The 72,089-nt window shown below is 33.0% G+C and overlaps 4 protein-coding genes and 1 pseudogene across 5 annotated transcripts, besides 1 other annotated feature; 2 read left to right on the forward strand and 3 right to left on the reverse strand.

The window, feature by feature from the left end:
- Positions 1–8,434: 8,434 nt before the first annotated feature.
- Positions 8,435–9,406, reverse strand: NCS54_00001800 (Lipase esterase; the record flags this gene model as incomplete). Its single annotated transcript, XM_053145685.1, has 1 exon — positions 8,435–9,406. One exon carries the CDS (start codon positions 9,404–9,406, stop codon positions 8,435–8,437), a length of 972 nt encoding a protein of 323 aa, XP_053001660.1.
- A 1,627-nt stretch (positions 9,407–11,033) lies between these two features.
- Positions 11,034–11,711, forward strand: NCS54_00001900 (Hypothetical protein; the record flags this gene model as incomplete). Its single annotated transcript, XM_053145686.1, has 1 exon — positions 11,034–11,711. The coding sequence occupies one exon, from the start codon at positions 11,034–11,036 to the stop codon at positions 11,709–11,711; it is 678 nt and encodes a 225-aa protein (XP_053001661.1).
- A 6,288-nt stretch (positions 11,712–17,999) lies between these two features.
- NCS54_00002000 lies at positions 18,000–18,854 on the forward strand (annotated as a pseudogene). The gene is made up of 4 exons: positions 18,000–18,280; positions 18,328–18,553; positions 18,597–18,656; positions 18,705–18,854.
- Positions 18,000–18,854: a sequence feature.
- A 7,123-nt stretch (positions 18,855–25,977) lies between these two features.
- On the reverse strand, positions 25,978–27,241 carry NCS54_00002100 (BZIP domain-containing protein; the record flags this gene model as incomplete). The annotated part of the gene is made up of 2 exons (XM_053145687.1): positions 25,978–26,290; positions 26,352–27,241. The coding sequence occupies 2 exons, from the start codon at positions 27,239–27,241 to the stop codon at positions 25,978–25,980; spliced, it is 1,203 nt and encodes a 400-aa protein (XP_053001662.1).
- A 33,295-nt stretch (positions 27,242–60,536) lies between these two features.
- NCS54_00002200 (Hypothetical protein) lies at positions 60,537–61,298 on the reverse strand (the record flags this gene model as incomplete). Its single annotated transcript, XM_053145688.1, has 1 exon — positions 60,537–61,298. One exon carries the CDS (start codon positions 61,296–61,298, stop codon positions 60,537–60,539), a length of 762 nt encoding a protein of 253 aa, XP_053001663.1.
- Between the last annotated feature and the right edge of the window lie 10,791 nt (positions 61,299–72,089).

Raw genomic sequence — 72,089 nt, forward strand, 5'->3', positions numbered from 1 at the left:
AAAATTAAACTCTCTAATTACCTTAACTGCTAGGACCATAACCGGCTAGTAGATAAGCAGTGATAGGCAGCTGCGGAAACTATAGCATCCTTAAGCATGCTATGGAAAATACTTAAAGAAAGTATTAAGTTGGGGAAAAAGTGCGCTAGGCCGTTTTCAGCCATTAGACGTCTTTCCTATATATAGATAAAAGGTTAAGGGCGGGTTTTGCCTTTAACTACTATTATTATCTTTAGAGGTTATAATAAGAAAGGAGAGCTTTTTAGTTTTTATTCTTAGGATAATCCTTATTGCTATTAATTAATTAGTTGCCCTTGCTATTTTCTATAATATTTACTTAACCTAGAAGTGCGGAAGATCTTTTCTGGGAATCCTATAGAAAAATATTAAGAATTAATATGTGACGATTATATATTTCCTAAGGGATAAACTAGTCGTGCAAGGTTTATATTAGTAGAGGATTAAGTTATATTAATGAAGTAATAAATATAAGTTATATCTAGTAATATACTTAAAGGTATTAAGTATAACTAAGTTCTATTAATAATTAAGGTAATTATTATATAAGGAAATATAATAAGTATATTTTATATACTTAATAATATCTCTTAAGAGTGCTAAGAGTATTAAGAGCACTAGTAATTTAAGCTATTACTCTTAAGTGCTTTATTACTCCTCTTATAACTTATTAGCTAGCTAACTTATTATCTTATATTTCTTATAGCCTTAGGTAATATAATAAGGTTTTATTATAGTTTATTACTTATTATAACTTAGGCTATAATATAATATCTTCTCTCTATTAATCTTATTCTTAAGGCTATATAAGTAGACTACTTTTTATATCTGTATTAGTTTATTAAATTTCATTTTTTATATTATATTAATAATATATCTAATAGAGTTGTAAAATATATTACTAAGTAGAAAACCTATAGAATTAAAGTTCTAATAGAATTTATTAAATTATTTTATATTAATATAATATTATATACTTTGTATTTTTATAATACTTATTATTATATTAACGTACATAATAAGCATGCGCCGCAGGCAAGCATGCGCTGCACTTTTACCCTATAGTATAAATCCTACTAACATAAAAAATTCCTTTAAAAGTTCTAAGAAATTTAAATTAACCCTAAACTAGCTATAATTTTAAAGTGAGGCTATTTCTTTATAAAGAAACCTACTCTAATTCTCATAGATTTTAAAAAAAAATTACTTATTATATATATAAGAAAAAAGTATATTCGCACTATACTCTTAGTTATTTCTCTATAATGGGAATTTTTTAAAAGTCTAAAAAAATCACATATGATGTATTTATAAGTTAAATAGCTAAAAAAATCACTTTTTATGTTTCTAGCTGTTTTAATATGGTTTTTATTAAGGTTAACAATTTTAGTTTTTAGTGCACAGTTTAGGTGCGGCGCATACTTGCCTGCGGCGCATGCTTATCAAGCACGTTATAAGACTTAGTCTAAGTTATTATATAAAGTATATAAAGGCTTATTAGAAGTATAAGTATTTAAGATTAGAGATTCTTACTTATAAGTGCCTTTATAGTATCTTTTAGTTTCTTAGTTTTGATATTTATATTTTTACAATAACTTAGATTATATATAAGAAGATAAAACTTTGTTAATAGAATCTTAATATTTATAGAGAGCTAAAAATATTATAAAAGTTATTAGAGGTATTTTAAAATATAATATAAGCGACCTAAGTATAGATTATAGTAGCTTTTATAAAGTTAAAATAAATTAAAAAAATAAAAGATTATCTAGAAGAAAAAGGTATACTATTAGTAGAGGCTATAAATGCATAAGAGGTTAACAATCTTTCTAAGGATCCTACTACAGTATTACTTTTATATACTATAGATCTAAATTCTTTTTTCATTTTTATTAATTTTAGAGTTTTTAATAAAATTCTTTTAATAGTTATTAAGTATAATTAAGGTATTTAGGTAATTCGTATCTATTTTTAGAGTCTAAGTTATTATTTTAGCTATTAAAATATATTTATTTATTATTAATTTTATTTATATTAAATATAACTTTTATAATATACTCCTCTAATTTATTAACCTTAACTTTTAGTTTATTCCTAGTTTTAATAATCTTATATTAACTAACTTAAGTAATAAGATATAAAAGATTAGATAGAGTTTAATTTTTAATAATAAATCTAATTTATAATTATATTTTAATATTTTTAATTTAATTTTATATGCTTTAATATATTTATAATTAAGTTTTTATTTTTCGTATTTTATTTTAATATTTTTTAGTAAAAGTAAGATTATATCTCTCTCTAAGAAGGTTAATCCTTTAATCCTTCTCTTATTTAGATAGCTTATTATTTTATTTCTAATAAACTTAAGTTTTATTTATATTTCTTTATATAGGTTTTTTAATTAATTATTAATAAGAATTACTTTATAATTAATAATAATATCTTATATTTAATAATATATATCTAATATAAGTCTAAAATAAATATAAGCTAGTATAATCTTTATATTTATAGTTATATTATAGGCTAGCTATATAGCTAATAGCTTTTTAACCTAGTTAATTTATTTATAATTAATATAGTATTAAAGGTATTATTTTAATATTTAGTTTATATATTTAATTTAGCTCTTTATTTCTTTATAGTATATTATAGAGAGTTTATAGTTAATTCCTAAGTATCTTATAAGGCTTTACTAAAATTTTAAAGTAAATAATAATCCTTAATTTATAATAATTTTAAGTAATATACTATATATTTTAGCTATATAAAAATAGAAAAGGTAAATAAATTTTTTAGCTATTATTAATTCTCTATTAGGTATAAAATAAAAAATTTTATAAGTCTATTTATAATAATAAAAATATTATTTTAGAAATTTTAAATAACTAATTCTTCTAATAAGGGTAATTTAATAATAAAATCTATAGTAATAATATCCTATAGTTATTATATAATTAGGAGTAATTATAATTTTCTATAAGGTTTATAGTATTATATCTTAGTTTTTATATAAAGGTTATATTATTTAATTATTATTAAGATAATTTTCTATATATTAAGAAAAATATATATTATTCTAATTTATTTTAAGGTTTTATTAATTTCATAATATTTATATAATAAGTAATTATATATTTTATATATAAGTTTATAATAAAGTTTATCTAAGACTTATTATTTATTAATTTTCTTATTATCTAGGAGTTATTTATTATATTACTAGATTTATTCTAAGAGTAAATTACTTTATTTTATTATATAGGTAGCTATATTAATTTAATAAGGTATCCCTATATCTTTATTTTATTTATAGATTAATAATTCTTACTTTAATAGCTAGACTTTTATATAATATTCTTTATATTAATATATTTTCTTTTTTATTTTACTTTTAAGGTTATAATTATTATAATATTATTATATAGCTTAAGTTATTTCTTTTATATTATTATAATATATAACTTAGTAATAATAATAATTCAAAATAGTTTAAAGTGCATTATTAGGGATAAAGATCTTCGCTTTATAGGTCTATACTTTATTATTTTATTATTAATATCCTTATATATACTTAATAAAATCTATAATTACTTATTTATACTTCCTAATAAATATAAGGTATTTTAATAAAGGTACTAATTTTTATATTTACTTAATATATTTTTATTTAAGCTATTCCTTTAGGGTAAAATATAATAATTATTTTTTAGCGTTAATCTTTTTAATATCTAGGTTAGGTTATTAGCTAATAATATTAGCTTAATTATTCTTTATCCCTTTAATATAGATAATAATATACTTAAATTCTAAAAGGTATTTAATATATTATAATTATTATTTACTAAATTTATATATTTTTGCGAAATAAGTAATATTTATATAATTTATATATACCTTAATCTAATATTTACTTCTAAGGAGGTAATATTAAAATTCCTTAAAGGTATTAATAATTATAAGAAATTCCTTAGTATAAATAAAATAATTAAGTTTTACTCTATATAGCTTATACGAGTAAAATATAATTAAATATAAGAGTCTTTTATTATTTTATTACTTAATCTAAGCTCTTAGCGCAAAGTCTAAAGTATTTATTTTAAATTTTATTAATTAAAATAGATTAAATATCTTAAGTATTAGTTTACTTAAAATAAGGTTCTTAATTATATAAAAGGCTTTTTATACCTTATTCTTAAATATAAATATTTTATTTTTCTTTATAAGATTAATTAATAATATTATAATTTTCCTAAATTATTTAAGAAATCTATAATAGTAATTAATAAAGCTAAGAAAAGCTTATATTTCCTTAATATTTATTAATTCTTTTTAATCCTTAATTACTAAGACCTTCTTAGGGTTTATATATATTTTATTATAAGAGATAATATATCTAAGAAATTCTATTTTTAAGGTATAGAACTTACTTTTTTTAGGTTTTATTAATAACTTAGTATTATATAGTATTTATAATATCTTATAGATATATTTTATATATTTTTCTTTTATCTTAAAGAAAATAAAAATATTATCTAGGTAAAATATAATAAATATATTTAAATATTCTTATAGTATATTATTAATTATTTATTAAAATATAATAGATATATTTATAAATCTAAAAGGTATAATAAGGTACTTAAATAGTTTATATTTAATATAAAAAGTAGTTTTTTATTTATACCTTTTTTTAATCTTAATAAGGTTATAAGCTCCTTTAAGGTTAAGTATAATAAAGTATTATATATTAAAGAGTTAATCTTTTAGCTTATTAATAAGAAGTAATAATATATAATCCTTAATTATAATAATATTAAGTATTTTAAAATTCATATAAAGCTAAAGCTTTTTATTCTTTTTTAAGATAAATATAATAAGGTATTTAATAAATAACTTACTTTCCCTAATATATCCCTTTTATAATATATCTTTAATATATTTCTTTAATACTAATAATTATATTTTATTAAGTAAATATAGATTATTAAAGCTAAGTTACTGTATATTAATAAACTTAATCTCTAGGTTATAATATATATATTCTAATAGGCTTATTTTAAGTTCTTTTATAAAAAGCTCTTTATAAATATAATATTATAATAGAATATTCTTAAGCTATTTTTTTTCTAATATCCTCTTAATATACTTAAGGTTTTCTTCTAGCTTATAAAATTATTATATAATATATATAATTATCTACTAATTTTATTATTTTTATTTATTATAGTATTTATATTATATTTCTTTAAGTAAAGAGGCATTTTATATTTACCTCTACTTAACTTCTCTAATCTCTTTAATAGAAGTTTTAGATCTTATATTATCTTTTAAGTTATTATTTATTATAGGGGGTATTTTATTATTAAAAGAGAGTATTTAGCTAGTCCTCTAGTTAAAATATAAATTACCTTAGTATAACTATAGGTACTTAAGTATTAAGTTATATCTTTTTATAAGTATAATATTAAATAAGATTTCTTAGTTTTTTCCTTTAATAAAAACTTTAAGGTAATTAATCTCGCTATTAATAACTTTATTATTATAATTAAATTATTTCCCTTTAAGGTTAATTATTATATATAGCTTTGCCTTATACCTTTATAATAGCTTAAGCCTATTTATTATCCTTAGGTTAAATAAATTTTACTTAGCTTTACTATCTACTAAAATATATAGCTATTTTCCTTTAATTTATATTAATATAAGGTTAATTATTAGGTTAAGCTAATAAAGTAATAAGAAAGTAATCTTATTTTTTTTTCTTTCTTATATTCCTTATATTTATAATATTAATAGGATATCTAAGAGATATTAAGGTATTCTTTATATATTAAGTATATCCTTATATTATCTTAAGGGTTAAATAATACTTCTTAGTATTATAGGTTTTTAGCTAATTCCCTATAATAGGCTTAGATATAGATTTCTTATTTATATATTATATCTATATATTCTTATATAGTCTAGATATATCTTTCTTATAGATTATTCTAGTACCTATTATTATTTTTATTATATAGCTATAATACTTTAGTCTAATATTAGGGGCATAGGGTATAGTTATACTATATGGGATTATTTTATAGGTAGTCCTTATAAGACTATAAAAGGTATCTAGAATTATTTATCTTTATTATATCTTATAATCTATTTCTTATAATTAAATCCTTTTACTATAGCTTTTTTAAAGTCTATTTATTTAGTTAGTATTAAGGGTATTTATTATTTTTTCCTTATTAATATTATTTCTTTTTTGTATTTAAGTTTCTTAATAACTATAATAATAACCCTTATATTATTTATTATATTAGGCGTAGGGTAGACTTATTTTGCTAGTTCTAAGACTAATTATTATTATATATTTAGGGTTTCTTTTAGTTATTTCTTAGGTTATTTTACCTAACTATAAGCTACTCTAATATCTAATTTTTATTTATATTTATTTTATTTTATTAATATATTATATCTACTTTATAATATCGCGATAAGTTTTATTAATTAAATCATAGTTTAGGATTTATTATTTTCCTATTAGACTTAATAGGCTATATTTATATATTTCTTACCTTTAGGGAGGGATTATTATTAGCTTAGTTAATAATATCTTTCCTTAATATTATATTATTTCTTATAATAAACCATTTTAATATAGTTTATTTTATAATAATAATAATACTTAAAACTATAATAGTCTTATTTATCCTTTTATATAGCTCTAAGTATTATAAGGCTAGCTTTAATATTATAAAAGGTATTATTTTTTTTTTTTACCTTAGTTAATATTATACTATAGGTTATTAGCTTTATTATTATTAAACTTTAGGTTTTATAGTTTTTTTTATAAAAACTATTAATTATTAATTTTAATTACCTTATTAATATATTTAATAAGGTTATTAAGTTATTTTTCTTTATAAAGTTTTACTTATATTCTTTTCTTAAGCCTATTAAAAAATAAAAATATTAAGGGTTCTTAATTTTAATTAAGCTTTAAGGTAAGTTAAAGGTATTTTATCTTATACTCTAAGGCAAATTAGGTCTATTAGAGTGCCTTAATTTCTCTTTTAGCTTCTATCTTTTTATTAATAATTCTAAAGATTTATTAGAGTATTACTTTAAAGGCTTTATAGTCTAAGTAAAGGTAATAAATATAAGGCGAATATTAATAGCTTATAGGTAATTCTATTAAAGGGTTCTAGGGGGTTTAGCTTTAAGATTTCTCTTATATCTCTTATATTTATAATAATAGCTATTATATTAATAATATTTTAAATATTATTTAGATATTTTATATTCTAGATCTATTAATTCTTACTTATCCTCTTAATAAGTTTATATATATTATTTATCTTAGTGCTTATAGCAGTGATGTATATATAAAGTTATTTAATATCCTTATTATTATTATTATTATCTTTTATTTTCTTATTTATTAAGGTAGCTTAGGTAAGTATAAGTAAGTAATTAATAGCTAAGACTTATTAATAGTTATTTATAAGAGTCGCCTAGGTAATTATGATATTTAATATTATTTAAGGTAATATAAGTAATCCTTTAAATAAGAGCTATTAATATATAATAATTATATATATTCCTAAGGGATAAACTAATTATATTAAGTTTATATTAATAAATAGATTAGTTATATTATACTTAAATAAGAGGGGTATTATATCTAGTAATATACTTAAAGGTATTAAGTATAATTAAGTTATATTAATAGCTAAGGTAGTTACTATATAAGAAAGTATAATAAATATATTCTATATACTTTATATAATAGGGTAGATTATAATAGATTATAATTTATAGAGCCTAAGCCATTATAATCTAGCTTAATGAATTAGAGGGGATTATAGCCTGCAAGGCATGATCTGCCTTGATCCTTTTGTGATTGGTAGGACTAGGTGGGTCCTTCTCGTCACGTGGCCTAGGGGTCTCTTAGGCCGTAATAAGAAAGAGCTTCTATAAGAGAAGATCTAGGCCTAGATAGAAAGAATCCCTATATATAAATAAAAAATCATTAAGCTAGAGGGAAAAAATAAATATAAGGCAGGCCGGGAATAGCTTTATAGTAATTTATATATATAAATATTACTTTCTCCTTTTTTGCTTTTTTTAGATTATGGCGTATTTTAGCGCGGCCGAGAACTTTTAGAGGCTTCCTCCGTACCTAACTCTTACTGTATTCGATCCATTTCAAAGCAGCGATCTAGGCGCAAAAAGCCAGAAAAGATTAAGCGGTGCATAGGGCAGATAACTGGGGTGATAATTGCGAGGTCATATGATAAAAGGAATGAAATTAAAGCCATGGGTCTAATCAGCTAGAAATTCATTAGCCCTGGCAGGCTCTCTGGGGCTTATGCGGGAGCCCTTGGTAACCACCAGCACAACCCTCATATTTAGACCTCTAAACTCCAATTCTCTTCAGGGCGTTCAAGCGACTCTCCTGTGACCGCTTATACCAGCTTGTGATCATAACCCCATCAAATCCGTGTGGCAGTCCCGGCCAAAGGTGAAGCTCAACTTCGACATGATCGTTAGCCAGTCGTCTAGCATACTCCAAATCTTCATCTCTAAAAAGATCCAATGTTCCGACCTCAATGTAGGTGGACGGTAGGCCCCGTAAGCCTGTGGCCTGAGCCGGCGCTGCATAAGATAAGGTTTGCGCATCGTTTCCTTCTCGAGCCTTTCCGAGGTAGGCATCCCAGGCGATAGTGGCCGTAGTCGGTGTCCATGACATGAATTTGACACTGGGATCGTCTTGCTCGACTCTCATTCGATCATCCAGCATGGGATAAATAAGGATTTGCTTGGCAATAGGGGGCTCTAGCTTGCGGTCCCTGGCAAGTAGGCAAACGCCTGCAGCGATACCTCCGCCCGCACTATCTCCGTGGACGGCAATCCTGGTAGGGTCGATGTTAAACTTAATAGCAGATTCTAAAAGGTGCTGAATAACCGCATAAGCATCTTCAACTCCAGCTGGGGCTGGATGCTCCGGCGCCAGTCGGTATGACACTGCGAAATACGGCAGATTCGTATTGGCAGCTAAACGAGCGATTTGCGGTGCAAAGAGCTTGACGCTACAGGCTATAAAAGCCCCACCGTGAAAGTAGACTACAGCTGGTGTAGGTTCCTTTGAGGCTAAGGCTTCTTCGGATGCAAAGCGTGTGTACTCGATCTCGACTCCGTCATAGCTCTTGATCTTGTATATGGTTTCGGTCACACCAGCGGGATATGGAGAGTTGCCGATGACTTGGCTTATGATGTTATTCGTATTGGTGCGAATCTCGGAAACAGTCTTTGCAGATGCAGTTTTACGACCCTTTATGAAAGGCTCAATAGCCTTAAAATATTCAGGATCATATCTGAGACCGGTCATAGTTGTATGTCCGATGTAGAGAATGGTAATTTTGAGTGGATTAGGGTGCAGTGGTTTATTGCTTATTCTTAGCTGGGCATATTAACGAGATTTATATTGATGTGGGAGTATCGCGCTCGGAGTTAAGCATCTAATGCTCGTGCTTTGGTTTAGCGAGTGTTTCGTAGGATTCTGAACTACTTCGTAGACCCGACGTCCGAAAGTGGGATCCAATGCCATTGTGCGCAAGTGTCCCGGCCCCGGCGTTTAAGATTGGCGAAGTAGCGAGCCGTCAACCTGGAATAGCCTGAATTGATAACGTCAGAGTGGGATTGCCGACATTTTAGGGCAGCTTTGTTAGAGCGGTCATAGCCGAGAATATGGATAAGAAAGCAAGCCACTAATTTTTTTACAAGGACACTCAAAATTGTGATGAGGAAAAAGATTTTGTGTGCGCTGCTCAGATAATGTATCTCGATCGCGGATAACTTCTTCATCCCATGCCCGGACCCATTGGTTTTAATCAAGTCTAGATTCCGCGAGGATGAAATAATAACGCACAATCCCCTTGCTGGAAAAAGTCAAAGGCCTCCGCCATCAACATCCAGGCTGGCGATCAATTCAATCTCATCAATTTCGTCCTCGCGTGGCGTTGCGTTGACAGCTTAGTGTCACGACCCCTCTTTCCACGCGGCCCCCTTCCACGCACTACTTGAGGGGGCCTGGAGATCGGCCCGGCAATTCCGTGCTTGGTCTTCCTAACTGCGTTGCGCCCGGAAGGCCAAGTGCAACAGAAACCAAGCACGGGGAACCGGGCCAGTCTCTAGGCCCTCCTCAAGTAACCGTTGGGCTGACGTCAGCGCGAATGGTTATCACAATGAGAAATGGAGCCTTCAATCACTATACCATAGATTTCGGGATTCGTTGTATTGGAAGGCAGCATCTCGAAGTAGTACTTTAGCAATGACGGCATGAGATGGGCCAGTGTATATGGAGGCCGATGCGAGGACTGGCCGGCACGGTTATTGATGCCGACGCGGACGGCGGTCGGCATGATAGGTGTCAGTGGCCGGCAAGGGGTGGCGTGCCGTCACGGACTACAAAGGCGGATCGACCTGAGAGAATGGGTCGATACGGACCCGCGCCGGCCTTGCGCCATCGCTGTACCGGCAGGGGGACTACACGCAAGTTTGACTGCTGCATAATTTTGCAACCCATGTGCGTCACTGTATGGTGCTAAGGAAGACTTCGAGGAAGATATGAGACTCGATACGTCTTGAAATACTTGTGTTATCCTTTTTTATAACCTTTGAAAGTCCTGGTAACCGCTTGGCGGCGATTCAGGCTTTTGGCGGATGTCTGGTGTTGCGAACCCCGCATCAGACGGTCATCGTCATGGGACATGAGCCGGATGCTTCGGGCGGCATTATCGGGTCCCGACGGGAACTTTTGTCATACCTAACATAGAAGGAAACTGGGTCGACTCATAACATTGAGGACCCGTGACTCACCGGAGTTATACGATTTCGAAATGACAAGAATAAAAAAGATATAGGAGGTGCGAAATTTCTCAACTTCATGAGATCTTTCATAGTATTATACTCACCATAACTCACTTTCATCCTCACACTCAACTTACCCTGCAACCATGGAGTTAACCACCAGACCTCCTCTTGACTACATAACCGTCAAAACAACGCTCCCCAATTATCCTCTCCCTCCCAATGGCGAGCGAAAACCATTTCGAACACAGCGTCTGACCATGCGGCCCATGACCGAAGACGATCTCGAGTTTCTCCGTAGTCTTCGCTCAGAGCCAGAAGTCATGATATGGTCGACGCAGGGTAGGCCCGACAAGTTCATCGAACAAACCAAGGAGAGTCTCGGCCTCCGTCTGCCTCCAAACGATGTCAAAGGATACGACTGGGCCATCTGCCTCTCCGAGACTGGTGAACCCATCGGATTAGGAGGTACTGGCATGTGGTCAGGCGAGCTTGGCTGGCCAGCTATGGGATACAGCTTCTTGAAGGCGCATTGGGGCAAAGGTTATGCGTCCGAGTTCCTGAAAGGCTTCCTTGATCAGTGGTGGTCGTTGCCAAGAAATGAGGTTGAGATCTCGGTGGATAAGAACACCGTCCGGGGTGATGGTGATGTCAAAGAGGAATGCGTCTCAGCCATCACGGTAGGTGACCACGTTGCAAGCCAGAATGTCCTCAAGAAGTGCGGGATGGAATTTGCGACGTCGTGGACAGAGCCCGATCTCAGGGACCTCTCTCAAGAAGTCACCCTGCATGGGTTTGTTGCGCGCAAGGGAAAGGTTGTCTAGCGAGTGGATGACTGAATATGGCTATAACGTACATGTGTCAGACACTCGTGTTCGTATAATGATGAGGACAGATGGCCAGAAGATGGAGGAGGAGTGAGATTGATTGTTGATTGATCATGTCTGTGACTGATCTTATGTCTTCGAGTGGGTCCCTTCTAGGACTTGAGTCCTAGAAAGTCCTACAAACAAGTCCTACGATCTGAGTTTAGGACTTCAAACCCTAACTCTGAAGTGAAGGGGGCCCTCAGTTCTGCATGCCACTTCTCCAACCCACCCCTCAGGCAACTGCCTAGGCTGTTGACTGCCAACTCAACTGATACACAGGTCATCCATCTTTCCGCAAATCAGATCTGATTCTCCGCCAGAGAGAGCATCCTCCTCAGCGTCAAATTCATCTTCTCGCTGCCCTAGCTTGAGAATACTCTTTTATTTGGCGGGCTGGGTTGGCTACACTCGGTATACCTGCAATACAAATATCTCCTCTCTCACAACATGAATAGCAGAATATGAATCCGGCAGGATTCGTATTCTGCTATTCTATCGCACTCCGTAAAGCGGCCAACAAGAAACCTAATACAGGCCTAGACGGGCAATCAGTGAGTCTCCCTCCCTTTCGGCTTAGCTTCCTGGAATGATGCGCTAGGCTGGCCGCAGTCCTCGGCGATTATCTTGAGACTGTGACTGGGGCTTTATAAGACTCGACCGGCGGCGCCTCTCAGCGGCCAGGATCCCCTGTTCATGAACCATCTCCTGTGCCTGGCCCGCTATCGCTATCGCCACCGAGGTATGGTTCGCCATAGGCCATATATGGACGATATGTCGCAACAAGGAGCGCGTGGTACGCAGCGCAGCCGGCCGGCAGCATTAAGATAAACCAATAATATTGCAGGGCAATAAGGCTCCCACTTAGGTATAATAACCAGAGCTATAAATAGTGCCTAGACTATAAATAGATATCTAAGCGCTATATAATATTAGTAGGATTAAGAGAATAGATAAATAAAGAGATAATAGTATATCTAGACTAAACTAAGGCTAAAAATAAGTAAATTAAATGCTAGGTCTCTAAAGAGGTAAGAGATAATTCTTTAGCTAATAGAAGAAGGGGCATTAAAGATATTTAGAAAAGAATAGAAATAGATAGTAAGGAATAAGAAGTTTTATACTTAGCTAGCTATAAGATAAATAACTATATTATTATTAGAAGTCATAGGTATTAGATAATTAATTAAGTAGTAAAGCCCTTAAATATTCTATGGCTATTATATCTATATATAATTTAGGTGGCTCTTATATAACCTAAGTAACTTAAATATTCCTATCTTAATAACTATAGCGAAAGGTAGCTATTAGCTCTATTAAATGCATAAGTAATAAGCTTTATTATATTCCGCGGAGATAGTATCGATAGCCTATCTTGTATTACTAATTCTGCAAATGGCACTGTGCTTAGTTATTTTCGCAGTGCCCGCGAAATTTAAATTCGCGGGTACCGCGAGCCTATGGGCTCCCAGCGGGGACTTTCTAAAGCCACCGTCTGAACCCCTATGCTCTGCAATCTTTACAATCTTTTTGAGGGACGTAGAGGTCGGCGCGACCGTGGGCGCGGTATCGCGAAATAGACGCGACTGCTGACGAGATGTTGTTGTGTCACGCAGGGATGCTGAGTGCACTTGACAAAAAGTAGTTCTTATTGTCGTACCCATTGGCTCATGTGGGTCTAGCGACCCAGGCGAGCCAACCTAGCAAGCTAGGTTAGCTATAAAATTATAAGATAAGACCTGCACTTAATAATATCCTTATTTTTATATAATTACTACCTATTTTAGCTATATTTTATAATAATAAGTAATAAAAATTACCTCTCTTTTATCTATCTTTATTATACTAAGTAAAGTAAATCTTAGGGCTACCCGGGAAGTTATAGTATTATATGCCCGGTATACCTAGGGCCTCTATTAAACCTCTTTCTCTAGTATAACTTAACCTCTCTTACTTCGTGCCGCTAGCTTATGCTACCCTAGGTCCTTTATTACCTCTATTTAGAGGATTATAATAAGGCTAGAGACTAGATTTATGCCTTAGTAAGTCAATAGACCGCGGGTCCTTATAGATAAAGAAGATAAAGCTATTATCGCCTTTATTATTTAGATAGAGAGGTTTAGATTTCTTGCCTCTAAGCCTAAGATAAAAGATATTATTATAACCCTTTATTAGTATAAGAACCCTAATATTAATCCTATTAATAAGATATAATATACTTATTTCTATAATAATTATCCTAAGCTTAAATAAGTATTCCTTAAAATTATAAAATAATCTTATAAATCCTAAGAAATTAATAATCTTAATAATCTTAAATAATAATTTAAAAACCTTATTAAGATTATCTAGAGTTATAATATTAATATTTCTAAGTATTAGAATATTAATTAGGCTAATATTAAGATTAATATTCTTAGGAAAAATATTAAAGTTTATATTATATAAATAAGGTAAAAAATAAAAAAATAAGTTTTTTTTCTTTTTAATTAAAAGACTTATACCCTTATTAGTATAAATAGCGCAATAAGTAATATAATATTATTATAGCTTATTTTTAAGACTTAGCCTATATTAGATTAAGTATATATAAATATTAATTTTAATATCTACTTTGCCTAGTCTAATATAGCTTTTTTTAATAATAAGATTACTTTTAAGTAAATAATATATTTTAATTAATATTTTTAAGCTAAGTCTATTAAGGCATAATATATAAGATAGATATTTAAGGAGTAATTTAAGTATAATAAGCTCCTTAAAGATCTTATATAAAAGTATATTTAATATAATATTTCTTTTATCTCTTAGGCTATTAATATAATTATCTAGAGACTTATTATCTTTAATAGCTTTATAGGATATAAAATCTTTATTATTAGAAAGTATTATATAAAGTTTTATATTATTATAACTCCCTTGCCTCTTTATTTTATATATATATTATAGCTAATAAATATTAAGGTCTTTTAGCTACTAAAGAATACCTATTAGAAGCTTCTTAGTAAATAACTTTAAAAGAGTAATATCTTTTTTTTTATATTAACTTTATTTATAGCTTTTAAATAAATTATATCTCTTTTTTTATATTAATACACTTATTAAGTTAAAATAAGAAGTCTTTAAAGAAGGATTTATAGTATATAATATTATCTTAGGCTTTAAGAAATTAGGTATTTATCTATTAAATCCTAAGCTAGTAATAATATATCTAGCTAAGAAGTAACTTTAGGCAAAGTAAGCTATTAACCTAGCCTTTACCTTTCTCTTTTCTTAGAAATCTTACTTCTAGGCCGCTATAGATACTACTAAATAACTCTTAGACTACTATAGTAATACCTTTAGTTCCCTTATATATATTAGATTTTATTAAATATATAATATTATTATAAATGCTATAGTTTTTAAATTTATAGTTATTACTTATATTAATAACTACTAGGCTTAAATTAAGAAAAGATATAATATTATAAAAAAAGGGAAAAAAATAAAGCTAATAAGAGATTTTAGTTATAATATTAGTCTATAAGAGATTTAAGATTAATAAGAGGAGGTTATTACTAAAGCCTAATAAAAGGAAGAAAAGGCATAAGTCTAGACCGCTTATAGCCTTATTATCTAAGAGATAAAAAAGATTAAGTATTAATAGTAATAAGAAAAAGAAATTACTATTAATAATATAAAGAAAAAAGTATTATAAGCTTAGTAATTAAAGTATATAAGGAAGGATATTAAGTATTATTTTATAGAGATATAATACTTAATTATATATTAAATATTTACTTAAAAGCCTAACCTTTTTATAATAGATATATAATTATTATAAAAAGTCTATAAAGCTATTTATAATATTAGTTTTACCTTAAAACCCCTTAGCATAATAGATTAGATCGCTTTTATAAGAAATAATAATAATATTATTTTCTAGCTTAAATTAGTTCTTACTAAGAAAAAAGAAAAAAAAGAAAAAAATAATAAGGAACTCCCTCTATTTAAGCCTCTATTATAAATACCCTTATTGCCGCTAGTTATACCCTTACCGCCGCGGCTATTATTTTTATTACCTAGACCCCCCTCTATATTATGCCTAATATGGCCTTAATACTATATATTAGGAATATAGAGGATTATAGGTATTATTACGCGAGCAAGGGCTATATAAGAAGCTAGCCCAGAGGGCTAAAAAGATATTCTTATAGCTAAATTTATATAAGGAATTATCTAAGAAGGCAGCGGCCTTAGAGGCTTAGGTAGCAGCTTTTATTATAGCTATTATTAATATTATTAATATTATTATATTAGGTATCGCTAATAGCTTTAACTTGCTCTTTTGCACCTTTATAAATCACTCTAGATAGATTCTAAAACTAAGAGACTAAAAAAGGAGGCTTTTCAAGGGGGAAAATAGGGCCCCATAGTGTCTTATAATTTTATAGCTATCTCATAATTTTATGGCTAACCTAGCTTGCTAGGTTGGCTCGCCTGGGTCGCTAGACCCATATGAGCCAATGGGTAATTGTTATTATTCTTAGTTAAGTTTTTTTTTTTCTTTTTTTTTCTTTTTTTTATAATCTTAATAAGAGGCCCTTTGGGGCCTTATATCTTTGAATGATCCCATCTAGGACTTTGAACCTTCATCGTAGGTCTTCAAACTTTAATCTTGATCCTGCGGCTTAGGGGGAACTCTCAGTTCTTCCAACAAGAGATCCACGATGCTTTAAGGAAGGGACAAACACAGAGTAGGTCTAAATGTTCGGCGGAGAAACCGGAAGCAATACATTTAAGAATCGCCTATGATAGGCACAAGCCCGCCCTAGGCTTCGAGTATTGCGGCGGTGTCTGGTTGCGAAACTGGCTACTTCATTGTGAGCTGCCAGTGCTGCCGATTGATGGCATTTGTCGCCATTTTGTATTTGCGTGTGTTGCAGATCTCGAGCCTGAGATTGTCAAGGTGGCCTAGAAGCTCCTGGTTCGTCACAAAGCCCCATTCACGGGACAGAACACCCAGGCCGTGATTTCGATCGACTATCTTCACCCGCAAGTTGGGAATCCCGCGCCTCTTTTCGTGTTTTTTTTTTTTTTTTGTGCATGAATGCTGTAATGGGCGCGTGCCAGTGATACTGGGATGTCCCTTGGGAGGTGTCGCCATGCGGTGATGTCAATGTGGATGATGATGTGGCCCCTGTCACCAGCTTTTGAGCCGAGCCGAAACACGAATGGATTGGAGACATTCCATCGTTCAATGCGGCTCAATCCGTCCTCCGCGTCTTCGACTGGTCCAGTGACATATTGTACGCTCTCAATTCCTTCTCCGTCTTGGCCAAGGCCACGTCGCCTTGGGTTGGGGATGTCGAGGAAGACGGTGTGATCCGAACAGAAGGCGAGCTCGAACAGTGAATCGATGCCGGTGTCTTCTCAGCTTCTGATAGCCGACAGGAATTGGAGCAATATGCTTCTCCCTCTGTCTGGGTGCCACAACAGAGGCATGGGTTATACGTCCATTCTAGACCGGACGACATATTGCAAGTGTTGGAAGGCTTGCCGATGTTGGGGGTAAGGTAACGACGGCAGGGCCGGCTCATTCTTGTACTGCAGAGCTCTAGGCGTTGTGAGGGAGACTTTGCTTGCTCCAGCCACCGACGCAAGAGGCAGTGTGCATCAATCACCTCTTCAGTCAAACCCCGTGCTCCACCTCACGTAGAAACTTATCTACCTGCTTCCACTTTGCACCGCACACCCCCCACCTTCACCCCCCGACCCCAACTTCCGTCCCAGTGTTCTTCTCTTATGATGACCCCTGGAGAAATATGTTGAAGCCCCCGCAGGTAGTACAATGGCGACGAGGAAAACAATGGTGACGACTATTCAAACATTGACGCTGAGAGGCATTTCGATCGATTGGGGTAAGGCCCTTGTCTTATGCCATAACGCGAACGGCGGCGGGGCATCGAGTGTCATCGTGAATGTGAGGAAGCAAAGAGCTGCCAGAAATCGTAGCCATCATCTGGTGGTGAGGTTAGGGACCAGGCTGAAGGCTTGATGTCACGTGGCCAGCTGAATCAGACTCGATGCACGCGATCACCACTCTGCTTCTCACGCCAACTAAGCTGTCCAATTCATGGAGCAACATGGCCACGCCGGTGGAGTTGCTCACGACGGCTGTCGCGACCGTCATCGTCGTCTTGTTGACAGCCATCCTTTTCCGCAAAACCGCCGACGATCAAATGCCTGACCCTGAGAATCGACGACATTCCAGCCGATCAGACCGATGATCTTGACCGCAACCTCAAAGCCATCATCGAACAGGACGCTACCCTGCGAGCAGTCGCCGCTACCCCAGTCGGTCGCTCTCTGGCGCCAAAGGATAAACACTCCGTGTGCGCTACCGTCTCGATCAGAACATCGCTCTCTGCAGATGACCTGTCAGCCCGGCTGCGCCGCGTCGGGAACGGCTACCCGTACAGATACACCAGCAAATTTCATGGTGTCACACCGCTCTACGAGGACCAGAACGGCGCAGAGGCCGAGTAAGCCTGTCTTCTGCCTACTTTTCTCACCTTGCTGACTCCTCTAGCGTCATCGCGGTGCCCGGCCTCGGAAGCCACGCACTCGGCTCCTGGAAATCCCCAAACAGCGACGACGTCTGGCTACGCGACTTCCTACCCAAAGACGTGCCCAACATCCGGGTGCTGCTCTACGGCTACGATAACGTACTGCCCGGCAGCCTCTCGAAGCAATCCATCGATAACCTAGGCGGCGCCTTATTAGAACATATCATTACCTTTCGGACGAAAGATAGGGTGCGTGATCTGCCATGCTGTCCAGCTCAGGCCAACCCCTCAGACCTCCCATCTTCCGATCACTTTCATCAGCCACAGCCTCGGCGGCCTGCTCATCAAAGTGGTAAGATATCCCGCCACCGTGAGGAAGCAGGGAACTGACTACCGTAAGCACTCGTTCGTGCACGCAGGAGGCCCGGTGACGCGAACTCTGATCTATCCAAAGCCACTTATGGGCTTCTTTTCTTCAGCGTGCCCAACCTCGGCCTCCGAAACGACCAGCTCAGGACCCTTATCCGAGGTCAGCCAAACGAGGCCTTAATTCACGATCTCCTCGTCGACAACGACTCAGAACCATCGGCCTTTCTGAAGAGGCTTACAGATCAATTCTCCGAAAGCTGCAAGGGCCATTACCAAGTTATGACTTTCTTCGAGCGCATGCTTAGTCCAACTCTAGAGGTAACATATACTATCAGGGACGCTCAAGCTTGCGCTAATAGGTCTCGCAGCTTAACAAAGCCGGGCAGTGGCGCAAAACCGGCCCGCTCTCTTTGCTAGTGATAGAATAGTCGACTACTAGCACGGGATTAGTAGCCGTGGCCGACGAGGACAATATCGCTCTTAACACTAATCATTCCGGGCTCGTCAAGTATGATTCAAGCAACCAGGGCGACTACACCATAGTCAGAGAACAACTAAGCAGACTAGTCGCTGAATCGAAACAGGAGGTTGCCAAACGATTTACCGAGCATAGTGCGTGGGCCTAAGCCCTATTGCGAGCCTATAGTAACTTTCTAGGTTATATCTATACCAATCCCAGCCAGAGATAACGCAAGCTTACATAAGATCGCTGGCCTTTGAGGATATGGATGGCCGGGCTAATGACATCAGTGAGGCCGCCGATGGCACCTACAAATGGCTTCTCAAGCACAACAATTTGATCCAATGGACACGTCAGCATCGAGGTCTCCTGTGGATCAAGGGGAAGCCCGGATCGGGGAAGTCAACAATGATGAAGTACGCGCTTCGTGAACTTCCCGCTCTTTGCGGAGCCGACACGCAGGCGTTTGCCTTCTTCCATGGCCGTGGCCATGAACCACAGAGCACTCCGCTTGGCCTCTTCCGATCCCTCCTGCATCAGCTGCTTAGCCGTGTTCCCGGTGCCCTCCGCGACTTAGTCGATGATTTCGACGCCAAGCGAAAATCAATGGGTGAGCCCGGAGAGAAGCGGCAATAGCACCTACAGTCACTACAACAATACCTCCAGTCTACGCTTTCGAGGATCTTAAAGAGGTTTCCGGTCATCCTCTCCATTGACGCGCTCGACGAATGTGGCCAGCAATCCGCTCTCGAGCTAATTAACTACCTAAAGCGCAACCTTTCAGGTCTTCCTCCAAATGATTCTCAGTTTAGCATTTACTTCTCCTATCGTCACCACCCCATTCTGGCGCTCGATGGCGGATTAACAATACTGCTAGACTCTAAAAATGCACGGACATCGCCACACTTGTTGAAGCCCACTTCTCTACAAATCACTCAGATGCCGACGTCGGAAGATTAATCATTCAACGCGCTCGGGGTGTCTTTATGTGGGCGCGCCTGGCCCTGAAACGAGTGCTACTATTGGTCCATGATAGAGAACCGACAGCTGAGATCACGGCCGAAATTGACGGATACCGCAAGAATTGAACGGCCTTTACATTGAGCTCACCAAAGCCGCGAAGCACCGCTCGACTACCTTGAAGCTGATGCAATGGATCTGTTTCTCTATGAGACCTTTGACAACAGACGAGATGCAATGGGCCTTGGCAGTTAATCCGGACTGCGCGCGGAGATTGCTCGATGAGTGCCGGGCCTCAGATGATTTCATCGCCAACAATAAGATCGACAGAAGAATCAAGACTCTGAGCTGCGGTCTTGCAGAGATTATTCCATCCACCGATGCCCGCACCGTTCAGTTCATCCATCAGTCAGTCAAAGACTTCTTTGTTGAGTGGGGATTGAGGGCTCTGGACAAAACAAAACCGGCCCAGGAGGCGGTCCCCGCTGCCCACTGCCGCCTCTCCCGAACGACATGGCTATGATTGCTGTCGAGCAACTCGTCGACGGCATGAATCTAGACGAAGCCTGGGTTGAAAGAAACCTCAAAGACTCCGATGCGGGCCTCCTTAGGCTGGTCATGAACCGAATTCACGGCAAGCAGTCAAGAATCGACTACTACTCGGACAATACAATCACCTGCTTCATCAGCGGCCCAGAAGAGGCGGAAAGCGTATGGCTGATTCCCGGGTTTGAGTGAGCGTCCAAGGGGAACGTAAACAGGACGGATGAGACGGTCTCGGTGTACAAGACGTGCTGTTCAGGCGGGCTGACGCATAACTTTAGGATTAATGATTCGACGCTGATGGCACCCAGACCTCGATCGACACAAGCCAGCCTGGTTGTGTTACCATCCTAAGCGCCGATGCACGCTCCCCGCCTGAAGCTGCAGCCACCGAGATGCACGCTTGGCAGCCTCGCCATCGACAGAAACCCCCATTTGCTCGACAGATGCCATGTTAAAACTCTCATCCCCGCCTTGCTCTTGTCGCCTACTATTACCGACCTGACGTGGCGCTTTTTTCCCTCGAGTCGCCGATATAATACAAGGACGTCTTAACGACGCCGCGATCGCGCTGCACGGCATATTGAGTCGAGAAGGTATCGACTTCGGCATCTTCGGTGGTTACGCCATTGGAATTATGGGAGGTACTCGCGAGAGCAAGGACATTGATTGCCTGGCTTCCGTTAACAAGGAGCAGATAATCTCGCTTCTTATCAATAAAGAAGGCTTCCAGGCAATTTCACAGAGCCATCAAGACTACGTGGCTTTCCTATGGTCTAACCGACCCGACAAAAGTCATGCCGTTTTGGTGGAAATATTTTGCGAGCAATTTCCGGGTGAGCTTCTGACCATGATCACGACGCAAGCGCGGTGCTAACGATTGTCTCTCAGGCCCGCAATATTCTGATGGACGTCCCACGCAGTGTCATTCCCATTGAAGGGCCCTCACTGGGCCAAGGTTCTTCGTTTTTTTTCTTAATCCCTTCTATCTCTTCAAACGTAAACTGCGGGCCGCTGCCACTCGTGGCAAGTTTCATGATTCGGCAGACTTAAGGTTGCTCGGCGGCAAATAAAAGTCTGTCATTAAGTCCCCCGCCCAAGAGCTCAACGTCCCATATATTGGGCTTACCCTCAAGCGTTACTTCGAACTCGAGCGTCTCTTCCAGCAACTTGGCATTAATGTTGAACAAGCGAAGCATACTACAAAGGATCTTAACCAGAGCAAGCTTCCCCCTCCGACCGTGGGCGATATGCAAAGAGGTCTGCTCGAATAGGATAGGGCGGCATGCAGATGCTGCCGCCTCGATCTGAGGTCAAAGATGGGAGCGCTTAGAATGTGACGGGCATTGGCCGTGCGCGGGTGCCGGCGCCAAGGCGGGCGGGCTACCACTGACCGTGAGGAGTCTGTTCGACCTTACGGTGTCGCGTGTTGGAGAGACGGGGATCGCGTCGGACACTGCGACAATCCAACAGCTGGCGCTTTCTGGCAGGGAGACCGATGTCTGTGCGCCAACCCTGTTGTTGTCGAACCACCTATTGTGATGTATCATGTTTTCCCCTTGATGATGGGTGTTTTATGGCTTTCAGCGAGGCTTCTTGGCGAAGAGACGGAGTCGGTCAGTCGGACGAGAAAGGGAGGGGGGACTGCGTGGTTTTGGGTGCCACGTGAATGGTTTAATTTGATTGGCCAGATGTCCACATACGGCCTCCCCGCCGTCGGTGGAATTGCTCCGGGGTGCATAATGGGCTCACCCTACATTCCTGATGGTCTAGGCCTTGCGCACTCTAGCGAATAGACCACCGGTCTAGAGCCTCCCCATCATATCGAGAGTTAAACGAGCCAGTTTCGAGTATAAGACTACCGTCGTGGTAGAATACGATTTCATGTAGTATCAACTTATGAATCCCGTCTTCTGCCGGCCAGGACCTATGCATCCCATATCTTGACTTTCCTGAGCAATAAGTCTCTAGATCCAAGAGGTGGGCAACAACAATAGTCCCCGCAAAGATAGGTAGCATGGCGGCTACGGGTTGTACTTTCAAGCCTAAAGATGTGTGCGTATCACCCAGCCTAAACCAGTGGTGCTTGAATCTAAGAATGCGAATAGTGCAGAGAGTCATATCCAGCTTATCATTCAGAAGCTGCGTGACATGGACAGCGGTTTTCGCAGCGCCGTCAAGCATCAGCAAAAGGCTGTGGAGGCGACCTTGGTTGAATGGAGGCGCAGCGAATTGTTAATAAATGCGAACAATAAAAAGCTGGTGGAGGAGACAGGGCCAAATAAGTAGACAGATATTGATCGCAGAAGGCCCTGGGGCTCCGTAGCGTGGATATGGGAATGGATATGGATCCACCTTATGGATCCATATGTGGATTTCGTGGCATGGATTTGAACCCTGTTACCAGAACAGAAAGAAGATTGAGCATCAGAACCGTGGCGAGGACGCAGAGTGTTGTGCAGAGCCATTTGGTGACCATGATGGGATAAAACTAGAGGGCCATTTCTGGCCAGCAAGAGAGGCATTATCCGGCGAAGGGGCTGATAGCCGGCCATGATGAGCTCAAGGTTGATCATGGCCCTGGTGACGCCGTGAGAGGGCTAGTCTGGTAGTTGGGGAAAGGATGGTGGCTCCATACACATATTGATGGAAGGCCCGGCAGACCAGAGAGACTTCGTGGGTTTTGCATTTCTCAGGAGTTTCATTTCTCATGGTTCGGTTTCGAAACCTTTCAACAGCGAGCTGTTGAAGATATACGGGGAGGAGTGTTGCAGCACAGCTGTCGATCCCCGTTCTTGGCCTGGAGGAAGCGTGTAGAGAAACAATTCGCATCGTTATTGGCAAGATGTATTTAAAAGAACAATAGCTACAGTAGGTAGGCGATGGAATTAGAGAGTATTTCTAAGCAAAACACCACATTCCGTCTTACTAGAATCCGCGAGTTGCCAGTTGGACCTCAGAAGATGCCTTTGACTCGCAGTCATATGACTGTGCTGCTCCAGTGGTTGAGTTGGCTGATGACTTTCTGCTCCCCGCCTCATCATCCTATCTTTCGTCTCGGTGCAGGGTAATCTCAGGCGTCATCATTACCCCATTTCGAATCGGTGACATCTATGCTCCATCATCGGCGCCCTCGCTACCTGCCACGGCATATGCCCGATATGAGATATTAGTAGCCTTGCCACCTGATTCGCCGCTGAAGGTTTCCAGGGAACAGTGGTATTATTCGCCGTGTTGTGGTTTCGACTCGGGCCAGAGCTAGCATTCTTGCTTCCGGTCATCATTTCGACAAGGCGATTTAGGATAGTAAACTCCAGTTTTAGCTTTATGCTATAAACGAAGGACTTATACGAGGTCTAATACTCGTACTAGTTCGCATACTCAAGAGCCAGGATAGTGATATCGAGGATAATAATAAGGACGTTAATAAGAATAAGGTACTTCATCAGCCGGCGACTTAACCTCTTATTTCCCACCGACTATTCAAATCTCATGAGTTTAACGGTTTCGACGATATAGAAACTAGAGGAGAAAATTTATTAGAGAAAGAAGACAGTGACTTAGATCTTTTCCATGATCAAGTAGGGCTTCTTCCACATCTCGGGGCTACTAGAGAAAGAGCCATAGACCATGGGGATAATAGCGCCGTGGCAGAAAACTCCGTCAACGATAATCATCCATAAGATAAGGCAGAGGCGTATTTGGTTTCGCAGCATTAAAAGCAGCCATGACCATAGCACCATTAATTAACCGCTAACCATACATACCTAGCCGGCCATAACCAACGTGCAAGCCAAGTAGCCCAGTAAAAGCGACCCAAAATACTTAATAAGGAAGCCTACGCAATATAAGGGAATGCCCCAAGTCGCGACAAAGACGGTCCAAAAGTATAGCCCGACATAACGTTTGAACGTTCCCCAGATAAGGAAGTTAAGCTTGATAACATTATAAAAGGAGATTGCGAGAAAAACGATAATAATTGTCAGGGTTATGTGGGAGTCGCCGCCAGAACCGGAACCGAAGCCGCGATCGTGCAGCAAAATCGCCATTAGAGATTACAAGAAAAAGAAGAAAAAACAATATTAAAGGGTTACCTAAAACACAAGGGAAGCCAAGCAGATACCATCTGCCTGAAAACGGGGAGAAGCACAGAACAGGCAGTCTTTCAATCGCAGATAAAGTAGAAAGCCGATAGTTATAAGTCAAGCACCTAGTTCCGCCATTATGGCCCTTATTGTTGCACACCGAAAGCTCGAGCCAGAGCTTAAATTTCTCTCTAGACCAAGGTCTTCGGGAGTTTAAGACTACAGAAGAGGCTTCATCTAAGGGGGCCCACCGCATGGAGGGGCCTAACTCATAGGGGCCCAGGCCTTGTCTTCAAGCCTTGGCTAGCGGAAGCCCAGAAACATGCCATCTTGGCCTAGATCAAGTATCAAGAGAGGCTACTCCGTAGTAATACGCATCTAATTTCGAAAGCTAAATAGCTAGGTTTATTAGACCAGGGAAATACTAAAGAGCCAGCCACTTCCCCTGACTAGCTTCCCGGTTAGTCAAAGCCAGGGTACAGAGGGAGGGAAGCCATTTGAGAAGAATGTCATATCAATATGGGGTTAAACCTCTAACCTAAACAAAGTAGACGATCGGTGAGCGCCTTAGAGTGCAGAAATGTACGTAGGAGTACGGCGCCGACCTCGAGGGCCCTCGGCCGCTCTGACCGGGAGCCTAGGGGACCCTGGATCCGGGGGCGGCCCGGCACATTACGTAGTAGGCTTTGGCTAATATTTAGCGCAGTACCGAGGCAAGTGCGTGGACTCCAGGTAAAAGCAATCCGCCTGGCTAAACACTATTTTGATGTGAGCGTTCCGTGGCCTTGCCAAAATACTTACGTACATGTTAAAAGGTGGTAAGGGCGCCCTCTCTAGTCGTCAATCGCTCTGAGAATAGCGTCCTCCCAAAGAATACCGTGAACTTGCCTCCAATCAGACACGTCCATTACCTATGAACCCCAGGCACCCATCCCCGTCCGGATGCTCCCCTCATCATCAATTGTTGTACAGCCCAGAAGTTGCAACGAATATATGAGCCAGCTGGCCTTCGGAACGGCAACACCTAGAGCCCCTTGTGTATGTGTATAATAAGAATTACCCCGCCGGAACATCATCGTCCCCTGGTTGAGCAAGCAAAGGATCGATAGATCCATCAAGCAACTGACTGTCCGAAAGAGGCTGATCCCCCAAGCTTTTAGACGCGGAGATCTGCCAAGCCCGGTAGGCAGAGAGCTGTCACCCAACTGAACGCGTTGAGCGTCTGGACAGTGCGGCGGAATAGGCAGGCGCTCGTGCTATGAGAAACGCCGCTGCACACCCTGGCCAGCCATAACCTGGTTTGGCATCGGTGCAGCCATACCATAGGGGTTCATCTGCGGATTGAAGGGTTCAACGACCTGCGACATGAAGGCACCGTGGAGTCCTTGTTGCTGAGTAACTGGACAGTCCTTGTGGGCAAAAAGAAGCGTCTTTAGGTTGACCGCCTCTTCTCTGAGCTGGGTGACTTGCACCGTCAAGGCATCGTTCTCCGTATTGAACATCTCAACCTTGGTCTGCAGGTTGGTTAGCCATCGTTTCTTCCTCTGACGACACTTGAGGGCAGCGACGCTGGTTCAAAGAGTCAGTAGACATGTCTCAATACAGAACAATCAAGTGTTCTAGAACATACCGATTGCGCTCGAGGAAGTTCTTTCGCTTCTCCTCGTCCGTCATCTCTGACTTGGATCTGCCCTCCTCCGGTTTCATCTTGGACTTGTCATCAGAGAAATCCATGTCACCATTAATAGCAGCGGTATTGATCTTGGATTTCTTATTAGCGGGAGCATTAGCTAGGGGCTCATCCGCTTTTCGTCGGCCGTAGGTGGGAGGGGGGTTCCTCTTGCCCTTGCCTCGCGTATTGGGCCTGGCCTGTTCGCTCTCATCCGAAGCAATATTACTCTCACTCATGCTGCGAGCAGAGCCAATGGAGCCCCCATTAACACTCGACACCTGCGGCGAAGTGTTCATATTCTGTGGAGCGACGGGAGCAGGGTCAACGTGGCCGGGGGCGCCTGAAGTGACGGCGAATTGGTTCGTACTCTGGGCACCGTTCCTATCTTGGGCCAACATGAATAGACCATTCGCAGCGTCGTTATCGCGGGGGTCAAAAGGGCCCGATGTGGGCTTCGCCTCGGGTTTGACGGTTGTCGCACCGTTGGGCATTTCTTGGGGTTGAGAGGTTACAGATGGTTGCTGTTGCTCATGCGGGGGTGGTGGTTGTTGTCCTTGTGGTCGCGGAGAAGCACCGTTCTGATCAAGTTTGGCCGCAGCGCTTATAGCAGTTCGGTGGAAGTCGAGAGTGCTGGGTGTAGCTCCGCCGCTGGCGAGATAAGCAAAAAGTCGAGAATTCGGGCTGGGGGCAGGGAACATAGAACCGCTGCCGCCCGGTGTCAAGCCCGTCCTCAGAAAGGGCTCATTGGGTGTAGGGGAACCGCCAAGAAGGTGATGGGTATCGCCAAAGTAATCATTGACCTGGCCAGAGAGCATCGCTGGGCTCAGGCGAGAGCACAGCGAAGACATGCGAGGTACGACGCAGACAGCGTCAGCCGCAGAGACAAACAGCGGGAGAAGAAAAAGGAATAGTAAAAAAAGACACTATAATAGCTCCTCGTGCTGTGGAGTTGCAGCTTGTGTCTGACAAGATGCGAATGCGTCTCGAAGAGCGACAAAGCAGGCGTTGTTTGAGGGATTGCGTCGACAGACCAGGATTTGTGAAAGGATCGGTTGGTCAGAGATGGGGGTGATAAAAAAAGGAGCAGTCAATAAAAGAGTGGAGCCGCGGAGCCGACATCGCCGTCATTCCCACCCCCCTAAACCCAATTGGCCCACCCACGACGCGATGAGACAGGGAGGTCAAGGACCATGCCCCTTGTCAATTGGGAGGTGGATGTCGTGGGTGTTCTTGTTCACCATAAACAAATACCACCATTAGGAAAACGTTGGCTGCAATTTGTCGTGCCTCTCTATTCTTAGCTCCGTTTTCCCAGAACTATCGTTTCAGAGCTCGAGTTTGAGCTTGAGCGTGAATGCAGGTCGAGGAGCTCCCTGATGCGTCCCGAGTCTTCATTCATTGTTGGCCCATGACTCTGGCTTTCGTTCATCACAGGAAGCTTGCCTTCTGTGAACCGAGAAAGGATTAATGTCACGTTTTCTCTCTCCACGAAACTTGGCCTCACCTTTGACATCTCGTTATCTTCTTCCTCTCTGCTTCATCGGCCTATCTCCTGAGTGCGTGAAGCCCTCCAAGGCGTACCCCGCCCCAGTGATATGCCTTTAGCAGCTAGCGCCCTTTATAGGGGACCTCAGGGAGCGTGACTGTTAAGGTCTTACCATACGTCTACATAGACCTTGGGCGAAAGATAGGCGAGAGTGAGGTATCGCTTTTAACGAGAACTCTGATTGGCCTGATACCCTTGTCGTGACCGCATTGGAGGGCTTCACGCACTCAGGAGATAAGCACGCCCCCGGTGGAGCTGTCGAGGGATCCACCTTTGCTGCGACACCCCCCCTGAACCCTACAACACACACTCTCGTTCACGCACACGCACACACAATTCAACTCAAGCAGCAAAGGTGTTGCTGTTTTTAAATGAACCTGGAGGTCCTGCAAGCCCCTTTCTGTCGCCACAAAACTCCGTATCAGCCAATTACCCAATGGTAACTCAACGGTTTGGAGGTTAAAAAGTGGAAAAGTGGAGGAGTTAGAGCGTCCGAATCTCTCGAGATCCGACGGTACTTCTCTAGCAGCGGACAGCGATCAAGATTGTACTTCAACACCCTTGGGCGAAGTTTACATTTCCCTACCAACTCCGGCCCAGAGCTGCGAGGATATGACCTCCCCTTCGACCATTTCGGATAGTTGAGTATTTACTCTATGGCCTTTCTGTCAGACAATTGGCTCCGCAGGGATCATTGGTGGCACCAGTCGATTGATGAGAATTATCTAAAGAACAAAAGAAATCGAGCAGCCATGTGTTCGGGCACAGCTGTTTAAGTTCATGTCGCTAGGATTATGCGACAGGCCAGATGTGAAACCGGATAGTTACATCCGGTCACACGGATGTTATGCGACAGGCTGCGTGTAATTTGATCAAATATAATACATCTGGCCCGTACACGCAGTGAGATCCGTGGGATGGCCAATGAAATTTATTCCGCCCGGGAGGACTAACCTCATAGGGCCAAGTACGTTAGGTTCCAAGCTTTCCTGCTCGCGTCTCCCAGAAGCCCCACGTTCTTCCTCATCCACTAGTTGGTCTCGCCTCGCTTGACTCTATGTGACAGGCCTGCTTGAAGGCCAATTTCTCCAAGTGTTCAGCATCCTATCCTCAGCAGCTGAAGCGTGGTCTGCTAGCTTGAGGCTGTTTGGTGTTAGTATCGCTAGGTTTGGCCGCTAAATGCTATTGTTTAGTAAATCATCCAGTCTGGTTTGCATCGCCTCTTCGTATTCATGGCGAACCTAATCGCCGCCCGCACCGCCCGTAGGTTAGGTGCCTATTCGGTTCCATCCGATGCCGCCTTTCGTCCCAAAAGAACGAGAGGTTTCCCATCATTGTTTGTCCGACTCGTCGCATGCCTTCTTGCTGCGCGTCCCATTTCGTACACCGGAATAGGAAATATTCTATCGTTCTCTGCTATTATCCAGAGTCGCATATGTCCGATTCCACTGCTCCAATTCTGTGCAGGTAGCTGTTAATCCTAGCCATTCCCGTGCGCAGCTGTGAGAGCATATCTGATTCGCGTCTCTTCAGTCCATCGTACAGGGGACGTATGTGTGTGCCTGGTATCGCCTTGTCGATTCGCTTCGAGTACTTTCCGACCCCATCGGGCAGGGTCTTCTGCCGTTGCTGCTGTGCGATCGCTAGTCTCATCTATGTGCAGCGCGCTTGGTATGTTGGTTTCTCTGGTCTGTGTCCTCCTCGTGCGGCTCTTCGCGCTTCCGTCTTTGCCTCGCTGCCCATAGGGAAGTCCTTATCTCCGGCTCGCACCCATAGCATCTTGATAATATTGCCACTCTTCTAGAGTCGTTCGGCATGCCTATGGATCTCCTGGACGATACATTGTCCTGACTGTTGTTGCGGCTGCGCGATCACTTGCAGTGCTGATCGGCTGCTCGTCATAACGGTCAACTGCAGGTGTTGGAGTCCATCCGGTATGTATCTTAGTGCTATCGCTATAGCTTCTAGCTCTGCGGTGTACACGTTCTGGTCGTCTCTGGAGCCGATCATAATCGGGTACCTGGCCACCACCTCGCCCGGTTTGTTGCTCAGAGTATCACGGACGATGCCGCCTATGCCTACCCTTCCTGCCTTCTCCAAGGCACTGTGTCAAGGGCAAGGATCACTACCATCGTGAATAGCTTCACGGTCAGCGTGAACGCTACACCATAACTAGCATCGGGCAACAGCCTGCTGCCTATGAGATCGGCAGACTGACACAGGCATAAGAGTCTGATTCTCGTCACCCCTTTAGATAGAAAATCAAGCGCTCATTTGATCCTCATGGCCCATCCAGTACCTACGACACACTGGTTATCACCAGGATGCCCTCCATCCTATTGGCGGTTCCTATCGCTATATCTCGGTCGAGGTCATACCCGATGGGTAGGCGGCTATGCCATAGTAGTAGTATATATACCTAGATAGTCTCTATTCGCTTAAATATGTCCCCTTCTTATGCCAGCGCGAGCTTCTTTATCGGAGATAAGTATCTCCGGCTGTTTGATATCTTAAGACCCGCGAGTGGGTGCATCTTTGGTAGGGTATATAGGTTAATCTAGAGCCTAGAGCCGGCTCGAGTATAATATTCCCCTATCGTGGGGATACTCGCCTCTGCTTCTAGCACCGCCATCGCTGCCGTTTAGAAGCGCTAGTGATCGCTTAGGTATCTACCTTCTGCGCTCGGTTTAGCCAGCTTAGTTCTATTATCCCGCATGTATGCGCCCACACGGTGGAGGCATAGTCCATAGTTAGTACTACCGTAGCCGTGAAGAGCTGCCTTGTAGTCTGAGGTGATAGCATCTTAAGCCTCCTTAGGCATATGGCCGCCGATAGGCCCTTGGCTGCTGCTCCTGCCACAGGGTAGGCATAATCTCAACGAGCCTCAGGAAACAATAGCACTTAGTAATCAAGCTGTGTGCTTTAAGTAAAGTCTGTGGGCTGGAGTACCCCACACTTTAGACATCAATCAATCAAGACACCGCTGCTGCTCACTATCGTTTACCTGACCTTTGATCCTTTTAGCACGCTCAGTGCAACAGGAAGCACGAGTGATGTGTGCCGCAATCTTTCCCAAAAGGGTAGGGGAGTGGTAGCCTTAGGCATCCCCACAGGATCAACGTCTGACGCAGTGCTAACCCAGTTAGGAAAGCATCACGCTATGCTCGATTACGCTAATCTATAAAAAGAAGGCGTCACGCTTGCCTGGTCCCTCCCACAACGGCCGTCCAGGTCGTCGACTCCGACAGTTAACTACAACACGACGAAGAGTCCGGTGACGATAAAAGCCATTTCCATGTGTTCTGCAAGCAACCAGATATCTAGAAAACTTACGAAAGACAACAAACTCTCGTTATGGCCTCGAAAACATCATGACCACCACCTTAATAACAATCATTCTCGACTGACCTACACCAACACCCTCGTGTTAACTACAGCAGGTCCCGCTTCAGCCACCGACGATAGGACTCTGAACACTAGGAGAAGCCGTATTCAAGTTCACTTGCTACTAACACCACGAGATGCCGCAGAAAATGTCCAAATTGGCAAGACGAGAGCGAAAGGCAGATCTACGTATGGGCTTTAGAAGACCACGGCAAATTGATAGGAAGGATATAGGTAATTTAGCAAGATTACCCTTTTGGGCTTGGCTCGGGCGTCATAACTACATACATATACATTTGTATGGACGGCTCTGTCCGAATCGCTGGTGAATAATACCTAGGCGTCCCCAGAGCATATCCGGCTATACATTATGCGATATACCAATTTGTAATAACGAAGAATTTTTGGGACTTTTGGCATAACTAAATTTAGGCGGGGATAATGTACCCTTCATTTGTTGCGGTCGACCCCCAATCGTGACCGTCGCGAAGTCTTAAGGCAGCTCAAATAGATAACGGCGCAAACCGTTCAGGCATGTGATGGAAGCGCTGTGGCTGGACAGCCGTCCACAGTAAATCAGTTTACTTTGTGGCTCAGCAGTCTGCGTTTTAAGTTTTAAGTTCATCCATCATGACGAGTCATGAGATCATGAGAGCCACCATAATGGGCTTTGATCCAGTCACTCCGGATCATCAATTGAGGATACAAGGTCAAGACACAATGCTCGCTGTGATTATTCGCATAGCCGAGGCTTTGCACACGCCATGGACAGAACCAGCAACTTGAATTCGACGACGACAAACGAGTCCGATGCCGGATCATCGGGTTCGCCCATCCTAGGGGTGTTTGCTGCGGTCGCATTGGTTGTAGTGGTCCTCAGGGCCATTGTCCAGTCAGCGCTTTTCCCTCAGCTGCCTGTGCCCCTACGCTGACGATCAAGATGCATGCTCAATCGGAGAAAACTCCCAGGAGCACAGGGAGATATTGAGAGTCGAGACGTCCCGAACGGCACAGCTGGTCTCCAGACTCTCAACTCCACAAGTCTAGCCCAAAATTACAAATTTTCCCAGGCGTCCAAATCGCATGAATCCTCGACTTCGCACAAGTTCAACTCGTCTGAAGCCTGGTAGTTCCTTTTTTTTTCTTTTTTTTTCTTTTTTGGTAACCACAGAAGGAAGGGGAATTAGAATTTACTGGGTAAGATTTTGTGGCTGCAATTTAGCCTCTGTGAACGATGTCAGGCTGGCTGTCCATGACGGGTAGTTGACGCGGGCATTGTATTTCCTCATACCGCGTTCGGGGTGTAAATCTGACCGTAGTGTTTAAGCTGGACGCAGTTTCCGGCAGTGTTGCTGCCCCCTGCTGGTTAACACGCCGTATGCTCTCCTTTCCAGGTTATGAACTCGTTTAAAGGCAGGGTATTCCCACCAACTCTGAGAGCATACGACAGCCTGATTTACAATCTGTTTGCAGTTAAATCGATATCCGAAGTCGCAGTTCAACCGTTGTCCGAACATCAAGAAACATTCACAGCATTGCCGTTACCTCCGAGACCTTGTTAAGGGATTTTCCAAGTTGGACTTAGGTGAAACAGCTGGACCTTTTGGCGAGATGTACTTCCGTTTCCCGCTTCTCTACCCTCTCCTCGCACTCCTGGTTCCGTTGGCGGTCGACTGTGAGCCGATCCTCCCAGACACTCCGCGAACCCCAAGCCTGTCAATTGAAGAGGAGGGCCGCAGCTACGATGATCTCAATGCAACGGTTGCCCAAGCGCTGAATCTCAGCCCAGTTCATTCGCTTTTGAACAACTCCAGGCACAGAGTCCTGCTTTCGGGATTTCAATCCGAACCGCATGGTCATGCCAAGACTACAGAGGACAGATTCGAGGCGGCGGTATATGACTACACCGGGGGTAGAACCATTATCCTGAGTGGCGGCGTCCCTTTCAACCCGAGCACAGTCTCTATTATTGAGGCGAACACTCAGCCACTTGTCATCTCGGACGAACTCGCCGAAGCCGGTAGGATGGCAGATCGACACTCCGACATGATTGTGACTGGCGGAATGCCTCCATTTATAACACATGACTTCCCGAATGGAACCTCGCACAGAATTTTGAACATAGCCATCATCGACGAAAATTCAAGCAGAGTGGCCCTCGTAAACATGAACAATGGAACGGTGGATTTTCCCCAGCGTCCCTCCGAGGAACCCTTGGCATGTACGGCCCCGCCTCCTTCAGGTCAACAGTCGATCACATCAGCACCTGGCATAGCCAAAATCAGGATAACGCAGGGTGGGGCAGAGCTTTGGACTCTCGAAGCTGTCCGGCCCGCAGCGTCGTCCGGACATAGGGGCTCTGGAATCGAATTGAGACATGTCAAATACAAAGGCAAGTCTGTCTTAAACCGTGCCCATGTGCCCATTTTGAACGTGGAGTACAAGCCGCCATTGGTTGCCGGCTGTGGCCCCTATTACAGGGACTGGCAGAGAGAGGAATATCCCCTCCAGTGCACTGGAAGCAACGTCGCCCCCGGTTTTAGGAGGTGCGATTCCCCGGCAGAGACAATTCTAGATTCTCCGCACCGGGATGGTGGTAATTTCGGAGGAGTCGGGGTCTATGTCGAGGGACAAGAGGTTGTCCTCAAGTCTCAGCTGAGAGCCGGGTGGTACAGATATGTGTCCGAATGGAGATTTCACATTGATGGTACACTCAGGCCCCGATTTGGATTTGCGGCAGTCTATCAGCCCCCGTTCTGTGTCTGTCAGGTGCATCACCATCACGCTTATTGGAGGCTCGACTTCGACATCGGCACTTCGGGCAACAACCTCGTCCGCGAGTTCAACAAGCCGCCGCTCTTTGGCTCTTCGAATTACCACGACCATGCGTACGAGATTCGCAGGCCAAAGGACGCGTCCCATCAGAGACACTGGGAGATTTCGAATACGAGAACCGGCAATACATACTCGCTGATCCCAGGCACGAACGACGGGACAAGTGATTCGTACGGCGTCGGAGATCTTTGGGTGGTCAGGTATCACGATAATGAACTAGACGACGGCGTAACTGTCGTTGGTGGTTCAGCGTCGGAAACGAAGGCGAACATAGACATGTTCTTGACCGGAGAGCCAGTCAAGAATGAGGACGTCGTGATCTGGTACGGGGCGCACTTCAAACATGACCAAGCTCATGAGCTCGGCGCTAGCCACATCGTTGGACCGACCATTCGCCCTCTCAGATGGTGAGCTTGAATTGAAGTACGTAGTTCCGGTGTGGGAGCATCTGCATCACGAATTCGGCGTGATCCAAGGTGGAAGCCTATCTGGGTTGGAACATGACAGGCAAACCCTGTTGGCCAGGATATAACTTGTTCTGAATAGGCCCAATGACTAGCTCGCTTTAACAATACTGCGCCAGGTATATTATTTTTGTATAGCTCGCAATCGGTTCACAACAGTCCGGTCTTTACGCCAGCTAACAGACCAATGGAATACGATTACTACTCGCTCAGGGAGGTAGATTTAAAACGAAGCTATTCCCATGAAATAAGCGAGTCGCGGTACGCAGGCCTCAATCCAGTCCATCATCGCCCCGAAAATCAGGTGAGAGAATTGAGTGTTTATTACGGTGCGATGATGCCTGTGTTGAGATCCGTTGTTTTGACGGATCAATAGCTATTTCGATCTATTAGTGGCTGGGATGCGGATATTTTGTCTATAGCTTCCGGTGGTTAGCGCGAGCCTTTCTTCTTCTTTAATTAATACAATATGCTCATTCTAATAGGTTATAAGCCCAGAAAGCCAAGTTATAGCTAAGTATCCTTTTAATTATAATTTCTAATATAACTTAAGGTCTAATTGTGACGATCGTATATATTCCTAAGGGATAAACCAGTTGTGCTAGGTTTATATTAGTAGAAAGACTAGTCGTGCTATACTTAAACAAAGGGTATTATATCTAGTAATATACTTAAAGGTATTAAGTATAACTAAGTTATATTAATAGCTAAGGTAGCTACTATATAAGAAAGTATAATAAATATACTCTTATATACTTAGGGGGTTTTATCTTAATTACTTATTCCTAAGAGGTTAATTAGAGTAATTATATAAGTAATTATAGGTAATTATAAAGTAATTACTATGATTATTTAGCTCCTAAGGGTAATTACGTCTTAATTAATAGGTAACTATAGGTCCTTTATTAGTTATATAATAAGTACTTTATTAGGTCATAATATAATATCTCCCCTCTATTAGGTCTTATCCTTAAGGCCTATAAAGTAATTACTTAACTTCCCTTAGTTTATTAAAACCTCTTTCCTTAAATATTCTAATAATACTAATAATATATTAAAAGTAAAATCTTAATTTACTATATACTATTACTATCTATTTAAACTAATTAAAGAAAGAAGCTTTAAAGTTATGCCTTATTTATATTATACCTAGAAATATCTATAATATAAGATACTTAAGGGTATATTTTATTATTTAGAATATATCTATTAAGGTCACGCTTATAATTACTTAAGAGTATTAATTTTTACTAATAAGTATAATTTATCTTAGTATTTTTTCTTCTTATTAACCTATCTAATAATATCTTGCCTTATATTATTAACTAGAATACTTTTCTTATTTTTTCTTTTAATATTATTAATAGAAGTCTTTTAAAAGGTATTATATATTAATAAGGTATTTTAATAGTTCTTATATATTTTCTAAGTCTATATAGTGTTTTTATTTAATAAAATATATTATCTTATTTTTAATTATATTTCTATTAAGGATAGCTTTTATAATATATTCTTTTAGTTTATTAACTTTTATTTCTAATTTATTATTAATTTTAACTTAGATAATATTTTTTACTAATTTCAATAATAAAATATAAAAAAATAAATAAAACTTAACCCTAGGTAATAAGTTAAATTTATAACTATATTTTAAGATTTTTTAATTAATTCTATAGGGTCTAATATACTTATAGTTAAGTTTTTTATTTTATTATTTCATTTTAATATTTTTTATTATAAGATAAATTATATTTCCCTCTAAGAAGATTAATCCCTTAATTCTTTTCTTATTAATATATTTTATTATTTTATTTCTAATCAATTTAAGTTTTATTTATATTTCTTTATATAAGTTCTTTAGCTAGTTATTAATAAAGATTACTTTAAGATTAATAATAATATCTTATATTTAATAATATATATCTAGTATAAATCTAAAATTAATATAAGCTAATATAATCTTTATACTTTTATTTATAGCTATATTATAAGCTAGCTATATAACTAATAGTTTTTTAACTTAATTAGTTTATTTATAATTAATATAGCATTAAAGGCATTATTTTAATATCTAATATATATATTTTATATAACTATTTATTTCCTTATAATATATAATAAAAAGTTTATAGTTAATTCTTAAATATCTTATAAGGCTTTATTAGAATTTTAAAGTAAATAATAGTCCTTAATTTATAATAATTTTAAGTAATATATTATATATCTTAGTAATATAAAAAGAGAAAAAATTAATAAATTCTTTAGCTATTATTAATTCTCTATTAGGTATAAAATAAGAAAATTTTATAAGTCTATCTATAATAATATAAATATTATTATAAAAGTTTTTAATAATTAATACTTTTAATAAGGGTAATTTAATAATAAAATCTATAGTAATAAAATCCTATAGTTATTATATAACTAGGAGTAATTATAGTTTTCTATAAGGTTTATAGTATTATGCCTTAGTTTTTATATAGAGGTTATATTATTGAATAACTATAATAATAAATTTCTTTATATTAAGAAAGGTAAAGGTTATTTTAATTTATTTTATAGTTTTATTAATTTCTTAGTATTTATATAATAAGTAATTATATATTTCGCATATATGTTTATAGCATAGTTTATCTAAGACTTATTATTTATTAGTTTTTTTATTATCTAAGAGTTGTTTATTATATTACTAGATTTATTCTAAGAGTAAATTACCTTATTTTACTATATAAGTAGTAGCATTAATTTAATATGGTATTCCTATAACTCTATCCTATTTATAAATTAATAGTTCTTATATTAATAGCTAATTTTTCTTATAATATTTATTATATTAATATATTTTTCTTTTTATTTTATTTCTAAGGTTATAATTATTATAGTATTATTATATAGCTTAAGTTAATTCTTTTAGATTACTATAGTATATAACTTAATATTAATAATAATTAAAAATCATTTAAAATACCTTATTAGGGATAGAGATCTTCCCTTTATAGGTCTATACTTTATTATTTTATTATTAATATCCTTATATATACTTAATAAAATCTATAACTAGTTATATATATTTCTTAATAAGTATAAGGTATACTAATAAAGGTATTAGCTTTTATATTTGCCTAATAAACTTTTATTTAAGGTATCTCTCTAAGGTAAAATATAATAATTATTCTTTAGCTTTAATCTTTCTAGTATCTAGGTTAAGTTATTAGTTAATAATATTAGCTTAGCTATTTTTCATTTCTTTAATATAAATACTAATATAATTAAATTCTAAGAGGTATTTAATATATTATTATTATTATTTACTAAGTTTTTATATTTTTGCGAAGTAAGTAATATTTTTATAATTTATATATACCTTAATCTAATATTTACTTCTAAAAAAATAATATTAAAATTCTTTAAAAGTATTAATAATTATAAGGAATTCCTTATTATAAATATAATAATTAAGTTTTACTTTATATAGCTTATAGGAGTAGAATATAATTAAGTATAAAAATCCTTTATTATCTTGTTACTTAATCTAAGCTCTTAGCGCGAAGTCTAAGGTATTTTAAGTTTTATTAGTTTAGATAGGTTAAATATCTTAAGTATTAGTTTACTTAAGATAAGTTTTTTAATAATATAAATAGATTTTTATACCTTATTTATAAATATAAAAGTCTTATTTTTCTTTATAAGATTAATTAATAATATTATAATCTTCCTAAATTATTTAAGGAATTTATAATAATAATTAATAAAACTAAGGAAGGCTTATATTTCCTTAATATTAGTTAGTTCTTTTTAATCTTTAATTACTAAGATCTTCTTAGGGTCTATATATATCTTATTATATAAGATAATATACCTAAGAAATTCTACTTCTAAGGTATAAAACTTATTTTTCTTAGGTTTTATTAATAACTTAGTGTCTTATAATATTTATAATATCTTATAGATATATTTTATATATTTTCGTTTTATTTTAAAGAAAATAAGGATATTATCTAAGTAATATATAATAAATATATCTAGATATTCTTATAATATATTATTAATTATTTATTAAAATATAATAGGTATATTTATAAGTCTAAAGGGCATAATAAGGTATGTAAATAATTTATACTTAGTGCAAAAAGTAATTTTCTATTTATATCTTTTTTTAATTTAAATAAGGTTATAGGCCCCTTTAAGGTTAAATATAATAAAATACTTTATATTAAAAAATTAATCCTTTAATTTATTAATAAGTAATAATAATCTATAATTCTTAATTATAATGGTATTAAGTATTCTAAAATTAATATAGAGTTAAAGCTTTTTATTTTTTTTAAGATAAATATAATAAGGTATTTAATAAATAACTTACTTTTCTTAATATATCCCTTTTATAATATATCTTTAATATATTCTTTTAATATTAATAATTATATTTTATTAAGTAAGTAAAGTTTATTAAAGCTAGGTTATTTCTTATTAATAAACTTAATTTTAAGGTTATAATATATATATTCTAATAGGCTTATTTTAATTTCTTTTATAAAGAGTTTTGTATAAATATAATATTATAATAAAATATTTTTAAGTTTTTTTTTTCTAATATTTTCTTAATATACTTAAGGTCCTTTCTTAGTCTATAAAACTATTATATAATATATATAATTATTTACTAATTTTATTTTTTCTATCTATTATAATACTTATATTATATTTCTTTAAGTAAAGAGGTATCTTATATTTACCTCTACTTAATTTCTCTAATATCTTTAATAAAAATTTAAGATTTTATATTATTTTCTAAGTTAGTATTTATTATAGGGGGTATTTTATTATTAAAAAAAGTATTTAGCTAGTCCTTTAATTAAAATATAAATTAAATTAATATAATTATAAGTACCTAAGTACTAAGTTATAGCCTTCTATAGGTATAATATTAAATAAGATTCCTTAATTCTTTCTTTTAATTAAAACTTTAAGGTAATTAATCTTATTATTAATAACTCTATTATTATAATTAAATATTTTCCTCTTAAGGTTAATTATTATATAGGGCTTTGCCTTATACCTCTATAATAACTTAAGCCTATTTATTATCCTTAGGTTAAATAAATTCTACTTAGCTCTATTATTTACTAAAATATATAGCTATTTTTCTTTAACTTATATAAATATTTTAAAATATCTTAGGTTATTACTTCCTTTTATAATATATAAGGCCTTTTATAATATTATAAATTATTCTTTTACTTATAGCCCTCTTATAAGTAAGCTTCCTAGTTTTTTAATATTACTATAATATAATTATAATAGTTATATTTATACTTATTATTTATATAGGCTTTATAATTATATATATTATCCTAGCTATATAGCTAGTCTTAATATTATTATTCTTATTTCTATCCTAAGTCTTTCATATTTTCTAACTAGGTTATTAATTCCTACTTTTCTAGTATTTCTTTCTAGCTAATTCGCTTCTATTAGTCTTTAGCCTTATAGATAGTCTACTTACGTTTTTAAATAGCTTAGCATAGGTCTTTATAATATCTCGCGTATATAACTCTAATAACATTATATTAATAAAATCCCTAATAGCCTTCTATTGTATATTATATATAAGGTTAATTATTAAGTTAAGCTAATAAGGCAATAAGGAAGGAGTTTTATTCTTATTTCTCCTTCTTATATTCTTCGTAAAAATAATATTAATAGGATACCTAGGAGATACTAGGGCATTCTCTATATATTAAGTATATCCTTATATCGTCTTATAGGTTAAAAGATACCTCTTAGTATGATGAGTTCTTAGCTAATTCCTTATAGTAGGCTTAGATATAAATTTCCTATTTATATATTATATCTATATATTCTTATGCGGTCTAGATATATCTTTCTTATAGATTATTTTAATATTACTTATTATTCTTATTATAAAAATAGGGATAGTTTTCTTTTTCTTATAATTTTTTATTACTTTTTTAGCGCTTTTATTATTAAGAGTATTCTTAGCGTAATTCCTTTTATAGTTTCTAAGCATTATATTTAAACCTAGTTTAATTAATATTAATGCTATTTACCTTAATAAACTAATTATTATATAATAGTCTATTATATTAATCTACCTTTTATCCTTTATAGATCTTATTATATTCTTATAATACTTTAACCTAATAATAAGGGCATAAAATATAATTATATTATATAAGATTATCTTATTAATAGTCCTTATAATAAATAATCAAGGGCATTATAAATTATTTATCCTTATTATATCCTATAATTTACTTCTTATAATTAAAACCTTTTATAATAGCTTCTTTAAAGTCTATTTACTTAGCTAGTATTAGGGGTATTTATTACTTTTACCTTATTAATATTATTTTTTTTTATTTAAGCTTCTTAGTAATTATAATAATAACCTTTTTATTATTTATTATATTAAGCATAGGGTTATCTTACTTTGCTAATTCTAGAAGTAATTATTACTATATATCTAAAGTATTTCTTAGTTACTTCTTAAGTTATTTTACTTAACTATAGGCTACTCCCTTATTTAGTTCTTATTAATACTTATTTTAGTCTTATCTTACTAATATATTATATCTGCTTTATAATATCGCGATTAGTTTAGTTAATTAAATTATAGTTTATAGTTTATTATCTTCTTACTAGACTTAGCGAGCTATATATATATATTTCTTACCTTTAAGGAGGGATTATTATTAGCTTAGCTAATAATATCTCTCCTTAATATCCTGTTATTTTTTATAATAAACCTTCTTAATCTAATTTATTTTATAGTAATATTCATATTTAAGACTATAATAATCTCATTTACCTTTTTATATAGCTCTAAGTACTATAGAGCTAGCTTTAATATTATAAGAAGTATTATTACTTTTTTTCTTACCTTAATTAATATTAAACCATAGGTTATTAGCTTTATTACTACTAAACTTAGGGTTTTAAAGCTTTTTCTAAGAAAACTATTAATTATTAATTTTAATTATCTTACTAACATACTTAATAAGGTTATTAAGTTATTCTTTTTTCTAGAGTTTTAATTATATTTTTTTCTTAAGTTTATAAAAAAATATAGATATTAGAGGTTTTTAATTTTAGTTAAGCTTTAAGGTAAGTTAGAGGTATTTAGCCTTATACTCTAAGGTAAATTAAGTATATTAAAGTACCTTAATCTCTCTTTTAGCTTATGCCTTCTTATTTATAATCCTAAAGGCTTATTAAAGTATTACTTTAAAGGCTTTATAATTTAAGTAGAGATAATAAATATAGAATAAATATTAACTAGCTAGGGCTATAAGGTATTTCCTTATAATAGGTTTAAACTCTATAATAGCATAATTCTTATATCTACTTATAATATATTAGACCTTACTAATAGGTAAGGTAAATAATATTAAGTAATATATTATGAATGCCCTTAGCTAAATAAGGAATATTAGTAACTTATAGGTAGTTTTATTAAAAGGTTTTAATAGGTTTAGCTTTAGAATTTCTCTTATATCTCTTTTATTTATAATAATAGCTATTATATTATTAATATTTTAGATATTATCTAGATATATTATATTCTAAATGCGCTAACTTTTGCCTATTCTTTTAATAAGGTTATATATATTATTTATTTCGGCGCTTATAGTAGTGATTTATATATAGAGTTACTTAATATCTTTATAGTTATTATTATTATGCTTTATTTTTTTTTATTTATTAGAGTAACCTAAGTAGGCATAATAAGTAAGTAATTAGTAAGTAGAACCTACTACTAATTATTTATAGGAGTTACCTAGGTAGTTATTATATTTAATATTATTTAAGGTAATATAAATAATCCTCTAAATAAAAGCTATTAATATTTAATAATTATATATATTCCTAAGGGATAAACTAATTATACTAGGTGTATATTAGTAAAAAGACTAATTATGCTATACATAAATAAGGGGTATTATATCTAGTAATATACTTAAAGGTATTAAATATAACTAAGTTATATTAATAGCTAAGGTAATTACTATATAAGAAAGTATAATTAATATACTCTTATATAATTAGGGGGTTTTATCTTAATTATTTATTCCTAAGAGGTTAATTAGAGTAATTATATAAGTAATTATAGGTAATCATAAAGTAATCACTATAATTATTTAGCTCCTAGGGGTAATCGCGTCCTGATTAGTAAGTAACTATAAGTCCTTTATTAGTTACGTAACGAGTGCTTTATTAGGTTATAATACTAATTGCCTCTTTCTATTATATCAAAGATACTTATTATACTTATTTAAATTTTTATTAAATACTATTAGTCGCCTAATTTAGGAATTAAGTGCTTAATTTTATATACCTCCTAGTCTTATTTATTACTAGCCTTAACTAAAATCCTTATATAAAATTTTTACTTAAGACTTAGCCTTATATATCACGGCCATGACATAGGCCAGGCGGGGAAGCACGGCAGAAATGCTCTGACTTAGCAGGGACTAAAGGGACTAAATATCGCTCACGTTAGTCTAGGGACTAATTATTAAAAATATTAGTCCTACCCTAGACTAAATAATAGGAATATCAGTCTAAGAACTAACTATAAGTATATAAAATATATTTATTATACTGTCTTATATAATAGTTACATTAGCTATTAATATAACTTAGTTATACTTAATACCTTTAATATAAAAACCTAAGTAATAAAAATATTACTAAATATTAATATTTTTATATAAATATAATTAGTTATAGCTTAATTAAAGCCTTTATTATAATACCTAAGGGTTAGCTTTATATTAACTAAGGAGGATATATATTCATAAATATAAGCAATATTAGCTATAGTAATAACTAATAATCAAACTGCCTAATTCTAGCTCTTTAAGCTAACCTAGGAGATATAAGATAACTTTCCTAAGGCCTAGAGCGATTTATAGTTTTAAACTCTACGATTATCTTCTTTAAATTACTTATATAATTAATTTAATAATATATTAATTAAAAAATATAAATTATGGATAATTTATGTATTTATTAAAGAGAAAAAGTTATTTTATTAAAAATTAATAATATAAGTCTAAAAATAGAAAAATAAAAAGATTAACTAATCCTTAATCAAAGTAGGCTCAGGAGTAATCTAATAAGGCTAATATTAAAAAAAAAATTAAATCTTTTATTTTAATACCTCCTAATACAATATATTAACCTTAGACCCTAAGTATCCCCCTTAAGAACTTATTCCTAAGAACTCTTAAATAATTATAATTATTATTAAATACTAGTTCTAAATATTATAATCTTAAAGTTTTTCCTTTTTAAAAAATATAAATAACTTAGTTAAAAAAAATTATTAATTATGTTTAATTAAATAATAAATACTTATAAGTAAAATAAAATATAAAATAAATAGCCTTATATTATTTAAAAATACAACTTTGTATTTATAATACTAATAACTTTATTTACTTAGATTATAAGAATACTAAAAACCTAATATTAAGAAAAAAATATATAAATTAAATATTAAAATTCTATTAGCTAACCTAAGAGAAAGAAATAAACTTAGCGAGGTATATAACTAACTAATATAATAACTATTAATTAGTAATTATATAATATATATACCTCATAGCCTAATAAGACTCTTATAATAAAATAAGATCTTAGCTATTATTATATAGCTATAAATACTTATAATAATAAAAAAAAAACAAAAATATAAAAATAAAAAAACAATAATAAGATAATAAAAAGAAATAATTAAATAATTTAAGATATTAAGATATATATATAATATTAAAGGAAGGTATTAAAGAAAGATAAGGATAAGTTATAATATATCTTAATAAGGCTTTTTAAGAGCTATAAGAGTAAGTATTAAAGCCTTATAAGGAGCTATATGTTAAGAAAGAGATATATTAAGGTATTTTTAGCCATTAGTTATTTTACCTATATATAAATAAGAGGTTAAGAGTAGATTTTATTTTTACTTATTATTATTTTGTTTAGAGGTTATACTAAGATAAGGGAGCTTTTAGGCTTTTTTTCTTAAGATAACCTTTATTATTATTAATTAATTAAGTACTCTTATTATTCTTTATAATATTTATTTTACCTTAAGGTATAAAAGATTTTATTTAGGAATCTTATAAAAAGAGATTAAACGCAAATATTAGATAAAATAGTTATAATTAGTATATTATATCCCTTTAAGAAACTATTACGTAGATAAAAAATATATTAGGTATAACTACCTACTAAGTAAGGACTTATTTATATACCTAGTATATTAATGATTTAATAAATAACATATTATAATTATTTTAAATCTTATAATATCTAGTATTACTCCACGGCATATAAGGATATGCCTCTATACTTACTTAGAAACCCTTGTAACGTAACGAGATATATATAATTAGATTGCAGAGATAAAAAAAGATTTATATAAAGGTTAAAATAATATTTAAGTATTAAGTAATTAACTATATAAAGAAGGTTTTTAAGAATAAGTGTAATTAAACCTAGATAATTAATTAATAGGTATTTTCTTTATCTACTTAAACTCTATTAAATACTTATAATATAATCTAAATATGTTAATATTAGATTATACCTATAAGATAAATAAAGAATGTATATTATTTCTTAATCTAATTAGAGTTAATTCTTATTAAGATTATTTTATATTATATTTTTCTCTTAAGTAAATAAAACAAAAGACTACTTATAGGTATTAAAATACCTTAGGATATTTTATGAATATAAGCTTTTATTAAATATACTACTAAATAAATACATAATAGTAATAAATACTATTATAATTTAATTTTCTTTCTTTAAAGTATTACTTTACCTCTAATATATTAATAAAGTAATCTTTTAGTACTATTATTTATTCCTTATATTAAAGATTAATTAAACAATAAAATAAATAAAAGGTAAAATACAAATACATTATATATATATGAATTCTTAATTATAGCTTTTTTAATGAAAGTTATTTAAAGAGTTACTAGCTAAGTTTAAGCTTAATTATAATAATAAATACCTTAAGTTAATAAAATATATTAGCTTAAGGAATATAAAAAAATTATTAAAATATAAATAAAGAAGTATTAATGCTTTATTTATATAATTACTTTAAGGTAAATAACCTATAATATATGATATAAGGGATAAGAATACTAAAACTAATATATATACTCTAAGGCTAAAAAAATCTATTTATAAATTGGGTTATATATTAAGACTTTTTTATTTAACTTCTTTAATATTTAATAGGCAATAAAGTATATTATTATGAATTAATTCAAAGATCTTAAGTATATATAAGCGTTTTAATAAATAAATAGACCTTTAAAAGCCTCTAGAGTATTATTTAAGGTAATATAAGCTTAGGTTTTATATTAAGCTCTATATAAGGTATAAAAGTTATAATAGTTACTCTAAAAGTAATATAATATTCTTAATACCTAGACTTTTATATCTTTAAATAGACTATTATATTCTTATATCTTAGTAAAACTAAAGCAAGGGAAATAAACCCTTTTATTTAAGTAACTCTATTTTTATTAATATTTAAAGTAAGATATAATATAGCCTTATTATATATTAGAACTATAATAACCTATAAACTAAGTTAATTTAAGAGATAATTAGCTAATAATAAGTAATAAATATAAACCCTCTAGATTTAAGCTAATAAAAGCTTATTAGAGAGCTCTTAATAAATATAGTAAATATTATATAATTAGGTATATTGTAGCCTTAAGGGCCTCTTTACTAAGGTTCAAGGACTTATATAGATAATATAAGCTCTAAACTTAATTTTATAAATAGGTATAATAAGGGTAACTCTAATTCTAGGTTTAATTAATATAATAAATAGCGCTTTTATAATATTATAAGTATTAATATTTAATATTATCTTAAAATTCCTTATAAAAGCTAATTGATATTTACCTTGTATTATATCACAGCTATAACATAGGCCAGGCGGGGAAGCGCGGCAGAAATACTCTAACTAAGCAGGGACTAAAGGGACTAAGTATTGCTTATATTAGTCTAAGGAACGATTGTTAAGAATATTAGTCCTACCTGAGACTAAATAATAGAAATATTAGTCTAAAGATTAACTATAAGTATATAGAATATATTTATTATACTTCCTTATATAATAGCTACCTTAGCTATTAATATAACTTAGTTATACTTAATACCTTTAACTATATTACTAGATATAATACCCTATTATATAAGTATAGCGCGATTAGTCTTCCTACTAATATAAACCTAGTATAGCTAGTTTATCCCTCGGAATATATATAATTATTATATATTAATAGCTCTTATTTAGAGGATTACTTATATTACCTTAAATAATATTAAATATAATAATTCCTGAGGCTACTCCCGCTAATAATTATTAATAAGCGCTACTTATTAACTATCTGCTTATACTTATCCTAGCTAATTAATATGAAGATATAGATAATGCAAATAGCTTTAATAATAGAGAAAATAAATAGCTCTAAGCCTAAATTACTATTATAACTGCTAAAATAAATAGACTCTATAACCTTATTAAAAGGATAAGTAAAATATAGCGCGCTTAGAATATATAATATATAGATAATATCTAGAATATTAATAATATAGTAATTACTACTATAAGAGGTAAAGATATAAGAGAAATCTTAAAGTTAGACCCCTTAGAGAAATTTAATAAAATTACTTATAAGCTACTTACTTTCCTTATATAGCTATATACTTTTATAATCTATTATTTAATATAATTTAATCTAATATTTAGTAAGATTTAATATACTATAGGATAACTTACTAAATATATTATAGCCTAATTTAAACCTATTATAAAAAGGTACCTTATTACCTAATTTATTAAACTTTTACTAAGAATTATTAACCTCTACTTAAGCTTTAAAGCCTTTAAGGCTATATTTTAATAAGTATTTAAAATCATTAATAAAAAGGTATAAATAAAAAGAGAAATTAAGGTACTTAGATAAAACTAATTAGCCTTAAAATATAAAATAAAATACTTATAGCTAGCCTTAAAGCTTAAATAAGATTAAAAACCCCTAATATTCTTTTTCTTTAATAGACTTAAGAAAAAAATATAAGCTAAACTCTATAAAAAAAAATAACCTAATAACCTTATTAATTATATTAATAAGGTAATTAAAATTAATAATTAAGAATTTATATAAAAGAAACTCTAAAACCCTAAGTTTAATAGTAATAAAGCAAATAACCTATGCTTTAATACTAACTAAAGTATAAAATAATAATATAATACTTTATATAGTATTAACCCTAGACCTATAGAACTTAGAGCGACCTAGCGGGGACATAAGGATATTAAATACTATTATTATTTTAAGAAGGGCTATAAAGCCTATAAATATAAAAAGAAGTAATAAGACCTTAAGGAGGGACGCTACTAGCTAACCTAATAGCAATATCTCCCTAAAGGTAAGAAATACCTAAATATAACTAATATAGACTAAGAACTATAAATAGCTATCCGCACTACTAAGATACTTAGAATAGCACGATAAGGTTATAATAAGACTAGACTTTAACAAGGAAAAATCACTATGCCCCATTAAGCTACCTACTTAATAGAAGAATAAAGAAAAGGCAACTATATAATTAATAATATCATAAAGGAGCGACTCTATAACCCGGTTAAGCCCCCAAAGGCCTACTGATTTAACCTTGCAAATAAGGACGCATAGAGGCCATTGCCTAAGCTAAGCGGTAGGACTAATAAGACTATAAACCTACTATAGCAAACTATTACTATACTTAAGAATATAAGAAAGCGACCTATACTAGAGGCATTACTCTAGGCCTAAATAGGATTCTAAGAAGCCGCAGGAGAAGGATTTAACTATAAAAATTAGCGCATAGAATATAATAATTTGCAACCTCTACTCTACACAAAGGTATAGCAAAGGGACTACTAATAAAATAACCCCCTTAAGTGCACTTACTTAATCTACCCACGATATCACTCTAAGCGAGCATAGGAATATAATAACAAATGCGAAAGATAGAAAATAGCATATTATAATAAACCCCGATGAATAGACTAGGTCACTAAGGCAAATAGTACTAATATCGACTAGGCTAAGTTTAAGTACTAGACCTAAAAACTATAAAAAGAACTATAATAGGTATAAACCTTATAGTAAAAGGTAAAAAAAGATAATAAAGAATTATAAAAAGAAGAAAACTACCCTTAACTATATAATAAAAATAATAATCGCTATTAGAATAGCCTATAAGAAAGGTATATCTAGATAGCATAGAAATATATAGATATTATAAATAAATAAGAAATCGATATTTAGGCCTACTATAGGGAATTAACTAAAAACCCCTAATATCTAGAAATATTTTTTAACCTATAAGATAATATAAGGATATACTTAATATATTAAGAATATATTAGTATCTCTTAGATATTATATTAATATTACTAATATAAAACCTATTAGAAGGAAAAGTAGGAATAAGACTATTTCTATATTATATTATTATACTAACTAAATAATAAACCTTACTTATAGTATAAAATAAAGGACTATAAGGTCATATATTAATATAAGTTTATTAGTATTATAAATACTTAGTATTTCTTAAAACTCTATTATACTACTTAAGAAAAGAAATAAATTACCTATAAAATTAAGGACGAATAGAAATAGGTTAGCTAAGAAAAATAAAAAAAATTAAATACTACTTAATAAGATAAAGGTAACTAAATTCTAAAATAAAGCTATTACGACTAGGTTAATAGCTAGGTAGATAACTATAATTATAAAGCCTATATAAGTAGTAAATATAAGTTTAATTATTTTAGCTATATAATATTAAAAAACTAAATACCTTATCTAATATAAGGTAATTAAATAAATAAATATAAGAATACATTACCTTAAAAAGCCTTATACTCTATGAATACAGTATATAGGTAATATTACTTAGAATTAAAAATATAAATTAAGGGAGAAAAATTAAATACTTTAGTAAATAATAGAGCTAAATAAAATTACTTTAATCTAATAATAATAAATAAGCTTAAGCTACTATAGAGATATAAATAGATGCCTTATTTAGTTATTAACCTAGAAAGAACCCCTTTTAATTATAATAATAGAGTTATTAATTATAAGATTAATTACCTTAAGGTTTTTATTAAAAGAAAAAACTAAGGGATATTATTTAATATTATACCTAATAAGTAATATAACCTTATGCTTAGATACCTATAATTATATTAATTTAACTTATATTTTAAGTAGAGGACTAGCTAAGTACTCTCTTTTAATAATAAAGCACCCTCTATAATAAATAATAATATAAATATAAGATCTTAAGATTTTACTAGAAAAACTAAAAGAGTTAGGTAGAGGCAAATATAAGACACCTCTCTACCTATAGGGATAAAATATAAGTACTATAATAAATAAAAATAATAATAATAAAAAATAATTATGCGAATTATATAATAATTCTATAAACTTAAGAGGAATTTTAAATAACCTAAGAAACTATATAATAACCTAGAAGATAACTAACTTAAAAATATATTATATTAATATTATATCTATAAGTAGCTCTTCACGAAAGAACTTAAAATAGGTCTATCTATATATATATACTATAACCTAGAAATGAAATTTATAAATAAGAAATAACCTAGCTTTAATAAATTCTATTTACTTAATATAATATAATTACTAATATTAAAGAAATATATTAAAGATATATTATAAATAGGATATATTAAGGAAAGTAAGTTATTTATTAGGTATCTTATTATATTTTTAAAAAAAATACTAAGCTCTAACTTTATAGTAATTTAAAAATACTTAATGCTATTATAATTAAGGATTATATATTATTGCCTCTTATTAATAAGTTAAAGAATTAGCTTATTAAAATAAAGTACTTTATTATATTTAACCTTAAAGGAGCCTATAACCTTATCTAAATTAAGGAAAGATATATATAAAAAATTACTTTTTATACTAAATATAAACTATTTAAGTACTTTATTATATCTTTTAGATATATTAATATACCTATTATATTTTAATAAATAATTAATAATATATTATAAGAATATCTAGATATATTTATTATATATTACTTAGATAATATTTTCTTTAAAATAAAATAGAAATATATAGAATATAGCTATAAGGTAATATAAATATTATAAGATGCTTAGTTATTAATAAAACCTAAGAAAAATAAATTCCATACCTTTAAAGTAGGATTTCTTAGATATATTATCTCTTATAATAAGATATATATAGACCTTAAGAAAGTTAGTAATTAGAGACTAAAAGTAATTAACTAATATTAAGAAAATATAAGCCTTCTTAGGTTTTAGTAATTACTACTATAAATTCCTTAGAATATTTAAATAAATCACTATATTATTAATAAAACTTATAAAGATAAGGCCTTTATATTTAGGAGTAAAGTATAAAAAGACTTTAATAATATTAAGAGGCTTATCCTAAGCAAACTAAGACTTAAAATATTTAACTTATCTTAATTAATTAAACTTAAAATAAATACCTTAGACTTTGCCCTAGGCGCCTAGATTAAATAATAAGATAATAAACAATATTTATACCTAATTATATGCTACTCCTATAAGCTATATAGAGTAAAGCGTAATTACCTTATCTATGATATGGAGTTCCTTATAATTATTAATATATTTAAGGAGTTTTAATATTACCTCCTTAGAAGTAGATATTAGATTAAGGTCTATATAGACTCTAAGAATATCTCTTATTTTGCTAAGATATAATAGCTTAGTAGAAAATAATTATAATATATTATATATCTTTTGAATTTAACTATAGTATTACCTATATTAAGGGATTAAAGAATAATAAGGCTAATACTATTAATAAGCGACCTAATATATATATAAGAAAAATTAGAACTAAAGAATAATTACTATATTATATATAAGAAAAATACTTAAGATAAAAAATAATAATATAAACCTTAAAAATAATACCTCTATTAAAATACCTCACACTTATTAGAAAATATAAGTAAATAGTTATAGACTTTACTAAGTATATACTAAGATACTAATAAAGAAGCAATAAAGTATAACGTACTTAATAAGCGAGCGACGCAGTTAAGCGAGCGACGCACTTTTTTTAACCTCCTCTATAATAATCGCAATAAAAACACTATAAACTATCTAATTAATTAAAACTACTCACTATACTCTTCCCCAGATGTCTCAATCACTACCTGACAGGTCCTTACATTATGCCCGGGCTTGCCGCAGACACCACAGCGCCAAATACCTAGTCCGACCGACCTTCCTCGACCACCACTCCTCAATGATTTAGCCACTACTTACGCATCGATATCCATTTGATCAATTACTTACCTTCCTTCCTCTACTATTATTACCCCTCTTTTCTTCAATCTAGTCCTTTTTACCCTCCGGCGCCGGCTTAGTATCTCATTTGCCTATTAAAGGTCTTAGACCTCTGCCCTCATGAGAGCCATCTCATGCATAACTGCCTTTGTTCCCTTCGCAAGAGACTTTAATGCTTTAAGAATTAACTCTAGAGAGCTACTTTGGTGCCTTTTAATCTATCTTTTAAGGTATTTAGACTGAGATTGGGCCTTAAGTATAGTCTTTGGGGTTTTTAAAGCCTAAGGGGTCAATAGTTTAGCTGCCTCCTTAACCGGCGTTAGCGTCCGCAGCTGAATATTAAGCTTTAAGACCATAGTTTCTGGGTTAAGGGGAATAAGACTAGCTCCTTTAAAAGCCCCCCTAATATTTCTTTCTATCATAGTGGCCTCATATGCGGCGTAGAAGGCTAGAAAGAACTTAGTCTTTAAAACGTGAGTTATAGAGCATCTAATTAGATGCTCTATTTCTTAACTATAAGCCTTCTTTAGCACGCTAAAGCACCCGATGTTAAGGGGCTAGAGAAGGTAAGACGAATAAGGTAGCATATAAAGCTAGATAATCTTCTTTTCCTTATAATATCTCTTAAATTCGATAGAGTAATAACTTTTATGGCCATCAAGGATTAAGAGACAATAAGAACTAATTAATCGATTAATTATGCATCGGTCAAAGTGCTTAAGTCACTTAAGACTAATCTTATTATTAGTCCAGCCATTTTAGGTCATCGCAATAGCCTAATCGCCCGGGAGGTTGCTTTCTCGGTACCAATTAGCAAGGTAATATTAGCCCGCACCGATAATAAACGGCTAGATTGCCTAGCCTTCCGTATTGATCGCCTAAATAACCATAATCCATTCCCGGTTTCTAGGCTGCACTAATTTCGGCTTTGAACGCCTTTCTGCACCTATGACAACCATTCCGCTTATAATCATACCCATAAGAAAGCTAGTCTCGTCAAAGTTATAGATATCATCTAATCGGATGCCATACTTCGCGATTATATTCGCCACAAGCCAAAACCAATCGCGGATAATTATTAGGTCTTCGCATTTAGCTCTATAGTAATCATATTTATGAAAGAAACGCGTCTTAAGGTTAGGGTGCCACTTAATAAAGTTATAAGCCCAACGCGTGCTAACTAGTGGCGCATCGCGGTCGGCAAGCAATTGATCAGCTATTTCTTTCACACCACGTAGCCGTAAGGGAAATCCTCGTGAATCTAGGTCGAGAATAAAGTAAATAAAGATATCTTCCTCTAGATCTAATAATTTGCGTGATTTGGGGATAGTATCAAGTCGAGCTTAAATGCCATTTCATCGCCGATGTAGCCTTAGCTCAGAGACCTAGTAAGTCTTTATAGCCTTTCGGATGCTTAGATTTAGATTATTTTAAAGAGCTTAAAGGGCAAGAAGGGTTCTAGCCTCAATATTCGACTATGACATATTTTGTGGTTAGGAATCAATTGATTAAATAAAAAGTTAGATGTAAGAGGGAAAAGTGCGTCGCTCACTTGACTGCGTCGCTCGCTTATCAAGTACGTTAGACCTACTAGGGAAAGATTTCTATCCTTAATAAAGTCTTTCTACTTATCTTTAATTATTACTACTCTTAGGTTATATACTATAATAACCTAGAGGAAATAACTTAAGCTATAAAGTAGTATTATAATATCTATAATATTAAAAGTAAGATATAAGAAGAAATATATTAATATAAAAAATATTATAAAATAAGTAAGAAAGAATATTAGAGCTACTTATATAATAAAATAAGGCAATGTATAATTATAATAAATCTAGGAATATAATAAGTAATTCCTAAATAACTAAAAGACTAATAAATAATAAGTCTTAGATAAACTATAATAGGAATTAGCACGTAAAATATTTAACTATATATTATATAAATACTAAGGAATTAATAAAACCCTAGAATAAGCTAAGATAATATTTACCTTTCTTAATATAAAAAAAACATTTCTATAATTATTTAGTAATATAACCTCTATATAAAAACTAAGGCATAATACTATAAGCTATATAAGAAACTATAATTACTCTTAGTAATATAATAACTATAAGGCTTTATTACTATAGATTTTATTACTAAATTACCCCTATTAAAAAAATAATTATTACAAACTTTTATAATAATATTCTTATTAGTATAAATAGACTTATAAAGTTCTCTTATTTTATACCCTATAGAGAATTAATAATAGCTAAAGAATTTACCTACCTTTTTTATTTTTATATTATTAAAATATATAATATATTAATTAAGATTATTATGTATTAAGAACTATTATTTACTTTAGAATTTAAATAAAGCCTTATAAAATACTTAGGAATTAACTATAAAGTCTTTATTATATATTATATTAAGAGAAATACATAAATAAAATATATATATTAAATATTCAAATAATAGCTTTAATACTATATTAATTATAAATACACTAATTAGTTTAAAAAGCTATTAGCTACCTAGCTAGCTTATAATATCGCTATAGAAAAAGTATATAGATTATATTAGCTTATATTAATATTAGATTTATATTAAATATATAGTAATAAATCTAAGATATTATTATTAACCTTAAAATAATCTTTACTAATAATTAATTAAAGAGTCTATATAAAGAAATAAAAAGTAAGCATAAGGTTATTAAAAATAGGATAATAAACTATACTAATAAAATAAGAATTAAGGGATTAATTTTTTTAGAGAGAAATATAATCTATCTTATTATAAAAAATATTAAACTAATAAAATAAAAGAATAAACTTAATTATAAATATATTAAACCTTATAAAATTAAATAAAAAACCTTAAAATATAATTATAAACTAGACTTATTACCTAAAGTTAAGTTTTATTTAAATTTTTATATTTTATTACTTAAATAAATAAAAATAATTAGTTAAATTAAAATTAATAATAAATTAAAAATAAAAATTAATAAATTAAAAAAATATATTATAGAAAGTATTCTTAATATAAATAAAATTAATAATACAATAATATATTTTATTAAATAAAATACTTACTTAGATTTAAAAAATACCTAAAAATCCTTAGAATACCTTACTAATATATAATACTTTTTAAAAAACCTTTATTAATAATCCTAAATATAGGCCTATTAAGGCTAATAATATTATAATTAATTAGATTAATAGCCCTAAAAAAATATATTTTATAATAATAAATAATTCTTCTTAAAGCTTATTTAATTCCTCTAGGGCATATAGGCTATACTTAAAAGCCTTATTACCCCGCGCTTTAAGTAACCTCTTTTATTTTTAGATATATATAAGCTTAGCTATTACCTCCTCTAAGATAGCCTCTACTTTAGCTTTCTTATCCTCTAGGCGCTTATATTTTTAAATAATCTTTATTATTATAAAAGATTAATTATTTATTATAAAAATATTTTAACTTAACTTTATACTACCTAAAATAGGGATTAAAGTATCTTAATCTATATCTTAGTAATTCTAATAGTAAAGGCTCTATACCTCAAGCCAGAGGTCTTAATAAGCTTAAATTAATACGGTTTATCTATATAATTATTAATACCTTTAATAATACGCTAAAGCTAGCTCTATTTATAATAAATAGCTTATATCTTAATTAATTAAAGACATTAAAATCTAACCCCTTTATATAATAGCTCTCCCCTCTAATATTAACCTTCTAATTATAATTCTTAACTACTTAAAGAGGTTAAAATTACTTCTATTATCCTTATAAGAAGAAATTTAATTATAACTAATAATAACTATAATTAACTAATTAACTAATTAATAACTAATTAACTAATAAATAATATATTAAAGAGATTATAATAGCTACTTTCTATAGAGACCTTTAACTAGATAATTAAAGTAGTATAGCTAATACCTATTAATATACCCTCTAGTATAACTAAGATAACCTTAGTAAAAAAGTCTATAAGCTTTATAAAGATATAAAAAATACTTATAATAAGCTATAAGTAATAATATTAGATAGAGGCCTTAAAAGTATTAATATAAGTATATAATATAGTAATTTATTACGAATTAAACTTATAATCTTTAGTTATATTATTTTTCTTTTGCCTAGCCTCTTTTTACCTAGCTATAATACTAATAGATAGTTTACCTTCCTTAGAAAAAAGCTTTTTTTATTAGAGGCTCTTAAAAAGAAGCTATAAAAAAGGAAATATCTTATTAATAAAGATATTAAATTCCTCGAGGACTTAAAAGATAATACCTAGCACGGGGCATAAGTTATAATACTTATAATAATTATAAAGACCTTCTATATTGCTAAATAAGAGGATTAAAGAAGTCTTATTATAACTAGCTAAGATCTAGCTATATAGCTATAGGTGTAATTATATTAGGAAATTGGGGTTATTAGTATTATAGGTTTTAGAGGGATTAGTTCTTAGAGTTAGCATTAGAGTTTAAACCTAAAAAGAGTTAGCGCTAAGGCTTAGCGCTAGACTTAGAGGTAAATAAAGGTCTATAAGTTTAATTAATTAAACCTATCTAGTTAAATATATAATATATATATCTTAGCTTATATAAATATGTAAATAATAGTAATTTTAATAATACTTTTAATAATAAATAAATATAATTATAAAATATAATATCTAATTAAATAATATTTATAATTATAATAAGATTAACTTTCTTATAAATATAAATAATTATTATAAGCTTAAAAAGGTATTCAAACCTAAAATTAATATAGCTTAAAAACTAAAAATAAATTATAATTATTTAAGTAATTAATATAAAAGGCTAAGTAATTTAATTATTTATTATTTATATAGGCTACTCTTATTTTATATATTAATATTAAGAAAGTAACCTCTTAGGTAATTAAGCTATTATAATAACTTAAAATAATTAAATTAATAATAAAATTATTTTTAAATAACTTAAATATTTTAATTAATATATAATTAATTAATTAATTAATTCTTATTATTTCTTAATTTTTAATAGCTATAAAAGTTATTAATATATTAAATTTAAGAAATATTATAAAAAAAATAATTTAATTTTATATATTCTTTAATTATTGTATTTATTTTAATTACTTAATATTAAGTATTTTAAGCTATTTAAAAAAGCCTATAATTAAAAAATATAATATTTAATTAAATACTTTATAATATATATTTTAAAAATTAAGTTTTTTTTAGCCTTTTATATTATATATAAGGCTATTATAATAAAAAGAAATATTAAAAGGGCTTTAAAGAAGCTAGCTTTATTCCTCTTAACCTAGAGACTATAGTCTTAAAGCTTAATATATAGCTATAGATTTTAATACCTATTAAAGAGGGAGCTAAGCTATTAATCTCTGAGGTCTTAAGGACCCTAAGGATTATACTTAAGGCTAAATCTTAGTTTAAATACCTTATAAGATAAATTAAAAGGTATTAAAATAGCCCCCTAGAGTTAATCCTTAAAGCCCTAAGGTCTCTTAAGGAGATAAAGGTAATTATATATTAAGTTACCTTATTAGCTACTAAGAATAAAGACTTTTAGGAGGCAAATAAGATACTTAGTCGACGCTAGAGGGCAAAAAGAACCTAGCTATAAAAAAGAGGGGTTATAATAATAGAGGAAAAAAGGTAAGTAATTAATTAAATAGATATTAATATATAAATAGTAGCTAAATTATTAAGGAATAGTAATTAAGAGAGGTTAATATAACTAAGAGTTTAATATTATAATATTTATAGCTAGCCTAGCTATAATATAAAGACTTATTAAGTAATAATTAAGATATTTAAGGAAAAATATAATAAATAGTTTTAATTAATTATATAATTTATAGTATTTTTATAGTAATTTTAATCTTATAGGTTAAGAAAAGTATATAGCTTACTTATCTATATAGCTTACTTATTAAGTATATTAACTAAGTTTTATACTAAGTTTTTATAAATAATTAACTTAGACTTTATATTAAGGAAAGATTTAAATAAGCTTTAAAAATAAGTATATTAGCCTCTGAAGTTAATAATAGCTAAGTATATAAGTAAGTCTTAAGGCAAGCCTAAGATATAGGGAAAATAGGGCAGAGCTAGACCTAGTAGTAGAAGGCCTAGAAAGTATTCGCATAGGGCGTCTAAGCCCGCTCCCGCCCCGATGCCTGAGTAATTAGTTACTATGATACTAGATTGGCCTCGTACTATGTCTCCTGAAATATCATAACTAGTGGTGACAGCACTTGGCTTACAACGGCCATAGGCTATTAATACTGACGATAATTTAGAAGATATCCAGCATAGCGGTGGGTTTAGGGGAAATGCCATGTCTCGCAGCCATATAGACGACGACGGCGAATAATGATAATAATAATTAAGCTATATTTATCCGCAAGCGTGGTCGAGGGATGAGGAATCGACGACCACCGGCCAAATCTAGGGACGATAGGGCTAGGTTAAGTGCGAACCAATGAAGCAAGCTGAACGAGGCTAGGAGGGACCACGGTGACGGTAATGTTCGGGCCGGTCGCAGGGACAAGGTCTAGGGAAGGGAAGGAGGCCTATTCTATGAACGCGCCGTAGTTCACTGGCTTCTGTTCCATTCAGCCAACATTTACTAAACCATGATAGCTTAACAGAGCACTTATATCGAAAATGGGAACCTCGAACAGGCGGAGGCTGATGGTAGTTGCTGGTTTTCGGACTCTTTCAAGAGAAGGCTCGGGCCGAGGAGTTGGGAGCGCACTGTGCAAGTATGTGGCAGCAGGATTGGCCGGGAAAGGGATTTCAATGTGTTCTGTTGACATTTATCGGGCATCCCAACCATGGTGCCCTTGACACCTCGCTCCGATACACAGCTCTGGCTGCCTGGGTCTCGTGCTTGGGCTGGTCAAGCACATTCGGATGGCAGTCAAGGAAGACCAGCGAGAAAGGAGCTTCGGTGCCCCTAATATTTACGCCGCTGGGTATAGCCCTCAGAGTTTCGAGATTGCAGGTGTCGAGGACGATAGCCGAGATCATCAGACAATGAAGTCCCATTTTGCTGACATAATCGATCTTCATTCAAAATATCTCGGCATCGTCGAAGCTAGAGATAGAAAATTAGCAAAGATGATGGAAGGCTCAACGCCAACACGCTAGAACTGCAAGGAGTTCGTGTGAGAGTCGAAGGTGCCGGATAGCTGTCAAATGTTCTAGTGACACTTACCAAGTCCAAGGCCTAGTCGATTTCGGACAGTTTGGTATGCCCTGCAAGTCATAGGACATGAGTTTAATCCAATCGACGGGGACCTTGATGCCCTTGAGATCAAAATGGCGAAGGTACCAGTATGAAGAGGGCGCAGGGTGGCAATGTAGTCGCGACCGCTCGCGTTAATGGCCTCCCGCAGCCCTTTCATGAGACCCACGTAGTTCTCAGCATCCCCATCTTAGCCGCCACGATCGGCAACTTTGGGATATTCCCAGTCTGTGACAATATCAGTAATATTTCTGCACGGGATCCTCATAAGATTAGTTCAATCTCTGGAGACGTCGTTCTTTTTGCGCACGGCTAGAGTGACAATACCTGTGACAAGACCGCCAGGGGCAGGATATGAACTGCCCGCAAATGCAACATTCACCGAAATCTGCCAAGAACAATCAATTAACATCTGATCCGGATTCCCTGTGGCTTGGTAATATATAATACTTACCAACATCATCGTAGCCGTACTGGGAAAGAAATTCCAGGTTGTTGATTAAGGTGACCTTGTTCTCCTTCTCGGAGGCGAACGAAAGGGAGGCATGTTGCCAAGGGCCGGGTCGCTGAGGGTGCATCTACCTCGAGGTGACCGAGGTAGTGAGAAGTTGGAGGAACGAGGCAACCCGGGAAACAACCGGATTAAATTATTGGGGTGGCGACGAGTGTCGGGTTATTAAAGCTATTCACAACACTATCCAGGAGCATCTTCAAGGTAGGCGTCGAAGAGGTAGTGGTATAATTAGTTGGGAAGAGGATCGATCTAGGTACTGTATACGTAGAAGCCATTTCATGGGGCTAGGTATTGGGCTCTAATAGCCTAAGGTAGTCTCGCTATAGGCTATAAAATCTTTTCCGATATTCACAAGCAATAACTGCCATGTTGCGAGTGTGCACCGCATATCTTCTTTTCTCGAATCTCCTTCAATCAATGGGGCGTTTCATAGCCTCGTCGCATAATAAAGCTGCATTCAATGCTAGTAAATGCATGGAGTCTAAGATGTAAGAAGAATCAGTTGATCCCGTCCAAGCTAGGCTCTAACTCACCACCTTCAGGTAAAACATTTGCACCTGCTTGGAACTTAGAGGAATTGGGGGCTGGGCATGCATTCCACTACCAAGGAGTATTATTGATCAAGATATGGATACTACTCTTGAGTAAACTATCCTTATTAATTATAGCATTAAAACAAAGACTGCCAACAGGACACTTGCGAAACTCGGCGCAAGCATCGACCCAGCACCATTATCGTTGCAGCCGTCATCATCACCATCGTCACCATCGTCACCATCATCGCCGTCGCCGCCTCCACTTCGACTCTTACGCTTGCAAAGCGTGTTTCCCTGACCGCTGTCTTCACTTGCGGAGGTGATTGTTGGTTGCGGTTGGAATGTCTCTGTGGGATCGTCGTTATCATTGTCTGTCTCGATAGGTGTGTCGCTATCGTCGCCTGTCTCGGTGGGACTGTCGTTGTCGTCTGTCTCGGTAGGTTCGTCGTTATCGTCGTTACTGCCGCTGCCCTTGCCCTTGGAGCAGAATCCGTCGCTGGTGCAGGTTTCGCCGCCATTGCAATAGCTGCCATCGCTGCAACAAACAGCGCTATTTGGTATGCAATATTCGCCACAAAGCTGTCTACCGGCGTCGCAACCAGCAGCCTCTCCAGTGCAGATTTCGCCCTTGGGGCAGCATCCATCGTCGGTACAGTATTTTCCCGATTCGCAGTAGGACCCCTCGCTCGCAGAGCAGCATTCTCCTGAGCCAGCAATGCAGGATCCGCCGCAGTCGATCTCGGAAGAAGAGCAGGAGGCGGATAAAGCCAACGAGATGCCGCCCACGCCTGAAAAGTCGCGGTTTAATGCACCCTTTCGGCCAGAGAACCCAGTCAGGTTCGCCGTTGTAAACCCCAAAATGGCGAGAAAGAAGAGAAAACGTGCCATGTTGTTGAGTGAATGAGAGAAATGGAGAAAAGGATCCGGTATAACTCGACACAAATAAGAGAGATGGCAGAACAAGGCTCCGTAGCTCGACTCAGTCGGCGAGGCGCCAGGGTCTTTATACTTCTAACCAACGATCAACATTCGCCTGGCTGGTTGGATCTCTGTAACGACGAAAAATCTGCCTTGCTCGGCTAAAATAGAACACACGGACCAAGCCTAGATCGCTATCAAGACCCGAACAATACGCTTAAATTTGCTTACATGTTGGTCAGTGGGGCATATGCAGATCAGAAGATGCTTGTTTTTAGACTCTACCGTACTTGGATTAACTTAGGTCTCTAAGCATGACCTAAAGCAATCTCGGGCTGCCCTTCATCTGCTTTTAGAATCGTGGCTTGACCGACCGTTTCAGCGAGTACAGGCCATCCAGTCATCAGAGATTAAAGCCATTTTGCAGCTCAAGGACTTGCCGAAAAAAAAAAAGCCGACGCTTACAATATTCGCTGAAATGGGTCATAAATTCTATCGGCTTTGTTGAAACAACTGTTCCAGGGTGTGACATGCAAGCAAAATAGGTAACGAGTGCGATGAGACAATGCCACGAGGCGTCATCAGGGTTCTGAGACGGCTTAAAGTTAAGGGACCCGGGAAAATTTGCATTTTTCAGCTCGGCGGGTCACCCGAAAGTGCCTCGCGATGGGGAGCAGGGGGCCATGTTTCCTGCTTGGTTTTTACTCCAGAGAGGCATGAGCCGGTCGATAGTTACTCCGAGGGCTGATTATTGTCAGACAGTACGTGTGTTCGGTCCATTGATCCCGAATCAGTGTGCCTGAGGAACATAGAGACGAAGGATCTTCCTTCCGCGCCTTCTCACCCCTCAACGCCCGGTTCGCTTGGCGATCTAAAAAAGCCAGTCAAGGTCCCAATCAATAAAATCCGACGTACGCTAGAAATTCTTAACAGTAGATATACTAGAAATAGAGCTAAAGGAAAATTAAGACTACCCTACTTAATTATCTTAAACTCCTTAGTATCCTAGAGTACCTATTAGTTTTATTAAGAGCTAATTAATGCTATACTTAATAAGATTTAATATATATTAGAAGACTTAGATTAATAATATACTAAAATATTAGTCTATAGAAGATAAGAATTATCTTATTTTATTATTAAGTAATTAATATCTTAGATACCTACTTAACCTAAGAAAGAGCTAATAAGAATTTAGCTTAATAAGGTTACTTATATATAAGATAATATTTAATACTAGCGCGCTAAAAAAAAATAAAGCTATTAAGCATAGGTAATAGCCTAGTATAATATTATTATAATATTAAAAGATAAACTTAAGTAAATAATTATAGCTATTATATAATAATATATAAAAAAGTATTTCTAAGAAAAAGCTATAACATAAGAATTATAAGAAAATATAAATAAGCTTAATTATTAAGAAATAAAAAAGATATACTAGATATAACTATTAGTAACTCCTAAGTAGATCTTTAGTTTTTTATAAATCTTAATTCGCTAAGTAATCCTATGGACCTTATAGATTTTATCTTACTAAAAGCGCCTTTAAAAACTATAATTAAAAGGACTTCTAACTCTGCCACCTATAAGGCTAGATCGCCCCTATAAAAGACTAAGAGTATTATAAGAAACTACCTTACTCTAATAAGAGTCCCTTAAATAGATTTTATAATATTATAAATCTTATTTATATAATAAGAGAAATTAAGAATAATATCTTAATATAAAGAGGTCTTAATTACCCTCTAGGTAAAGATTATATAATCCTTTTATTAAGTATATATCACGACCTAATAAAGCACTTATTACGTGACTAATCGGGGACCTACGGTTACCCGCTAATTAGGACGCGGTTACCCGTGCTAGCTAAGTGATTACGGTGATTACTTTATAATTACCTATAATTACTTATATGATTACTCTGATCAACCCCTCGGAAATAAGTAATTAGGATAAACCCCCTAAGTATATAGAGTATATTTATTATACTTTCTTATATAATAGTTACCTTAGCTATTAATATAATTTAATTATATTTAATACCTTTTAAGTATATTACTAGACGTAATAACCCCCTTATTTAAGCATAGCGCAACTAATCTACCTACTAATATAAACCCTATATAACTGGTTTATCCCTTGCGAATATATATAATTATTACATATTAATAGCTCTTATTTAATAGATTACTCATATTACCTTAAATAATATTAAACATAATAGCTACTTAGGCGACTCTTGCGAGTAACCACTAATAGGCCCTACCTATAAATAACCTACCTATATCTATTCTAATCAACCTAGACGAAGAAATAGATAATATAGATAGCTCTGATGATAAGGAAAATAAATAATTACGGGCCTAGATCATAGCTATAAGTAAAGAAATAGATAGACTCTATGAACTTATTAAAAGAATTGGCGAAAACTAGTATATCTAGAATATATAATATCTAAATAATATCTAGAATATTACCTATATAGTAGCTACTGCTATAAATAGAAGAGATATAAGAGAAATCCTAAAGTTAAACCCCTTGGAATTATTTAATAAGACCGCCTATAAGCTACCTATATTCCTTACTTAGCTAAGGGCATTTATAATATACTACCCGACATAGTTTACCCTACCTGCTAGTAAGGTCTAGTATGCTATAGGAAGACTTAAGAACTACGCTGTAGTATAGTTTAAACCTATTATAAGGGAATACCTTATGGCCCTAGCTAGCTAATACTTGCCTTATACTTATTACTTTTACTTAGATTATAAAGCCTTTAAAGTAGTACTCTAATAAGCCTTTGGGATTATTAATAAAAAAGTATAAGCTAAGAGGGAGATTAAAGCGCTCTAATAGACCTAATTTACCTCGGAGTATAAAATAAAGTATCTCTAACTCGCCTCGAAGCTTAATTAGAATTAAGAACCTCTAATATCTTTTTTCTTTAATAGACTAAAAAAGGAAGTATAGGTAGAACTCTATAAGGAAGAATGACCTAATAACTTTATTAAGTATATTAATAGGGTAGTTAAGATTAATAATTAATAGTTCTCTTAGAGGAAACTCTAGAACCCTAAGACTAATAGTAATAAAGCTAATAACCCTTACTTTAATATTAACTAGGGTAAGAAAAGGTAAAATAATACCTTATATAGTATTAACCTAGGACTTATAGAACTTAGAGCGACTTAATAAGGACCTAAGGATATTAAATATTACTATTACTATAAAAAGGGTTATAAGGCTAATAAATACCATAAGAAATAATAAGATATTAAGGAGGGATATTACTAACTAAAACCATAATAAAACCTCCTAAAAGGTAAAAAGCACTTAAATATAATTAACTAGGATAGTAACCCCTAGATAGCTATCTATACTATTAAAATACTTAGAATAGCACGATAAGGATATAATAAAATAAGACTTTAACCTAGAGAAGTTACTATGCCCTACTAAGCCGCCTACCTAACGGAAGAGTAAGCTACTAGTAACTATATAATTAGTAATATTACAAAAGAGCAACTCTATAAACTAATTAAACCCCTAAAGGTCTACCAGTTATACCTTATTAACCTAGACGCATAGAACCTACTACTAGAACTAGATAGTAGGGAGGGAAACCTAGATAGCCTCCCACGGCAATAAACCCTTACTATAACTAGACGTATAGAACTTAGGATAGAAAAACCTATAGCATTGGCCTTAGCCTAATAACTACTATTATTAATAAGTAAATATAGTGATTTTTAGAAAGCTATTATAAAAAGATTTAATTATTAGAAATAGATTATAGGATATAATAAATAAACCCGCATACCCATAATAGCCTATCGCAGGGACTATTAATAAGATGATCCCATATAGTGTAACTATACCCTATGCCCCTAGTATTAAATCGAGGTATCTTAGGAATATAATAAAATCTATAAATAATAGAAAGTAGATTAATATAGTAGACTATTATATAATAACTAGGTCGCCAAAGTAAGTAATAGTAATATTAACTAAACTAAGTTTAAGTATAATACCTAGAAGCTATAAAAAGAACTATGCTAAGGATGCTTTAAGAAGCCCTAGAAGAGTAATAAAGAATTATAAAAGGAGGAAAACTACCCTTAATTATATAATAAAAATAATAATAGGTATTAGAATAGCCTAAGGGAAAGGTATATCTAGACTATATAAGAGTATATAAAGATAGTAAATAAGTAGGAAATCTATATTTAAGCCTATTACTAAGAATTAGCTAAAAACCCCTGATACCTAGAAGTATCTTTTAACCCGCGAGATAATATAAAAATATACCTAATATACTAAAAGTATATTAATATCTCTTAAATATTATATTAATATTATTAGTATAAAACCCACTAGAAAGAAAAATAAGAATAAAACTACTTCCCTATTATATTACTATACTAGCTAAATAATAAACCTTACTTATAATATAAAATAGAGGGTTATAAAGTAATATACTAGTATAAATCTATTAATATCGCAAATATATAATACTTTTCTAAACTATATTATATTATTTAAGAAAAGAAACAAATTACTTATAAAATTAAGTATTAATAAAAAATAATTAATTAAGAAAATATAAAAAACCTAAGAGCTAAATAAGAGTAGTAATACTAGGATTAGCTATATAGCTAGGATAATATATATAATTATAAAGCTTATACTAATAGTAAATATAAGTTTAATTATTTTAGCTATATAATATTAAAAAACTAGATAGCCTATCTAATATAAAGTAATAAATAAATAAATACGGGAATATATTACTATAAAAAGCCCTCTACTCTATAAACAGAGTATATAGGCAATAATGCCTAGAATTAAAAATATGAGTTAAGAGAGAATAATTAAATACTTTAGTAAACAACGGAGCTAAGTAGAATTACTTTAACCTAATAATAGCAAATAGGCTTAATCTACTATAGAGGTATAAATAAATGCCTTATTTAGTTATTAACCTAAAAGGAACCCCTTTGAATTATAATAATAGAGTTATTAACTATAAGATTAATTACCTTAAGGTTTTTATTAAAGAAAAGATCTAAGGGATATTATTTAATATTATACCTAATAAGTATTATAATCTTATGCTTAGGTACCTATAGTTATGCTAATTTAACTTATATTTTAATTAGAGAATTAGCTAGGTATTCTTTTTTAATAATAAGGTACCTTTTATAATAAATAACGACTTAAGGAATAATATAAGATCTTAAACTTTTACTAAAGATACTAGAGAAATTAGGTAGAGGCAAATATAAGATATCTCTTTGCCTAAAGGAATATAATATAAATACCATAATAAATAAAAATAATAGAATTAGCAAATAATTATATATATTATAAAATAATTCTATGAGTTAGAAAAAAACCTAGAATAAATTAAGAAAATACTAAAAGAAAAATAACTTAAAAATATTCTACTATAATATTATATCTATAAGAAACTCTTTATAAAAGAACTTAAAATAGGTCTATTAGAATATATATACTATAACCTTAAAATTAAGTTTATTAATAAAAAGTAACCTAGCTTTAGTAAACTCTACCTACTTAATAAGGTATAACTACTAGTATTAAAGGAATATATTAAAGATATACTATAGAAAGGATATATTAGGGAAAGTAAGTTATTTATTAGATACCTTATTATATTTATCCTAAAAAAGAATAAAAAGCTCTAACTCTATATTAACTTTAAGATACTTAATGCTATTATAATTAAGGATTATATATTATTGCCTCTTATTAATAAATTAAAAGACTGACTTTTTAGTATAAAGTATTTTATTATACTTAACCTTAAAGGAGCCTATAATCTTATTTAGATTAAAGAAAGATATAAATAGAAAACTGCTTTTTATACTAAGTATAGACTATTTAAGTACCTTATTATGCCCTTTAGACTTATAAATATACCTATTATATTTTAATAAATAATTAATAATATACTATAAGAATATCTAGATATATTTATTATATATTACCTAGATAATATCTTTATCTTCTCTAAAATAGAAAAAGAATATATAAAACATATCTATAAGGTACTATAAATACTATAAGACGCTAAATTACTAATAAAACCTAAGAAAAGCAAATTCTATGCCTTAGAGGTAGAATTCCTTAGATATATTATCTCTTATAATAAGATATATATAGACCCTAAGAAGGTCTTAGTAGTTAAGGACTAGAAAGAACTAACTAATATTAAGGAAATATAAGCCTTCCTTGGTTTTACTAACTATTACTATAGATTCCTTAAATAATTTAGGAAGATTATAGTATTATTAATTAAACTTATAAAAAAAAATAAAACCTTCTTATTTAGAGCTAAGGCTAAGGAAGCTTTTAATTAGATTAAAGAACTTATCCTAAGCGAGCTAATACTTAAGATATTTAACCTATCTTAATAAATCAAGCTCGAAATAAATACCTTAGACTTCGCGCTAAGCGCTTAGATCAGATAATAAGATAATAAAGGACTCTTATACCTAATTATATTCTACTCCTATAAGTTATATAGAATAAAGCTTAATTACTTTATCTATAATAAAGAATTCCTCGTAATTATTAATGCCTTTAAGGAATTCTAATATTACCTCCTTAGAAGTAAGTACTAGATTAAGGTATATATAGATTATAAGAATATTACCTACTTCATAAAAACCTAAAAACTTAGTAAATAATAACTATAATATGCTAAATACCTTTTAGAATTCGATTATATTATTATCTATATTAAAGAAATAGAAAATAGCAAGGCAAACGCCATTAGCTAATAACCCGACTTAGATATTAAAAAGATCAAAGCAAAGAAATAACTTTTATACTTTATACTAAAAGGATACCTTAAATAGAAGTTAGTTAGATAAATATAGAAGCTAATACCCTTACTAAAATACCTTATACTTATTAAAAAATATAAATAACTAATCATAGATTCTATTAAGTATATACTAAGATACCGACGATGAAGTAATAAAGTCTAGATATATAAGGAAAAGATCTTAATCCCCGATAAAGTACTCTAAGCTATCTTTAACTACTACTACTACTAAGTCATATAACATAGTAACCTAAAGGAGATAACCAAAGCTATATAATAATACTATAATAACTATAACCTTAAAAGTAAAATAAAAGGAAAAATATATTAATATAGAGAATACTAAGGGAAGACTACTAATACTAAGCGGGACGATAGGCTAATACCTCTACTAGAATACCTTTAGCTTATTAGAAGCTATAGAAAATAAATTATTAATTTTATAGATTATGCACGAGGATATAACTAAAGAGAAAATAAACTCCATATATTCTAAGGAAAGATTATTATCCCTAATAAAGTATTTAAATTAATTTTCTAATACTACTATAACTTATTCCCCTATAATAGAAATTACTAACTAATATTTAAATAAATAAACCATATCTACGACAATAACTAATTTAAATAGAAAATCAAATAATAGATATAGAACTATATAAACTATAACCCTAATACTAAACCCGTGACCTATAAATAGGATAGGGTTATAGGAATACCCCACCGAATCATTAGCGTAACTTATACTATAAAATAAGGTAATCTACTCTTAAAGTAAATCTAGGAATATAATAAATAACTCTTAGATAATAAAAAAATAAATAAGCAATAAGTCCTAGATAAATTATAGCATAGCCTTATACGCGAAATACATAGCTACCTACTATATAGATACTAAGGGATTAATAAAACCCTAAAATAAGTTAAGATAATATTTATCTTCCCTAATATAAAGAAAACTATCGCAATAGTTATTAAATAATGCGACCTCTACGCAAAGACTAAGGCACGATGCTATAAACCTTATAGTAAGCTATAACTACTCCTAATTATATAATAACTATAGGACTTAATTACTATAGATTTTATTATAAAACTACCCCTATTAGAAGAACTAGCTACTAGAAACTTTTATAATAGCATTCTTATTATTATAGATAAACTTATAAAATTTTCTTATTTTATACCCTATAGAGAATTAATAATAGCTAAAGAATTTACCTACCTTTTTTACTTTTATATTACTAAGATATATAGTATACTACTTAAAATTATCATAGATTAAGGACTACTATTTGCTTTAAAATTCTAGCAAAGCCTTATAAGATACTTAGGAATTAACTATAAACTCTTTATAATATACTATAAGGAAATAAATAAATAAACCGAATATATAAATTAGATATTAAAATAATACCTTTAATATTATATTAACTATAAATAAACTAATTAGGTTAAGAAGCTATTAGCTATATAGCTAGCCTATAATATAGCTATAAATAAAAGCATAAAGATTATACTAGCTTATATTAATTTTAGATTTATACTAGATATATACTAATAAATATAAGATATTATTATTAATCCTAAAGTAATCCTTACTAGTAATTAACTAAAAAACCTATATAAAGAAATGCAAATAGAACTTAAATTTATTAGAAATAGAATAATAAAATATACTAATAAGAAAAGAATTAAGGGACTAATCTTCTTAGAGGGAGATATAGTCTATTTTATAATAAAAAACATTAAGATAAAATAATAAAATAAAAAACTTAACTATAAATATATTAAACTATATAAAATTAAATAAAAAATCTTAGAAAATAACTATAAACTAGACTTATTACTAAAAGTTAAGCTTTATCTAATTGTTTATATTTTATTACTTAAATTAGCAAAAAATACTATCTAAGTTAAAATTAGTAACGAGCTAGAAATAGAAGTTAATAGACTAGAAGAATATATTATAGAAGCTATTCTTAATATAAATAAAATTAATAGCAAAATAATATATTTTATTAAATAAAAGGATTACCTTAACTCTAAAAATATATAAGAACCCCTAGAATACCTTACTAGTATATAATGCTTTCTAAAGGACTTCTATTAATAATATTAGAAGAAGAAACAAAGATAGCATTCTAGTTAATAGTATTCATAGTACTAATAAGCTAAGCGGCCACTATAGCCTCTGACTCTACCCTCTTAGCCTCGTCTAGTATATCTAATAAGTTTAAACCCTAATGCACTATTACTATACCCCGCTTATGAATTTACTTCTTTTAGTGATATAGATATATTAGATAGGAAAGCTACTTGTTTACTTATTGCTATAGGGCAATTAATTCTTCTTTGGCCTTTTCTTCCTTAAGCTTAAGATAGTATTTCTTAGCTATAAGGCGGGACGCTATTAAATAGGTTAGTAGGAAGAAGAAATACTAAAATAAATCACACATACTAGTAAAAACTAATACTCCTAAACCATTATAAGCGTAATCTTAATAGATATACTCTAAATAATAAAATATACCTTTAAGTATCTTATATTGCAAATATTTCTAGGTATAACTTAAGTAAGGTATAACTTTAAAGCCTGTTTCTTTGATTAGTTTAAATAGATAGTAATAATGCATAGTAGACTAAGATTTTACTTTTAGTATACTATTAGTATTACTAGAATATTTAAAGAAGAAGGTTTTAATAAACTAAGGGAAATTAGGTGACTAACTTTATAGGCCTTAAGGATAAGACCTAATAGAGGGGAGATATTATATTACGACCTAATAAAGCACTTATTATATAACTAATTAGGGACCTATGGTTACCCGCTAATTAAGACGCGGTCACCCGTGCCAGCTAAGTAATTATAGTGATTACTTCGTGATTACCTATAATTACTTATATAATTACTCTAATTAACCCCTCGGAAATAAGTAATTAAGATAAACCCCCTAAGTATATAGAGCATATTTATTGTACTTTCTTATATAATAGCTACCTTAGCTATTAATATAACTTGGTTATACTTAATACCTTTTAAGCATATTACTAGATATAATAACCCCCTTATTCAAGTATAGCGCGACTAATCTACCTACTAATATAAACCCCGCACGACCAGTTTATCCCTTGGGAATATACACGATCGTCATAGTATGTATAAACAAAAGATATTAATAATCTTTTATTATAGCTCTTATTATAAAAAGTAATCTCCTTCTAAGCTTATAAAGATCTAATTAAGGAGGCACTTAATGCCCTCTTTGCTATAGGCTACTATAGCGCTCTAGGAATATAAGGATTATTTTCTTATTAGTAATAGTAGTAAGGCTATAGTTTACTATAAGTACTATGCTACTTTAAAAAAAGAGAAATTACTAAAGACCTATGTGGTTAATTATATATATATTAGATATAAGTATTAGTATTCTAAAGAGCTTAATAGCTTATCTCTTATTAAGGAGAGGCTAATTATATTATAGGCCTCCTTTAGCTATCTTATAAAGTATACTATTAATAATAAGACCCCGTCGGGGCTTAGCTACTAGAAGCATATAAAGGGCTATATTATTGTCTTTCTAAACAAGGTCAAGGACCTTATTGCCATAGTCCTCGCTTACCCTACTATACCGATTACTACTAGTAATAGCCCTAATACCACTTTTTGCAGCCTATATACATTCCCCTTTTAGTTTTTTTTTTTTTTTTTTAGCCTTAGGTATTATAACCCCCGCAGCTACATCACGTGGTCTCTATAAATCCTTAGACCTAGTGCACCTATTAGGCATTAAACTAATGCTATATGTGACGATCGTATCTTTCCCAAGGGATAAACCGGTCGTGCTGGGTTTATGTTGGCAGAGAGTGCTGGACGTAGTCTAAGCAATGGGGGTATAAGTCAC

Source organism: Fusarium falciforme, chromosome 1, assembly GCF_026873545.1.
Source record: "Fusarium falciforme chromosome 1, complete sequence".
In the NCBI taxonomy this organism is placed as follows: Eukaryota; Fungi; Ascomycota; class Sordariomycetes; order Hypocreales; family Nectriaceae; genus Fusarium; species Fusarium falciforme.